General features: G+C 40.2%; 2 protein-coding genes across 2 annotated transcripts; both read right to left on the bottom strand.

Moving 5' to 3' along the window:
- Positions 1-12082: 12082 nt before the first annotated feature.
- Positions 12083-25365, bottom strand: LOC132830024 (mucin-2-like). Its single transcript, XM_060847852.1, has 8 exons — positions 25323-25365; positions 24093-24275; positions 20982-21164; positions 18777-18959; positions 17347-17529; positions 14945-15127; positions 13439-13612; positions 12083-12201 (listed from the first exon to the last, which is right to left on the bottom strand). The coding sequence occupies exons 1-8, from the start codon at positions 25363-25365 to the stop codon at positions 12083-12085; spliced, it is 1251 nt and encodes a 416-aa protein (XP_060703835.1).
- Positions 25366-36743: 11378 nt separating this feature from the next.
- On the bottom strand, positions 36744-59819 carry LOC132829149 (uncharacterized). Its single transcript, XM_060846733.1, has 11 exons — positions 59699-59819; positions 58710-58838; positions 57949-58020; positions 57729-57857; positions 56967-57020; positions 56747-56875; positions 55984-56055; positions 42987-43169; positions 40589-40771; positions 37873-38055; positions 36744-36871 (listed from the first exon to the last, which is right to left on the bottom strand). Exons 1-11 carry the CDS (start codon positions 59817-59819, stop codon positions 36744-36746), a joined length of 1383 nt encoding a protein of 460 aa, XP_060702716.1.
- Positions 59820-72089: the final 12270 nt, after the last annotated feature.

Raw genomic sequence — 72089 nt, 5'->3', positions numbered from 1 at the left:
AGGCACCTACCACCTTCTGTGTAAAGTACTTGTCGTGTGTATCCCCTTAAACCTTTTACCTCTCACCTTGAAAGCGTGACCTCTTGTTGTTGAATTCTTCACCCTAGGAAAAAGCTTATCTCTATCTACTCTGTCCATACCCTCAATCAGATACCCCTCAATCTCCTTTTCTCTAATGAAAACAATCCTAACCTACTAAGCCTCTCTTCATAGCTAGCACCTTCCATACCAGGCAACTTCCTCGTAAACCTTCCCTGCACCCTCTCAAATGCATCCACATCCTTTTGGTAATGTGGCGACCAGAACTGTACACAGTATTCTAAATGCAACTGAACCAATGTCTTGTACAATTTTAACATGACTGCCAGCTTGTATACTCAATACCCTGGCCAATGAAGGCAAGCATACCATATGCCTTCTTGACCACTCTATCCAGCAACCTTCAGGGTACAATGGGCCTGATCTCCCAGATCTCTTTGCTCATCAACTTTTCCCAAGGCTCTTCCATTTACTGTATAATTGCTCTGGAATTAGACTTCCCAAAATGCATCACCTCACATTTGCCTGGATTGAATTTCATCTGCCACTTCTCTGCCCAACTCTCCCGTCTATCTATATTCTCCTGTATTCTCTGACAGTCCCCTATGCTTTCTGCAACTCCACCAATCTTCATGTCATTTGCAAACTTGCTGATCATACCAGCAGTTCCCTCTTCCAGATCATTTATGTATATCACAAACAACAGTGGCCCCAGCACTGATCCCTCTGGGACACCACTGGTCACCTTAGTGTGTAAAAAAGATAAAATTGTAAAATTGGGTGATGCCCCTTTATGAGATAGTGTTCTTTTCAGTGCTTAGAGATTTTAAAATCGATGTCTCAACAGCAGTTAAAAGTGCAGGTGTTAGGGGATCCAAGATGGCTGTGATCTAGGAAGAGCTCCGCACTGCATCGCATGCGGGACAAAGTCCTAACACGCCTTACCCAGACCACCGCAATATTCCGGGACTCTGGAAAGGTCATGCAGTCCCAGGAAACTGTCAGAGAGCAACTTGCTTTGGTTTTTGCTGTCCAGGGATGCTGAAGAAGGGAGGACATATGTCAGAGGCTGGGTCTGCGGCCCAGCCTGCAGGACCCTTGGACTCGATTTCCGACTAGGTCCTGGTGACGGAGCTCACAAAACCTCGCAAGATGTTGAGCAAGCAGATAGAAGAGAAGCTGGCCTCGATCTCTATCATGCTGCAGAAGTATGACCAGCAGCTGGGAAACCTGGAGAAAAGGATGGATGAGGTAGAACAAAGAGTCACAGTGGTGAAAGCTGATACTGATTCTTCCAAGGATAGGATCCAGGCTTTGGAGATGCAGGTCCGTAATTTGCTTGACCAGGTTGATGACCTCAAGAACAGGGGCAGGAGAAAAAATAATCAGGTCATTGGTCTGCCAGAGGGTAAGTAAGGTGAGCGGCCGGTGGAATTTGTTGAGGACTAGTTGCTGAAATTCCTTAACTTGGAGGCTGGAATGAGAAGCTTGAAGATTGAGAGGGCTCACTGGGTCATGGCGCGGCGGTCAGGTCTGGACCAACGTCCTTGTCCTATCTTGGTGCAGTTTCATCACAATAGAGATACAGAGAGAATCGTGGAAGCTTTCAGAATGCAGGGGAAGGATCTGAAGGCCCATGTTTACGAGGGCTGTAAGATCATGTTCATCCAGGACTTCTCAGCGATGGTGATCCAAAAAAGAAAATCCTATAACGGCATCAAGAGAAGACTGAGGGAGCTTGGGACCCAGTACTCTCTGAGGTATCCCTCGGTGCTTTGGATCACCTTAGATGGATCTGTATATCTCTTTGACATGTAGGAGAAGGCAAGAGACTTTGTGGATAAATTAACTTAATCTGAACAATTTAGTATGTATAAATAGTAGTGTTGTTTGGGTATGTTCCTACTTTACTTTAAAAAAAGAGGAAGTGCGGTTGGGGCTTTCTTTTCCTTTGTTTTGTTGGTAACAATCTGGTCCAAATTATACTTGGGGGTGGTTGAGGTGTGTACTTTCAATTTCTAAGTTAAATTATACTAAAGAATGGGTGGGGTACTTACCTTTTTCAAAATTTCTTTGTTTACATTGTTATTTTGTCATGTATTTTCTTTCTTTTCTGCTTGTGTTTGCAGTGTGATTCTAGCTAGGAGGAGGGAAAACGGTTGGGATGGCTGGATGCCTACTTACAGGCAGTTTATGCCCACTTCAGGTATTTAAATGCCCTGGCTGCAGCATTGGCAGCAGGATGGGAAATTGGATTTTGGGATGTGTAGATGCCACCTTTGGGCAAGAGATGAGTTCCCCTATTCAGCGCCATTGGCGCTTTATATGTTGGTTTGATTTTTGATTTTTGTTGTATATAATCTTTGATAGCTTTGTAGGTTGGTTAACTGTAGTGGTTTTAGTTTATCGAGGAGAAAGTGAGGATTGCAGATGCTGGAGATCAGAGCTGAAAATGTGTTGCTGGAAAAGCACAGTAGGTCAGGCAGCATCCAAGGAACAGGAGATTCAACATTTCGGGCATAAGCCCTTTTTCCTGAAGAAGGACTTATGCCTGAAACGTTGAATCTCCTGTTCCTTGGATGCTGCCTGACCTGCTGTGCTTTTCCAGCAACACATTTTCAGCTCTGGTTTTAGTTTATGTATTTTTATGTCCGATGGATCTTGCAACACTAAGGCTTGGCATTTTGTAATTCGAGTTCCTCCTCTCTGGAATCGAAATGTTACTGCTGAAAGTTATGGCTAATGACTGGATTAAATGGTGTATCTGGAACATCAAGGGGAGTAACTCACCAATTAACAGGAAAAATGTACTCTGGAGTCTTGGAAAGGAAAAGGTGGATATTGCTTTATTACAGGAGTCACACTGGGATGGTAGGGAGCATTTGAATCTACAGCAGAATGGCTTTGATCGGGTTTACTTTTCATCTTTTAATACCAGAAGTAGGGAAGCAGCTATATTGGTTAGGACGAATCTCCCACTTAAGTTACTAAAATGTGTTAAAGACACACATAGGAGGTTTATAATCCTCAAAGCCCTGATAAACTTGGAAGAATATGGTGTTTTAAATGTTTTTTGCCCTCTGGCCCATCCCCTCAAATTTCTGGTAGATACGTCCTCTCAATCGATCAGTCTCGAGTCTCGGCATATCATTATTGGGGGAGACTTTAACTGTCTTATGGATCTCACGTAGACAGGTTGCCCAAAGGCCCCCTGACACCTTCAGTACAAACTCAACAATTAGTGGATCTGTGTGTGGAGTTAAGGTTGGTGGACATTTGAAGGTGTCTCCACCCTAGAGGCAGGGATTTTATGGTTTTTTTCCAATCCACACAGATGTCACACCAGAATTGATTTTTTTCTGACCCTTGTTGCAACCCTGGACTTGGTGGCATCTTGTATGATTGGTAGTATTACTATCTCCGATTACGCTCCAATGTACCTGTTGGTTAAGATTAAGGATGCTATAGTGGGCTTGAGGCACTGGTGAATGGATTCCTTTATCCTTATGGATATTAAGTTTGTGGAGTACTTTTGTAAGGAATTTAGGGAGCTCCTAGATATTAATTCAGGCTCAGTTAGTAGCCCGTCCATCCATTGGGAAACTGTCAAAGCCTATGCCAGGGGGTTAATTATTTCCTACTATGCCAAAGGAAGCTGCAGAAGGGTGAGCAGCAACGTCTCCTTGAAGCATGATTGAAGGCAGCTGAGAAGGCTTACTTTGATAGGCCCTCATTGGACAAGCTACAGAGGATTATGGTGCGCGGTCTGTATGGAATTCCGTGCTCAGGCAGACAGCAAAGACAGAGCTTGCTTTTGCAATACGCTGGGCAAGTACCTCGCCAGGAAAAGGAGTGCCCCTCAAGCCATTACGTGATTAGGGAAGGGTCTGGGAACCGAACATGTGATTTCAAAAAGATTAATGTAGCATTCTAGAGATTTTATTCTGAATTATACCAATCTGGGGGTTGTGAGGAGGGGTGGGCCAAGATGGAGTCCTTTTTCAAGGATCTGGAGCTCCCTGGTGTGACCCCCAAATAAGAGTCTTTTCTCAATGCCCCCTTACCAGAGCAGGAGGCTGTGAAGCAGCCTCAGAGTGCAAAGGCGCCTGGTCCTGATGGACTTTCCAGCTAATTCTATAAGGAATTTATAAACATATTGTCAGGCCTGATGCTCAACATGTTCAATGACTCGCACAGTCATGATTGTTTCCTGCCATTTCTAAGAGAGGCCATATTTTGCTTATTCTTACAAAAGGGAAGATCTCAGAGGGCTGTGCTTTTTACAGGCCCATTTCACACTTAAATGTTGACTTTAAAATCCTCTCTAAGACTTTTGCATTAAGGCTGGAGACTGTGTTATTTTCTATTGCTAAAGAGGACCAGACGGGCTTCATAAAGGGCTGCAGATCATCCAATAATGTTAGGAGGCTGCTTAATGTAATTCAAGCATGTCAACAACTGTCAATACAGGGATTGGTGATTTCCCTAGATGCAGAGAAGGCATTTGACTAAGTTGAATAGCCGTACCTCTTTTATACTTTAGAGCAGTTTGGCCTGGTCAAAACCTTTATAAAATGGGAAAGGTTCTCTACAGTGAACCTCTCATTGCGATCATCACCAATGGGGAACGATCAAGCAATGTTAGTATTTTTAGGGCAGCCAACAGGGCTGTCCCATTTTGCCATTGCTTTTTACATTGTGACTGAACCATTGGCGGAGGCCATTCATAGAGATCCTAATATATCGGCTCCAGAAGTGTGGTCAAAATTACTAAAGATTTTGTTGTACGAGGACAATGTCCTCGTTTTTTTGTCAAATCCAACAGTTTTGGTATCTTGCCTGATACAATACATCAGCTTGTTTGGCACCTTTTCGGGATACAGGATTAACTTTGCAAAATCATAGGCTATGCCTTTGGATGTTCTTATGAAGGTGCTCGGTCTTGAGGGCGAATCTTGATTCCCATTTAAGTGGTCACAGGGGGATTTTATGTATTTGGGCGTATTCATCACTCCAGTTATAGAGTCATAGAGTCATAGAGATGTACAGCATGGAATCAGACCCTTTGGTCCAATTCGTCTATGCCGACCAAATATCCCAACCCAATCAAGTCCCACCTGCCAGCATCCGGCCCATATCCCTCCAAACCCCTTCTATTCATATTCTGGATTAGAGTGGTGATGGAAAAGCACAGCAGTTCAGGCAACATCCAAGGAGCCGGAAAATTGACATTTCGGGCAAAAGCCCTTCATCAGGAATACAGAGATTTACCCTTCTATTCATATACCCATCGAAATGTCTTTTAAATATTGCAATTGTACCAGCCTTCACCACCTCCTCTGGCAACTCATTCCATAATGGAATGGGCAGCACGGTGGCACAGTGGTTAGCACTGCTGCCTCACAGCGCCAGGGACCTGGGTTCAATTCCCGCCTCAGGCGACTGACTGTGTGGAGTTTGCACATTCTCCCCGTGTCTGCGCGGGTTTCCTCCGGGTGCTCCGGTTTCCTCCCACAGTCCAAAGATGTGCGGGTCAGGTGAATTGGCCATGCTAAATTGCCTGTAATGTTAGGTAAGGGGTATATGTAGGGGTATGGGTGGGTTGCGCTTCGGCGGGTCGGTGTGGACTTGTTGGGCCGAAGGGCCTGTTTCCACACTGTAAGTCTAATCTAAATACACGTACCACCCTCTGCGTGAAAAAGTTGCTCCGTAGGTCTCTTTTATATCTTTCCCTCTAGTTCTGGACTCTCCGACCCTAGGGAATAGACTTTGTCTGTATATCCTATCCATGCCCATCATAATTTTGTAAACCTCTATAAGGTCACCCCTCAGCCTCTGACACTCCAGGGAAAACAGCCCCAGCCTGTTCAGCCTCTCCCTATAGCTCAAATCCTCCAACCCTGGCAACATCCTTGTAAATCTTTTCTGAACCCTTTCAAGTTTCACAACATCTTTCCAATAGGAAGGAGACCAGAGTTGCACACAATATTCCAACAGTGGCCTAACCAATGTCCTGTACAGCAGCAAAATGACCTCCCTATTCCTGTTTTCAATACTCTGACCAACAAAAGAAAGCATACCAAAGGCCTTCTTCACGATCCTATCTACATGTTACTCCACTTTTAAAGAGCTATGAATCTGCAGTCCAAGGTCTCAGGACGTTTTGGACGCAGGAAAATTGACGTTTCGGGCAAAAGCCCTTCATCAGAAATAGTTGTTGGTATTGAGTACTGAGGCTGTTGCAGTGATATTGTCATCATGGGGGACACTGGTGTAAAGTGCTGAAATGTTCATTGTGATGAGGAATGTTCCGGTTTGACTAATCTGTGGGTGCTGAGTTTCTGTAAGAAATCTGTAGTGTTGTGACAGAAGCTGGGGGTCTCATGTACAATAGGTTTCAAAATGCTCTCAACATAGCCAGAGAGGTTCTTACACAGAGTCCCATTGCCTGATGTGATGGACATCCAGGTGTTTTGGCTTTGTGTTTCTTCATAAGGCAGTAGAAATCCTCTACGCATGAGGTACATGGGATGAGTGTTTATAAAGAACTCTGAAGGACTAGATCAAAAGCCTTGATCAATCTGTTCAGTTCATGGGTGTGTTCTTTGGGCAGTTCAGACGATAGCTGCCTGTAGTTTTCCTGGTTGTTCACTTGTCGGTATACTCGCTTGCAGTAGACCGACAACTGAACAGCATTGACGTCTGAACAGATTGGTCAAGATCTTTGACTCTACGCACTCTCATCCCACATACCTCTTGCGTAGGGGACTTCTACTGCCTTCCGAAGATACACAGAGCCAACACATCTGGACATCCCATCATGTCAGGCAATGGGACCCTGTGTGAGAACCTCACTGGCTATGTCGAGGGCATTTTGAAGCCCATTGTACAGGGGACCTCCAGCTTCTGTCATGGCATTATAGGTTTCTTACAGAAACTCAACACCCATGGACTGGTTGAACCAGAAACATTCCTCGTCAGAATGCAGGTTTTGGCACTCTACACCTGCATCCTCCATAATGACGGCATCGCTGCAACAGTCTCGGTACTCAATACCAACAACTGCGAATCTCTGAGTACCATCCTACAACTCATCCACTTCATCCTCGACAAAAACATTTTCATCTTTGACAACCAGTCCTTCATCCAGACACACGGAACAACCATGGGGACCAAATTTGCACCAATATATTCAAACACAAGTTTGAACAAGACTTTGCTTCTTCAAGGATCTCCAACCAGCACTATACACCAGATGCATTGATGACATTTCTTTCTCTGGACCCATGGTGAGGAGTCACTGAAACAACTGCACAGTGATATCAATAAGTTTCATCCCAGAATCAGACTTACCATGGACTACACTTTAGTATCTATCTCATTCTTGGACACACATATCTCTATCAAGGATGGGCATCTCAGTACCTCACTCTACCACAAACCCACGGATACCCGCATGATGCTATACTTCTCTAGCTTCCACCCTAAACAAATTAAAACAACCATCCCCTATGGACAAACCCTACACATACACAGGATCTGTTCAGAAAATAGACACCTGAAGGTGCTCAAGGATGCTCTCATAAGATCATCAATTGCCAGTTCTGATGTGCCATGGTAAGAAACCATGATGACCTCCTCAGGAGACAGACACGGGCTGCAACCGATAGGATACCCTTCATTGTCCAGTACTTCCTGGGAGTGGAGAAACTATGCCATATTCTTCACAGCCTACAACACATTATCGATGAGGATGAGCATCTTACCAAGACCTTCCCTATGCCTCCAATGCTTGCCTTTGAACAACCACCAAAACTTCGTTATGACGCAGGGTAAACTCTCCTGCTTAATTTAAAACCAGCAACACAGAAAACATTTATCCCATGCAGTAATGTGTAAAAATTGGAGCTGCTAAGAACTATGTAAGGTAAAAATCAACAATTTTAATACTTAAAGTATAACAGAGAATAATTATACTATTTACAATTTCTATCTCAGACGTATCTTTTATCTTCCCTTCTATAATACTAGTCTGATAAAACTCCCAATTAAGATTTACGAAACAAAACTTCTTATCTCAAAACCAGGCAATTTTAAATCTCGTAATCGGATCTTCCTGTGTCGTCTTTTCTTTTTCTTAGGAATTTCTACATCACAGGTTACTGATCAAAAAGGTACTTTTAAGAGAGACATTTTTTCAAGCAGTCTGGTACATGCTAAGATTGGCAGTTCTCCTCTCAATTGTTCAATTCCCTATCCTCCCCCCCCATCCCCGCTCTTATACCCCAGAGCATCAGATTGTGTCATCGGCTTTTAAGATTGTCAATACACTCAATTCAAACTTGATTGGAAACTGGTATTATTTTGGAGTATAATTTAAACTGATTGGCTGAATTCAAATTTGTTTTTGTTTCCAGGTCACTCAGTGAGTGCTGTTTGTTCTTAATCAAAATGTTACTTTGTAAATTCTCCAGCACCTGGTGTACTTGCCAAGTCCTTCACTCTCTTAAAGGTGCACTCACACCCCACCTTAAACAGACCATTGTTCGCTGCAAACTGCCCAGCCTTCAGGACAACATCTATCACAATACCATACAACTCTGTCATGGCAAACACAGCAAGATGTGTCAAAGTGTCGACACGGATACTATCATTACATGTGGGGACAACTACTCACCATGTATGAAGCAGGTACTTGTGACTCGGCCTACGTTGTCTATCCCTTACACTGCAGGCAAGTCTGCCCTGAAACGTGGTACATTGACCAAGCAGAGGCTACGACAACGGATGAATGGACACCATGCAACAATTGCCAGAAAGGGGTGTTCCCTCCCAATCGGGGAACATTTCAGCAGTCAGGGACATTCGGCCTCGGATCTTCAGGTGACCATCCTCCAAGGTGGATTTCGGGATATGCAACAAAGCAGAGTGACTGACCAGAAGCTCATGGCCAAGTTCGTCCCACGAGGATTGTCTCAACCAGGACCTTAGGTTCATGTCACACAACAGATGACCCCACCACACTCTATACTCTCTCATATATACACACTCTTGCATACTCACACCTCACACAGATTCTTTCTCATACACACACACACACACACCACACACTCACACCCACGCACACAACTTCTCACAGGATTATACTCTATCTCATTTACACGCACACTTTACCAAGCACGCACACATATAAACACACACTCTCTCACGTGTACTCACACTCACACACATGCACACACTCACACTCTCTCTCTCTCTCTCTCTCTCTCTCTCTCTCCAGCATGCATACACACACACACACACACACACATAAGTCTATGGGATGAATTTGCATTTGCAGAATTATATTTGCAGATACATTCTATTTTGCTCGAAAAGTGCTCAACCTGCAGGTAGTCAATGCAGGCAGTCAATCCATGGTAAGATTTTTTAAACTCCAATTTTGGAAATACTACTAGTCTGACTCAAGATTGGGATACAGACAGACTGTAACCTCAAACCTTTAATGCATTGTCTGAGCTAAAATATCACCTTTTTTGAAAAACCTTAAGTTATCTTGAGAATGTGACTTAAAAGAATTTCTGTGATTTACATATTAATGAACCAAAACCTGCAACACATTCTAAAAGATGAAAGACTTAATAGCAATGTTGGTTTGTTCAATTGTATCACACTGTAATCTTTTGCTATAAATTGTGTGTCTTATGATCCTGTTCCACAGCTATCTGATAAAGGAGCAGTGCTCCGAAAGCTAGTGGTTCCAAATAAACCTTTTGGACTATAACCTAGTGTTGTATGATTTTTGACTTTGTCCACCCCAGTCCAACACTGGCTCCTCTACATCATGAAGTAGAAATTAGCCAAAACACAGCTTGCAGCGTGGGGCTGTTAAGAATTGAAGGTGTGAAGAAGCTGTCATGGATTGAAAGGGGTATTTTAATTTAGTCTACCGAGAGTAATGTTTACTACAAAACCGCGGTGTATTCTGTCAATAATCAAGCAAAGAAGATAACTGTAGAGCGAACTGGTAAGCTACTGATAATGAGGAACTCGTGTTAATACTGATTTAATATCAGCATTGATTAGTGCTTAGCTGCAGTCACAACTGTACTTTTCATTAAGGATGGTGTGGATCATGATGCAGTGTGCCTTGACTGTAGGATCTTTGATTCTGACACTATAGTTAGAGTCATAGAGTCACAGAGATGTACAGCACGGAAACCTGAGTCCAACTTGTCCAAGCCAACCATATGTCCTAATCTAATCTAGTCTCATATTTCAGCACCTGTCCCATATCCCTCTAAATCCTTCATATTCATATACCTATCCAGATGCATTTTAAATGCTGTAGCTGAAAATGTGTTGCTGGAAAAGCGCAGCGGGTCAGGCAGCATCCAAGGAGCAGGAGAATCGACGTTTCGGGTATGAGCCCTTCTTCAGGGGTGAGTAAAGTGTGTCCAGCAGGCTAAGATAAAAGGTAGGGAGGAAAGACTTGGGGGAGGGGCATTGGAAATGCAATAGGTGGAAGGAGGTTAAGGTGAGGGTGACAGGCCGGAGTGGGGTTTGGGGCGGAGAGGTCAGGAAGAAGATTGCAGGTTAGGAAGGTGGTGCTGAGTTTGAGGGTTGGAACTGAGACAAGGTGGGGGGAGGGGAAATGAGGAAACTGGAGAAATCTGAGTTCATCCCTTCTGGTTGGAGGGTTCCTAGGTGGAAGATGAGGCACTCTTCTTCCAGCCATCGTGTTGCTATGGTCTGATGATGGAGGAGTCCAAGGACCTGCATGTCCTTAGTGGAGTGGGAGGGGGAGTTAAGTGTTGAGCCATGGGGTGGTTAGGTTGGTTGGTCTGGGTGTCCCAGAGGTGTTCTCTGAAACATTCTGTAAGTAGGCGACGCTCCAGGGAAAACAGCCCCAGCCTATTCAACCTGTCCCTACAGCTCAAACCCTCCAACCCTGGCAACACCTTTGTAAACTTTTTCGGAACCCTTTAAAGTTTAACAACGTCTTTCCAATAGGAAGGAGACCAGAATTGCATGCAATATTCCAAAAGTGGCCTAACTAATGTCATGTACAGCGCAACATGACCTCCCGACTCTTAGGCTCGATGTTATGACCAATGAAGGCAAGTGAACCAAATGCTGCCCTCACAAACCTGTCTGAATGCGACTCTACCTCCAAGAAAGTATGTAACTGCATCCTAAGGTTTCTTTGGTCTGCGACTCTCCCCAGGATCATACCATTAACCATATAGGTCCTGCCCAGGTTTGCCTTATCAAAATGCAAACCTCATATTTATCTCAATTAAACACCATCTGCCACTCTTTGACCCATTGGAAAGATTCACTTGGCTTGCTCCCCTGAATCCCATATGATCTAACATTACTAACCAGTCTATCAATGCAGGACCTGTTTAAACGTCTTGCTGAAATCCATACGGAGATGTCCATTGCCAGTTCAGTATCCAAATGGCTAGTTCTCCTTGTATTCCATGAAATCTAATCTGGCTAACCAGTTTCCCATGAAGAACCTTGTCAAATGCCACACTGAAGTCCATATAGAGCATGTCCACTGCTCTGCCCTCATCAATCCTCTTCATTACTTCTTCAAAAAGTTCAATCAAGTTCTTGAAGAAGTTAAAAACATTGTAGTTCCAATTGGACCTGCTGCAGATATGTGAAACACAGATAAATACTGAAGAATGTATGTGTAATTTACCAAATATTAATGGCATTCGTCTTTGAAAGACCATCTCACCATCTTGCTGGCTTGGAACATAAAAGATCCCTTTCACCTCTGTTATAATCTCTTCCAAACTCTTTCATCAGGCAGAAGATATAAAAACTTAAACACTCACAGCATTACTTTCAAGAGCAGCTTCTTCCCCATTGTTATTAGACTACTGAATGGACCATTCAAATTTCAATCCAAAGTTGATCTTGCTTTTTTTTTAGGTACATGTGACAATAATCAATCAAATGAAATCAAAAATAACCTGAAGCATGAGTCAGTGTAGAAAGTGATGAATACGTTGAAACCACTGAATTCTCAGTGGATCCATTGGAGGATTGTATTTGTGGAAAGAATTTTAAGTGTTGGAGATTCTGGTGATTCTGAAGTTGCAGTTGGTGTTTGTGATGAAACATCTGGAGATATTGTGAAGCCACCTGTATGAATGATGAGACAGACACACTTGCTTGATTATCTTATTTTGACAGTTATTATAGTCATGGTATTGAAAGGAATTCAGCGATATTAATCTTTAAAGTGAATAGATGGTTGTTTTGCTTTTATCAAATGGCCTGAATGTCCCATTCAGACAGAAGGAGTTGAGGTAACATTGTGTTGTACCAGCATGTCCAGATATAAAGACAGTTCTGCTATTTTTTAAAATAAGTGAATGACGCTCAGTTACACCTTGGTATTAAATATAAGGAAGCCCTGTGTTTAGAGAAAGCAATGTGGAGAAACAGCAGACAAGTCGTCAGTATTGTTTACCATGTTGAATAATGGGAATAAAAATGTTGTGATTGTTGGTGAGTGTGCTAACAATTTACCAAGAGAATCGGAACTAGAAGGAGATACGAACAATAGCTTGTTCTAATCATTGATGGAAGATGACAAATTTGTCTCAACCTGCAATTTGTGATATTTTACAGGAATTTGCTCATGTCTATCATGTGGAAAAAAAGAGTTATATTTTAAGCTGACAATGATGTACCCCATTCAGATGCTGAAATAGTAGCAGGCCCTTCTGACAATGAAATCGTGTGTGTGCCAATTAAACATGGGATGTAAAGTAGAACAGAATCAATTGAATGGCAGAATGGAGATTCATGAATTCCTTGGTGATGAATGTTTGGAGTATGAGCATGATGATTCCATACCTGACTCAGTTGTCAGGGACATTTATTGCTGCTATTAGGTTTGTTGTCATTATGTGTGAAGCTTCTGGAAAGTGAAGAATGCTTTAAATTCACAATCAAATTGTTTGATGTGATTTCAGAGCAAAATGAAAGTTGAATTAAAATCTGATGTGAACGTTAAAGATGCATAAAATGTTATGTAATAATATATCCTGACAAACCTAAAGCCAAGGAGACATTTGCAGGAAGATCTAATGTCAGCTATAAATAAAGAAATCATGTTACTATTGTCAGCACTGATTTGTGCTTGTCTGTTGTTACTGCTGTTCTTTCTTTTTGAAATTGTAAAAATGGTGCTGCAGTGTTCCCTGACTGTGGGATCTTTGAGTCAAATCCTATAGGTGTTGAAGAAGTTGAAACATTGCACTTTCCTTTCAACCAGCTGCTGATATATCAAATGCAGATAAATATTGAAGAATGAATTGTGTAATGTACCAAATATTTATAATGGCAATTGTCGAGAAAATGTATAGATTACCTGCAGCATGAGTTGGCGTCTGGATTGTTGAATAGGGTGAAACAGCTGTTGATCGATTGGAGGGTGTGGTGGGTATAGTATTTGTAGAAATAAGTTTAAGTGTTGAAGATTCTGCTGATTTGGATCCTGCAGTTGGGGTGTGTGATGAAACTTCTCGAGTTGTTGTGAAGCCAGCTGTATGAATGAAGAGGAAGAATTATTTGCTCGACGCATTAATTCGGCAGTCATCAACCATGTCTTTCAAAGTCCTCAGTTATAGTGATGATATAAAGTAAACCTGTGGTAGTGCCATTTTGATGAAATAATTGTGGATCCCATTCAGACTGAAGGGGTTATTGTAGCATACTGTTGTAACAACTCATTGAGATGTGATGGTGCTCTGTTTTACACATTAAAATACATGAATTGTTTTCAGTGACATTTTGGTATGAAAATGGAAGGAAAACATGTTTTCAGAGAAAGCAATTCCTATCAGAGAGACAGGAGACAAGACGTCGGGTGGTGTTTACTGTATGGACTATCAGGATTAAAAATGCTGTCATCATTGGTGAGTGTGTTATCAGTGTACAAAGCAGAAGAACATTGGAAGGTGATGTGCAAAAGAGTGTTTTCCAATACATAATGGAAGATATGTCTGAATGTGTAATTTGTAATTGAGTACAGATGATAGTGGATGAGAACCACAGGGCAAAAGGACTCAAATCTTCATATGATTTTGTCATAGTTCAAAATCACACAACACCAGGTTATAGTCCAACAGGTTTATTTGAACGTTCTGGCTTTCGGAGTGCTGTTCCTTCGTCAGGTAGCTAGTGAGGCAGTATCATAAGACACAGAATTTATAGCACAGGATCATAGTATCATGCAACTGATATGATATATTACCTTTGTTAAAATCTCTTCCTATCTCTTCTGTCAGGCAGAAGATACCAAAACTGAAACACACGTAGCAATAGCTTGAAGAATGGCTTTTCCTCACTGTTATTAGATTTCTGAATGGACATCAAATTTCAACCCAAGGTTGATCTTGCTTTTTATTGGCGAAAGTGAGGACTGCAGATGCTGGAGATCAGAGTCTAGATTAGAGTGGTGCTGGAAAAGCAAAGCAGGCCAGGCAGCATCTGAGGAGCAGGAAAATCGACGTTTTGGGCAAAAGCCCTTCATCAGGAATGAAGCAGGGAGTCTCTGATGTGGAGAGATAAAAATACTTTCTTTGCAGCCAAAACTTTGGTATTCCTCACTCTGTTCCATTACTGTATGATCTTTGTATGGTATGTTATAGTGCAACAGGTTTCTTTGGAAGTAGAAGCTTTGAAAGTACTTCCACAGAAACCTATTGGACTACAAACTGGTGTTGTAGGATTTTGAACTTTGTCCACCCCAGTCCAACCCTGGCATGTCCACACCTTTGTATGGTATGATCTGCGTGTACTGCACACAAAACAAAACCTTTCACTGGACCAAAGTACATGTGACAATAATCAATCAAATGAAATCAAAAATTACCTGAAGCATGGTTCAATGTCGGAATTGATGAATAGTTTGAAATGGCTTGAATCTCAGTCGATCCATTGGAGGATGTGTCGGGTACAGTATTTATGGAAATGGTTTTTAGTGTTGGAGTTTCTGGAGATTCTGATGTTGCAGTTGGTGTTTGTGATGAAACATCTGGAGATGTTGTGAAGCTACCTGTACAAATGAAGAGACAAAAACATTTGCTGGACTGATTTATTTTAACATTTATTATAGCCATGGTATTTAAATGAACTTGGCGATACTAATGCTTAAAGTGAATGTATGGTTGTATTGTTTTTGTCAAATGACTGTGTATTGCATTCAGACAAAAGGAGTCTAGGTCGCATTCTGTTGAATCAGTGTGTCGAGATATATGGACAGTTCTGCCTTTTTTAGACCTTAAAATAAATGAATGACTTTCAGTTACACATTGAAATTAAATATAAGGAAGGCATGTGTTTAGAGAGACCAATGCATGTCAATGAGAGAAACAGCATACAAGATGTCAGTGTTGTCAGTGTCGAATAACGGGAATAAAAATGTTGTGAACGTTAGTGAGTGTGCTAACAATTTACCAAGAGGATTGGAATTAGAAGGAGATATGAAAAATAGCTTGTCCTAATCAATGACGGAAGATGAAAGATTCGTCTCAACCTGTATTTTGTGGTACTTTAAGGAATATGCTTATGTTTATCACATGGAAAAAAAGAGTTATATTTTAAGCTGACAATGATGTACCCCCTTCAGAGGCTGAAATGGTAATACGCTGTTCTGACAACGAAATAATGCTTGTGCCAATTAAACTTGGGGTGAAAAGTATAATAGAATCAATAGAATGTCAGAATGGAGATTCATGAATTCCTTGGTGATGAATGATTGGAGTCTGAGCATGAGGATTCCGTACCTGACTGAGTTGTTGCAGGGACATGTGTTGCCGCTGTCAGTTTTGATGTCACTATATGTGAAGCTTCTGGAAAGTGAAGAATGCTTTCCATTCAAAATCAAATTGTGTGATGTGATATCAGGCCAAAATGAAATGAGATACAATGTAATATGTGTTTCGAAAATTCTGTAAGTGTTTATGTTGTATTTACATATTCTGTCAATCCTCAAGCAAAGAAGATAACTGCAGAGAGAACTGAGAAAATAGTATAAAGACGAATTCATGTTCATACTAGGTTAATATTATCAGCATTGATTGGTGCTTAGCTGCAGGGACTACTGTAGTTTTCATTAAGGTGTGGATCATGATGCCATGTGCCCTGACTGTAAGATCTTTGATTCTGATAGGATAGTTCTTGAAGAGGTTGAAAACATTGTGGTTCCAATTGGACCAGCTGCAAATGTGTGAAATATAGATCCATACTGACGAACGTATGTGTAATTTACCGTGTATTAACAACAACATTCATCTTTCAAAGACCATCTACCCTTTTTGCTGCCTTGGATCATAAAAGACCCATCTCACCTCGTTAAATTCCCTTCCAAGTTCTTTCCCTCCCCCCACCTTACCTCAGTTCCAACCTTCCAGCTCAGCACTGTCCCCATGACCTGTCCTACCTGCCAATCTCCCTTCCCACCTATCCACTCCACACTCTCCTCTGTTCTATCACCTCCATCCCCACCCCCATTCACCAATTGTACTCTTTGCTATCTAACCCCACCCTCCTCTCTGACCTATCACCTCCATCCTCACCCCCATTCACCTATTGTACTCTTTGCAATATACCCCCACCCTCCTCTCTGACCTATCACATCCATCCACACCCCCATTCACCTATTGTAATCTTTGCTAACTTTTCCCCAGCCCCATACCCCCTATTTATCTCTCCACCCTGGAGGCTTCCTGCCTCTATTCCTGATGAAGGGCTTTTGCCCGAAACTTCGATTTTCCTGCTCCACGGATGCTGCCTGACCTGCTGTGCTTTTCCAGCACCACTCTGATCTAAACTCCAATTTCTTCTGTCAGGCAGAACATCCCAAAACGTAAACACACATAGCAATATCTTCAGGAACAACTTTGCCCCACTGTTACTAAATTTCCGAATGGACCTATCAGATTTCAACTCAAGGTTGATCTTGTTTTTTTCTATTCTTTCTTTGCAGCCAAAACAGTGCATTTCTCACTCTGTTCCATTGCTCTATGATCTCTGTATGGTATATTATCGTCCAACAGGTTTCTTTGGTAGTAGAAGCTTTGGAAGTACTTCCAAAGAGGCTTATTGGACTATAACTCGGTGTTGTATGATTTTTAACGTTGTCCACTCCAGTCTAACACCGGCACATCCACATCTTTGTATGGTATGATACGCGTGTACTGCACACAAAACAAAACGTTTCAGTGTACCTAAGTACATGTGACAATAATCAATCAAATAAAATTAAAAAATTACCTGAAGCACGAGACCATGTTGGAATTGATGAATAGGTTGAATTGGCTGGAATCTCCGTTGATCCATTGGAAGATGTGCTGTGTGTTGTATTTGTGGAAGGAGTTTTAAGTGTTGAAAATTTTGGTGACTCTGACGATGCTGTTGGTATTTGTGATGTAACATGTGGAGATGTTGTAAAGCCACCTGTATGAATGAAGAGACAGAACTATTTGCAGGATTGTCTTATTTCAACATTTAATAAACCCATGGTATTGAAAAGAATTTGATGATGTTAATGTTTAAAGTAAATGTATGGTTGTGTTGCTTTTATCAAATGGCTGAATGTCCCATTCAGACAGAAGGAGTTGAGGTAGCATTCTGTTGTAGGAACGTGTTGAGATATAAAGTCATTTTCCCCTATTTCAGACATTAAAATAAGTGAATGACTTTCAGTTACACGTTGGTACTAAAGTTCCGGAAGCCCTGTTTTTAGAGAAAGCAATGCACGCCAGTGGGAGAAACAGCATACAAGACGTCAGTGTTGTTTACCATATCGAATAATGGGAATAAACATGTTGTGATCATTAGTGAGTGTGCTAACAATTTACCAAGAGGATCAGAATTAGAAGGAGGTATGAAAAATAGCTTGTCCTAATCAATGATGGAAGATGACAGATTCATCCCAACCTGTAATTGTGGCATTTTACGGGAATTCGCTCGTGGTTATCATGTGGAAAAAAGAGTTATATTTTAAGCTAACATTGATGTACCCCATTCAGATGCTGAAATGCTAGCAGGCTGTTCTGACAATGAAATCGCGTGTGTGCTAATTAACATGGGATGTAAAGTATAACAGAATCAATAGAATGGCAGAATGGAGATTCATGAATTCCTTGGTTATGAATGATTGGAGTCTGAGCATGAGGATTCTGTACCCGACTCAGTTGTCAGGGACATTTGTTGCTGCTATTAGGTTTGTTGTCATTATGTGTGAAGCTTCTGGAAAGTGAAGAATGCTTTAAATTCACAATCAAATTGTTTGATGTGATTTCAGAGCAAAATGAAAGTGCAACTAAAATCTGATGTGAATGTTAAAGATGCATAAAATGTATGTAATAATATATCCTGACAAACCTAAAGCCAAGGAGACATTTACAGGAAGATCTAATGTCAGATATAAATAAAGAAATCATGTTACTATTGTCAGCACTGATTTGTGCTTGTCTATTGTTACTGCTGTTCTTTCTTTTTGAAATTGTAAAAATGGTGCTGCAGTGTTCCCTGACTGTGGGATCTTTGAGTCAGATCCTATCGGTGTTGAAGAAGTTGAAACATTGCACTTTCCTTTCAACCAGCTGCTGATATATCAAATGCAGATAAGTATTGAAGAATGAATTGTGTAATGTACCAAATATTTATAATGGCAATTGTCGAGAAAAGGTATAGATTACCTGCAGCATGAGTCGGCGTCTGGATTGTTGAATAGGGTGAAACAGTTGGAATCGCTGTTGATCGATTGGAGGGTGTGGTGGGTATAGTATTTGTAGAAATAAGTTTAAGTGTTGAAGATTCAGCTGATTTGGATCCTGCAGTTGGGGTGTGTGATGAAACTTCTTGATTTGTTGTGAAGCCAGCTGTATGAATGAAGAGGAAGAATCATTTGCTCAACGCATTAATTTGACAGTCATTAACCATGCCATTTAAAATGCTTCAGTAATAGTAATGCTTTAATATGAACCTATGATAGTGTTATTTTGATGAAATAATTGTGGATTCCATTCAGACTGAAGGAATTGTTTTGGCACTTTGTTGTAACAGTTCATTGAGATATGATAGTGCTCTGTTTTACACATTAAAATACATGAATTGTTTTCAGTGACATTTGGTATGAAAATGGAAGGAAGAGATAATTTCAGAGAAAGCAATTCCTGTCAGAGAGACAGGAGACAAGACGTCGGGTGGTGTTTACTGTACGGACTATCAGGATTAAAAATGCTGTCATCATTGGTGAGTGTGTTATCAGTGTACAAAGCAGAAGAACATTGGAAGGTGATGTGCAAAATAGAGTTTTCTAATACATAGTGGAAGATATGTCTGATTGTGTAATTTGTAATTGAGTATAGGTGATCGTGGATGAGAACCACTAGGCAAATCTTTATATGAATTTGTCATAGTTCAAAATCACACAACGCTAGTCTATAATCCAACAGGTTTATTTGGATGTACTGGTGTTTGGAGTGCTCTGCCTCCGTCAGGTAGCTAGAGGGGCAGTATCAAAAAACACAGAATTTATAGCACAATATCATAGTGTCATGCAACTCATATATATTGAACAACCTAGATTGCTTTGAAGTATTTCATCTTTTACAATAAGTTGCAGGTTTAGATGCATTAATATGTAAATCCCAGAACTTCTTTGAAGTCACATTCTCAAGATAACTTCAGGTGTTCTGAAAAAAGGTGACATTTCAGCTCGGACAATGCATCTTTCCGAAAGCTAGTACTTCCAAATAAACCTGTTCGACTATAACCTGGTGTTGTGTGATTTTTAACTGTGTACACCCCAGTCCAAAACAGGCACCTCCTCATCATGATTTTGACATTGGCAGGTCAGGTGCTGATATGGTGGAAGGGTCTCTGATTGGAGTCTGAGCTTGATGATTCCATACCAGACTCAGTTGTTGCTGGGACATTTGTTGCTGCAGTCAGTTTTGATGTCATTACAGCTGAAGCTTCTGTAAAATGAAGAATGCTTGACATTCACAATTAAATTATGTGATGTGATATTAAACCAAAATGAAATGAGCAACAATTTGGTATGAGTTTAGAAAATGCTTTAGAAAATGTTTGTGTTGTATTTATACATTCTGTCAATGATCAAGCAAAGAAGATAACTGCAGAGAACTGAGAAAATAGTATAATGAAGAAATCATGTCAATATTAGGTTAATATTATCAGCATTGATTGGTGCTTGGCTGCAGGGACAACTGTACTTTTCATTAAGGTGTGGATCATGATGCTGTGTGCCCTGACTGTAGGATCTTTGATTCTGACAGGATAGTTCTTGAAGAGGTTGAAAACATTGTGGTTCCAATTGGACCAGCTGCAAAAATGTGAAATGTAGATACACAGAAGAATGTATGTGTAATTTACCGAGTATTAACAACAACATTCGTCTTTGAAAGACCATCTACCCTTCTCACTGTCTTGGATCATAAAAGATCCATCTCACCTCTGTTAAAATCTCTTCCTACCTCTTCCGTCAGGCAGAAGATACCAAAACTGAAACACACATTGCAATAACTTCAGGAACACCTTTTCCTCACTGTTATTAAATTTCAGAATGGACCTATCAGATTTCAACCCGAGGTTGATCTTGCTTTTTCTATACTTTCTTTGCAGCCAAAACTGTGCATTGCTCCATGATCTTTGTATGGTATTCTATAGTCCAACAGGATTCTTTGGAAGTACTTCCAAAGAAGCCTGTTGGACTACAACCTGGTGTTGTGTGATTTTTAACTTTGTTCACCCCAGTCCAACACCGGCACATCCACATCTTTACATGGTCTGATCTGCGTGTACTGCACACAAAACAGAATGTTTCACTGGACCGAAGTATGTGTAACAATAACCAATCAAATGAAATCAAAAATTACCTGAAGCATGAGTCAATGTCGGAATTGATGAATAGTTTGAAATGGCTGGAATCTCAGTTGATCCATTGGAGGATGTGTTGGGTACAGTATTTATGGAAAGGGTTTTTAGTGTTGGAGCTTCTGGTGATTCTGATGTTGCAGTTGGTGTTTGTGATGAAACATCTGGAGATGTTGTGAAGCCACCTGTACAAATGAAGAGACAAAAACATTTGCTGGATTGTCTTATTTCAACATTTATTATAGCTATGGCATTGAGAAGAATTCAGTGATATAAATGTTTAAAGTGAATGTATGTTTGTATTCTATTTTTATGAAATGACTGTATATTGCATTCAGACAGAAAGAGTTAATGTCGCATTCTGTTGTAGCAGCGTGTCGAGATATATGCGCAGTTCTGCCTTTTTTAGACTTTAAAATAAAGGAATGAATTTAAGTTACACCTTGGTATTAAGTATAAGGAAGCCATGTGTTTAGAGAAAGCAATGCACATAAGTGGGAGGAACAGCACACAAGATGTCAGTGTTCTTTACCATATCAAATGATGGGAATAAAAATGTTCTGAATGTTAGTGAATGTGCTAACAATTTACCAATTGGAACAGAATTAGAAGATATGTGAAAAGTAGCTTGTCCTAATCAATGATGGAAGATGGCAAATTCGTCTCAACCTGTAATTTGTGATATTTTATGGAAATTCGCTCATGCTTATCATGTTGAAAAATGAGTTATATTTTAAGCTGACAATGATGTAACCCGTTCAGATGTTGAAATGATAACAGGCCCTTCTGATAATGAAATAGTGCGTGTGCCAATTGAAGTTGAGATGAAGAGTAGAACAGAATCAATAGAATGTCAGAATGGAGATTCATGAATTCCTTGGTGATGAATGATTGGAGTCTGAGCACGAGGATTCCATACCACACCAGGTTATAGTCCAACAGGTTTATTTGGAAGCACTAGCTTTTGGAGAGCTGCTTTGTTATCAGGTGGTTGTGGAGAATAAGATTGTAAGACACAGAATTTATAGCAAAAGTTTGCAGCGTGATGTAACTGAAATTATATGTTGAAAAAGGCCTGAATTGTTTGATAAGTCTCTCACCTTTTAGAGTGACCATGTTGGTTTAAGTTCTTTCATATGGAAATCACAAAACATTTTTAAAAGCTATATTCTCAAGTGACTTTAACAATTGGTGTCATGTCGGCCCAGATAATGTATTGAAAGTGTGAGTTTCCCTGTGTGAGGCTGTCTGTGCCACAATGGTCAGACTGATTCTAATCTAAAAAACGGATTTACTGTATCTTATGGATTCATGCAGTTTTTGAGCAAAGTAAAATGTAATTCTGCAAGTCCAAATTCACCCCACAAACTTATATGTGTATGTGTGCATGTGGGTGGATATATGTGGGGTTGTTATGAGTGTCTGTAACAGAGTGTGTTTATGTGTGTGAGTGTAAGTGTAAAGGGGTATAAGAATATCGATACAGATACCACCATACACGTGGGCACACCTCCCACCATGTACGTGGCAAGTACTCATGCAACTCAGCCAATGTTGTCTATCTCATAGGCTGCAGGTAAGGATGCCCTGAGGCATGGTACATTTGCGACACCAAGCAGAATACAGCCATGGATGAATGCATACCACACAACAATCGACTGACAGGGGTTTTCCTTCCCAGTCGGAGAACACTTCAGCGGTCCGGGATATTCGACCTCGGACCTTTGGGACAGGCAACAGCAAAAGGTGGCCATGCAGAGGCTGATGGCCAAGTTCGGTACCCATGAGGATGGCGTCAACCGGGAACTTGGATTCATGTCACACTACAGGTGTATAATACACACACACAGATGGATGGACACACACACACACACACACATACACACACACAATCCTACACGCACTCTCCTACAGACACACACATTACGCAGACCCTCTCTCATACGCTCACACAAACACTCCCACAAACACCCTCTCACAGACTTAAACCCCTTTACACTCACACTCACATGTATACACACCCTCTGTCACAGACACTCAAAAGCAACCTCCCTGACCCTCCACCATATTCACACACACGCATCCACATAAAAGTTTGTGGGGTGAATTTGTACTTGCAGAATTACATTTTATTTTGCTCAAACACTGCATGAATCGATGTAAGATTCAATAAATCTGTTTTTTAGATTAGAATCAGTGTGACCATTGTGGCACAGACATTCTCACACAGGGAAACTCACATTTTCAATACATTATGTGGGCCGATGTGACACCAATTGTTAAAGTTCACTTGAGAATGTAACTTTTAAAAAAGTTTTGTGATTTAGATATGAAACTAACATGGTCATTCTAAATGTTGAGAGACTTATCAAACAATCCAGGTCTTTTTCAATTTATAATGTCATGCTGTAAACATTTGCTATCAATCCTGTGTCTTACAATCTTATTCTCCACAACCACCTGATGAAGGCGCAGCGCTCCGAATGCTAGTGCTTCCAAATAAACTTGTTAGACTACAACCTGCCGCTGTGTGATTTTTAACTTTGTACACCCCAGTCTAATTACTGAGTCTCCAAATCATGGATACCACCTGACTGAGTTGTTACCAGGACATTTGTTGCTGCTATCAGTTTTGATGTCATTATATGCGACTCTTCTGGAAAGTGAAGAATGCTTTAAATTCATAATCAAGTTGTTTGATGTGATTTCAGAGCAAAATGAAAGTGGAACTAAAATCTGATGTGAATGTTGAAGCTGCATAAAATGTTAGTTATGTAACTGTGTATCCTGACAAACCTAAAGCAAGGGAGATATTTGCAGAAAGATCTGATGCCAGGTTTTAATAAAGAAAGCATGTTAATATTGTCAACACTGATTTGTTGTTTGTCTGTTGTTACTGCTCGTCATTCTTTTTGTGATCATAAAAATGCCGCTGCAGTGTGCCCTGACCGTGGGATCTTTGATTAGGATCCTATAGTTGTTGAAGAAGTTGAAACCATTGTGTTTTCCATTGAACCAGCTGCAGATGTCAAATGTAGATAAATATTGAAGAATAAATTGTGTAATGTATCAAATATTTACAATGACAATCATCTAGAAAATGTATAGGTTACCTGAGGCATGAGTGGGTGTCTGAATTGATGCTTGGGGTGAGATCGTTGGTATCTGTGTTGATCGATTGGAGGACGTGGTGGGTATAGTATTTGTAGAAATAAGTTTAAGTGTTGAAGATTCTGCTGATTTGGATCCTGCAGTTGGGGTATGTGATGAAACATCTCGATTTGTTGTGAAGCCAGCTGTATGAATGAAGAGTAAGAATTATTTGCTCGGCCCATTAATTCGGCAGTCATTAACCATGTCATTTCAAAGTCCTCAGTTATAGTGATGATATAAAGTAAATCCGTGGTAGTGACATTTTGGTGAAATAATTGTGGATCCCATTCAGACTGAAGGAGTTATTGCAGCATACTGTTGTAACAGCTCATTGAGATATGATGGTGCTCGATTTTACAATACAGCTTTTAAAATATGAGAATTGTTTTCAGTGACATTTTGGTATGAAAAAGGAAGGAAAACATGTTTTCAGAGAAAGCAATTCCTGTCAGAGAGACAGGAGACAAGACGTCGGGTGGTGTTTACTATCGGGTACGGACTATCAGGATTAAAAATGCTGTCATCATTGGTGAGTGTGTTATCAGTGTACAAAGCAGAAGAACATTGGAAGGCGATGTTCAAAAGAGAGTTTTCTAATACATAATGGAAGATATGTCTGAATGTGTAATTTGTAATTGAGTACAGATGATAGTGGATGAGAACCACAGGACAAAAGGACTCAAATCTTTATATGATTTTGTCATAGTTCAAAATCACACAACATCAGGTTATAGTCCAACAGGTTTATTTTAACGTACTGGCCTTCAGAGTGCTGCTCCTTCGTCAGGTAGCTAGAGGGGCAGTATCATAAGACACAGAATTTATAGCACAGGATCATAGTATCATGCAACTGATATGATCTATTACCTTTGTTAAAATCTCTTCCTATCTCTTCTGTCAGGCAGAAGATACCAAAACTGAAACACACGTAGCAATAGCTTGAAGAATGGCTTTTCCTCACTGTTATTAGATTTCTGAATGGACATCAAATTTCAACCCAAGGTTGATCTTGCTTTTTATTGGCGAAAGTGAGGACTGCAGATGCTGGAGATCAGTGTCTAGATTAGAGTGGTGCTGGAAAAGCACAGCAGGCCAGGCAGCATCTGAGGAGCAGGAAAATCGACGTTTTGGGCAAAAGCCCTTCATCAGGAATGAAGCAGGGAGTCTCTGATGTGGAGAGATAAAAATACTTTCTTTGCAGCCAAAACTTTGGTATTCCTCACTCTGTTCCATTACTGTATGATCCCTGTATGGTATGTTATAGTGCAAAGGTTTCTTTGGAAGTAGAATCTTTGAAAGTACTTCCACAGAAACCTACTGGACTACAAACTGGTGTTGTAGGATTTTTAACTTTGTCCACCCCAGTCCAATCCTGGCATGTCCACATCTTTGTATGGTATAACCTGCGTGTACTGCACACAAACAAAACCTTTCACTGAACCAAAGTACATGTGACAATAATCAATCAAATGAAATCAAAAATTACCTGAAGCATGATTCAATGTCGGAATTGATGAATAGTTTGAAATGGCTTGAATCTCAGTCGATCCATTGGAGGATGTGTCGGGTACAGTATTTATGGAAATGGTTTTTAGTGTTGGAGTTTCTGGAGATTCTGATGTTGCAGTTGGTGTTTGTGATGAAACATCTGGAGATGTTGTGAAGCTACCTGTACAAATGAAGAGACAAAAACATTTGCTGGACTGATTTATTTTAACATTTATTATAGCCATGGTATTTAAATGAACTTGGCGTTACTAATGCTTAAAGTGAATGTATGGTTGTATTGTTTTTGTCAAATGACTGTGTATTGCATTCAGACAGAAGGAGTCTAGGTCGCATTCTGTTGAAACAGTGTGTCGAGATATATGGACAGTTCTGCCTTTTTTAGACCTTAAAATAAATGAATGACTTTCAGTTACGCATTGAAATTAAATATAAGGAAGGCATGTGTTTAGAGAGACCAATGCATGTCAATGAGAGAAACAGCATACAAGATGTCAGTGTTGTCAGTGTCGAATAACGGGAATAAAAATGTTGTGAACGTTAGTGAGTGTGCTAACAATTTACCAAGAGGATTGGAATTAGAAGGAGATATGAAAAATAGCTTGTCCTAATCAATGACGGAAGATGAAAGATTCGTCTCAACCTGTATTTTGTGGTACTTTAAGGAATATGCTTATGTTTATCACGTGGAAAAAAAGAGTTATATTTTAAGCTGACAATGATGTACCCCCTTCAGATGATGAAATGGGAATATGCTGTTCTGACAACGAAATAATGCTTGTGCCAATTAAACTTGGGGTGAAAAGTATAATAGAATCAATAGAATGTCAGAATGGAGATTCATGAATTCCTTGGTGATGAATGATTGGAGTCTGAGCATGAGGATTCCATACCTGACTGAGTTGTTGCAGGGACATGTGTTGCCGCTGTCAGTTTTGATGTCACTATATGTGAAGCTTCTGGAAAGTGAAGAATGCTTTCCATTCATAATCAAATTGTGTGATGTGATATCAGACCAAAATGAAATGAGATACAATGTAATATGAGTTTCGAAAATTCTGTAAGTGTTTATGTTGTATTTACACATTCTGTCAATCCTCAAGCAAAGAAGATAACTGAGAAGAACTGAGAAAATAGTATAAAGACGAATTCATGTTCATACTAGGTTAATATTATCAGCATTGATTGGTGCTTGGCTGCAGGGACAACTGTACTTTTCATTAAGGTGTGGATCATGATGCTGTGTGCCCTGACTGTAGGATCTTTGATTCTGATAGGATAGTTCTGGAAGAGGTAGAAAACGTTGTGGTTCCAATTGGACCAGCTGCAAAAATGTGAAATATAGATCCATACTGAAGAATGTATGTGTAATTTACCGAGTATTAACAACAACATTCATCTTTCAAAGACCATCTACCCTTTTTGCTGCCTTGGATCATATAAGACCCATCTCACCTCGTTAAATTCCCTTCCAAGTTCTTTCCCTCCCCCAACCTTACCACAGTTCCAACCTTCCAGCTCAGCACTGTCCCCATGACCTGTCCTACCTGCCAATCTCCCTTCCCACCTATCCGCTCCACCCTCTCCTCTGTTCTTTCACCTCCATTCGCCACTCCCATTCACCTATTGTACTCTTTGCTATCTACCCCCACCCTCCTCTCTGACCTATCACATCCATCCACACCCCCATTCACCTATTGTAATCTTTGCTAACTTCTCCCCAGCCCCATCCCCCGTATTTATCTCACCACCCTGGAGGCTTCCTGCCTCTACCTCTGATGAAGGGCTTTTGCCAAAAACTTTGATTTTCCTGGTACTCGGATGCTGCCTTTTCCAGCGCCAATCTGATCTAAACTCCAATTTCTTCTGTCAGGCAGAAGATACCAAAACTTAAACACACATAGCAATCACTTCAGGAACAGCTTTGCCCCACTGTTATTAGTGTTCCGAATGGACCTATCAGATTTCAACTCAAGGTTGATCTTGTTTTGTCTATACTTTCTTTGCAGCCAAAACTGTGCATTTCTCACTCTGTTCCGTTGCTCTATGATCTCTGTATGGTATATTATCGTCCAACAGGTTTCTTTGGAAGTAGAGGCTTTGGAAGTACTTCCAAAGAGGCCTGTTGGACTATAGCCCGGTGTGGTATGATTTTTAACGTTGTCCACTCCAGTCTAACACTGGCACATCCACATCTTTGTATGCTATGATCTGCGTGTACTGCACACAAAACAAAATGTTTCAGTGTACCTAATTACATGTGACAATAATCAATCAACTGAAATCAAAAATTACCTGACGCATGAAACAGTGTTGGAATTGATGAATAGTTTGAATTGGCCAGAATCTCAGTTGATCCATTGGAAAATGTGCTGTGTGTTGTATTTGTGGAAGGAGTTTTAAGTGTTGGAAATTCTGGTGACTCTGATGATGCCGTTGGTGTTTGTGATGTAACATGTGGAGAGGTTGTAAAGCCACCTGCATGAACGATGAGACAGAACTATTTGCAGGATTGACTTATTTCAACAGTTAATAAAGCCATACTATTGAAAAGAATTTGGCGATGTTGATATTTAAAGTAAATATATGGTTGTGTTGCTTTTATCAAATGGCTGAATGTCCCATTCAGACAGAAGGAGATGAGGTAGCGTTCTGTTGTGGCAGCATGTTGAGATATAATGACATTTTCCCGTTTTTCAGACATTAAAATAAGTGAATGACTTTCAGTTACACGTTGGTGCTAAATATAAGGAAGCCCTGTGTTTAGAGAAAGCAATGCACGCCAGTGGGAGAAACAGCATACAAGACGTCAGTGTTGGTTACCATATCGAATAACGGGAATAAACATGTTGTGATCGTTAGTGAGTGTGCTAACAATTTACCAAGAGGATCAGAATTAGAAGGAGGTATGAAAAATAGCTTGTCCTAATCAATGATGGAAGATGACAGATTCATCCCAACCTGTAATTGTGGCATTTTACGGGAATTCGCTCATGTTTATCATGTGGAAAAAAAGAGTTATATTTTAAGCTGACAATGATGTACCCCATTCAGATGCTGAAATGCTAGCAGGCTGTTCTGACAATGAAATCGCGTGTGTGCTAATTAAACATGGGATGTAAAGTATAACAGAATCAATAGAATGGCAGAATGGAGATTCATGAATTCCTTGGTTATGAATGATTGGAGTCTGAGCATGAGGATTCTGTACCCGACTCAGTTGTCAGGGACATTTGTTGCTGCTATTAGGTTTGTTGTCATTATGTGTGAAGCTTCTGGAAAGTGAAGAATGCTTTAAATTCACAATCAAATTGTTTGATGTGATTTCAGAGCAAAATGAAAGTGCAACTAAAATCTGATGTGAATGTTAAAGATGCATAAAATGTATGTAATAATATATCCTGACAAACCTAAAGCCAAGGAGACATTTACAGGAAGATCTAATGTCAGATATAAATAAAGAAATCATGTTACTATTGTCAGCACTGATTTGTGCTTGTCTATTGTTACTGCTGTTCTTTCTTTTTGAAATTGTAAAAATGGTGCTGCAGTGTTCCCTGACTGTGGGATCTTTGAGTCAGATCCTATCGGTGTTGAAGAAGTTGAAACATTGCACTTTCCTTTCAACCAGCTGCTGATATATCAAATGCAGATAAGTATTGAAGAATGAATTGTGTAATGTACCAAATATTTATAATGGCAATTGTCGAGAAAAGGTATAGATTACCTGCAGCATGAGTCGGCGTCTGGATTGTTGAATAGGGTGAAACAGTTGGAATCGCTGTTGATCGATTGGAGGGTGTGGTGGGTATAGTATTTGTAGAAATAAGTTTAAGTGTTGAAGATTCAGCTGATTTGGATCCTGCAGTTGGGGTGTGTGATGAAACTTCTCGATTTGTTGTGAAGCCAGCTGTATGAATGAAGAGGAAGAATCATTTGCTCGACGCATTAATTTGACAGTCATTAACCATGCCATTTAAAATGCTTCAGTTATAGTAATGCTTTAATATGAACCTATGATAGTGTTATTTTGATGAAATAATTATGGATTCCATTCAGACTGAAGGAATTGTTTTGGCACTTTGTTGTAACAGCTCATTGAGATATGATAGTGCTCTGTTTTACACATTAAAATACATGAATTGTTTTCAGTGACATTTGGTATGAAAATGGAAGGAAGAGATAATTTCAGAGAAAGCAATTCCTGTCAGAGAGACAGGAGACAAGATGTCGGGTGGTGTTTACTGTACGGACTATCAGGATTAAAAATGCTGTCATCATTGGTGAGTGTGTTATCAGTGTACAAAGCAGAAGAAGGCGATGTGCAAAATAGAGTTTTCTAATACATAGCGGAAGATCTGTCTGATTGTGTAATTTGTAATTGAGTATAGGTGATCGTGGATGAGAACCACAAGGCAAATCTTTATATGAATTTGTCATAGTTCAAAATCACACAACGCTAGTCTATAATCCAACAGGTTTATTTGGATGTACTGGTGTTTGGAGTGCTCTGCCTCCGTCAGGTAGCTAGAGGGGCAGTATCATAAAACACAGAATTTATAGCACAATATCATAGTGTCATGCAACTCATATATATTGAACAACCTAGATTGCTTTGAAGTATTTCATCTTTTACAATAAGTTGCAGGTTTCGATGCATTAATATGTAAATCCCAGAACTTCTTTGAAGTCACATTCTCAAGATAACTTCAGGTGTTATGAAAAAAGGTGACATTTCAGCTCAGACAATGCATCTTTCCGAAAGCTAGTACTTCCAAATAAACCTGTTCAACTATAACCTGGTGTTGTGTGATTTTTAACTGTGTACACCCCAGTCCAAAACAGGCACCTCCTCATCATGATTTTGACATTGGCAGGTCAGGTGCTGATATGGTGGAAGGGTCTCTGATTGGAGTCTGAGCTTGATGATTCCATACCAGACTCAGTTGTTGCTGGGACATTTGTTGCTGCAGTCAGTTTTGATGTCATTACAGCTGAAGCTTCTGTAAAATGAAGAATGCTTGACATTCACAATTAAATTATGTGATGTGATATTAAACCAAAATGAAATGAGCAACAATTTGGTATGAGTTTAGAAAATGCTTTAGAAAATGTTTGTGTTGTATTTATACATTCTGTCAATTCTCAAGCAAAGGAGATAACTGCGGAGAACTGAGAAAATAGTATAATGAAGAAATCATGTCAATATTAGGTTAATATTATCAGCATTGATAGGTGCTTGGCTGCAGGGACAACTGTACTTTTCATTAAGGTGTGGATCATGATGCTGTGTGCCCTGACTGTAGGATCTTTGATTCTGATAGGATAGTTCTTGAAGAGGTTGAAAACATTGTGGTTCAAAATGGACCAGCTGCAAATATGTGAAATGTAGATACAGAGAAGAATGTATGTGTAATTTACCGAGTATTAAGAACAACTTTGGTCTTTGAAAGACCATCTACCCTTCTCACTGTCTTGGATCATAAAAGATCCATCTCACCTCTGTTAAACTCTCTTCCGTCAGGCAGAAGACACCAAAACTGAAACACACATTGCGATGACTTCAGGAACAGCTTTTCCTCACTGTTACTAAATTTCAGAATGGAACTATCAGATTTCAACCCAAGATCGATCTTGCTTTTTCTATACTTTCTTTGCAGCCAAAACTGTGCATTGCTCCATGATCTTTGTATGGTATTCTATAGTCCAACAGGATTCTTTGGAAGTACTTCCAAAGAAGCTTGTTGGACTACAACCTGGTGTTGTGTGATTTTTAACTTTGTCCACCCCAGTCCAACACCGGCACATCCACATCTTTACATGGTCTGATCTGCGTGTACTGCACACAAAACAGAATGTTTCACTGGACCGAAGTACGTGTGACAGTAACCAATCAAATGAAATCAAAAATTACCTGAAGCACGAGTCAATGTCGGAATTGATGAATAGTTTGAAATGGCTGGAATCTCAGTTGATCCATTGGAGGATGTGTTGGGTACAGTATTTATGGAAAGGGTTTTTAGTGTTGGAGCTTCTGGTGATTCTGATGTTGCAGTTGGTGTTTGTGATGAAACATCTGGAGATGTTGTGAAGCCACCTGTACAAATGAAGAGACAAAAACATTTGCTGGATTGTCTTATTTCAACATTTATTATTGCTATGGCATTGAAAAGAATTCAGTGATACAAATGCTTAAAGTGAATGTATGTTTGTATTCTATTTTTATGAAATAACTGTATATTGCATTTTGACAGAAGGAGTTGAGGTCGCATTCTGTTGTAGCAGCGTGTCGAGATATATGGGCAGTTCTGCCTTTTTTAGACTTTAAAATAAATGAATGAATTTAAGTTACACCTTGGTATTAAATATAAGGAAGCCATGTGTTTAGAGAAAGCAATGCACATAAGTGGGAGGAACAGCACACAAGATGTCAGTGTTCTTTACCATATCAAATGATGGGAATAAAAATGTTCTGAATGTTAGTGAATGTGCTAACAATTTACCAATTGGAACAGAATTAGAAGATATGTGAAAAGTAGCTTGTCCTAATCAATGATGGAAGATGGCAAATTCGTCTCAACCTGTAATTTCTGATATTTTATGGAAATTCACTCATGCTTATCATGTGGAAAAATGAGTTATATTTTAACCTGACAATGATGTAACCCGTTCAGATGTTGAAATGATAACAGGCCCTTCTGACAATGAAATAGCGCGTGTGCCAATTAAAGTTGGGATGAAGAGTAGAACAGAATCAATAGAATGTCAGAATGGAGATTCATGAATTCCTTGGTGATGAATGATTGGAGTCTGAGCACGAGGATTCCATACCACACCAGGTTAAAGTCCAACAGGTTTATTTGGAAGCACTAGCTTTTGGAGAGCTGCTCTGTTATCAGGTGGTTGTTGTGAATAAGATTGTAAGACACAGAATTTATAGCAAAAGTTTGCAGCGTGATGTAACTGAAATTATATATTGAAAAAGGCCTGAATTGTTTGTTAAGTCTCTCACCTTTTAGAGTGACCATGTTGGTTTAAGTTCTTTCATATGGAAATCACAAAACATTTTTAAAAGCTATATTCTCAAGTGAACTTTAACAATTGGTGTCATGTATGCCCAGATAATGTATTGACAGTGTGAGTTTCCCTGTGTGAGGCTGTCTGTGCCACAATGGTCAGACTGATTCTAATCTAAAAATCAGATTTACTGTATCTTATGGATTCATGCAGTTTTTGAGCAAAGTAAAATGTAATTCTGCAAGTCCAAATTCACCCCACAAACTTATATGTGTATGTGTGCATGTGGGTGTATATATGTGGGGTTGTTATGAGTGTCTGTGACAGAGTGTGTGTATGTGTGTGAGTGTAAGTGTAAAGGGGTATAAGAATATCGATACAGATACCACCATACACGTGGGCACACCTCCCACCATGTACGTGGCAAGTACTCATGCGACTCAGCCAATGTTGTCTATCTCATAGGCTGCAGGCAAGGATGCCCTGAGGCATGGTACATTGGCGAGACCAATCAGAATACAGCAATGGATGAATGCACACCACACAACAATCGACTGACAGGGGTTTTCCCTCCCAGTCGGAGAACACTTCATAAGATACAGTAAATCCAATTTTTAGATTAGAATCAGTCTGACCATTGTAGCACAGACAGCTTCACACAGGGAAGCTTCACACAGACATTCGACCTCGGACCTTTGGGACAAGCAACAGCAAAAAGTGGCCATGCAGAGGCTGATGGCCAAGTTGGGTACCCATGAGGATGGCCTCAACCGGGACCTTGGATTCATGTCACACTACAGGTGACCCCATTGCATAATACATACACACAGATGGATGGACACAGACAGACAGACACACACACACACAATCCTACACACACTTTCCTACAGACACACACACTCATGCAGACCGTCTCTCATACGCTCACACAAACACTCCCACAAACACCCTCTCACAGACTTAAACCCCTTTACACTCATACTCACATGTATACACACCCTCTGTCACAGACACTCAAAAGCAACCTCCCTGACCCTCCACCATATTCACACACACACACATCCACATAAAAGTTTGTGGGGTGAATTTATACTTGCAGAATTACATTTTATTTTGCTCAAAAACTGCATGAATCGATGTAAGATTCAATAAATCTGTTTTTTAGATTAGAATCAGTGTGACCATTGTGCCACAGACATCCTCACACAGGGAAACTCACATTTTCAATACATTATGTGGGCCGATGTGACACGAATTGTTAAAGTTCACTTGAGAATGTAACTTTTAAAAAAGTTTTGCGATTTAGATATGAAAGAACTGAAACCAACATGGTCATTCTAAATGTTGAGAGACTTATCAAACAATCCAGGTCTTTTTCAATTTATAATGTCAGTTACATCACGCTGTAAACATTTGCTATAAATCCTGTGTCTTACAATCTTATTCTCCACAACCACCTGATGAAGGCGCAGCGCTCCGAATGCTAGTGCTTCCAAATAAACTTGTTAGACTACAACCTGCTGCTGTGTGATTTTTAACTTTGTACACCCCAGTCTAAATACTGGGTCTCCAAATCATGGATACCACCTGACTGAGTTGTTACCAGGACATTTGTTGCTGCTGTCAGTTTTGATGTCATTATATGCGACACTTCTGGAAAGTGAAGAATGCTTTAAATTCACAATCAAGTTGTTTGATGTGATTTCAGAGCAAAATGAAAGTGGAACTAAAATCTGATGTGAATGTTGAAGCTGCATAAAATGTTAGTTATGTAACTGTGTATCCTGACAAACCTAAAGCAAGGGAGATATTTGCAGAAAGATCTGATGCCAGGTTTTAATAAAGAAAGCATGTTAATATTGTCAACACTGATTTGTTGTTTGTCTGTTGTTACTGCTCGTCATTCTTTTTGTGATCATAAAAATGCAGCTATAGTGTGGCCTGACTGTGGGATCTTTGATTAGGATCCTATAGTTGTTGAAGAAGCTGAAACCATTGTGTTTTCCATTGAACCAGCTGCAGATATCAAATGTAGATAAATATTGAAGAATAAATTGTGTAATGTATCAAATATTTACAATGACAATCATCTAGAAAATGTATAGGTTACCTGAGGCATGAGTGGGTGTCTGAATTGATGCTTGGGGTGAGATCGTTGGTATCTGTGTTGATCGATTGGAGGACGTGGTGGGTATAGTATTTGTAGAAAGAAGTTTAAGTGTTGAAGATTCAGCTGATTTGGATCCTGCAGTTGGGGTGTGTGATGAAATTTCTCGATTTGTTGTGAAGCCAGCTGTATGAATGAAGAGGAAAAATCATTTGCTTGACGCATTAATTTGACAGTCATTAACCATGCCATTTAAAATGCTTCAGTTATAGTAATGCTATAATATGAACCTATGATAGTGTTATTTTGATGAAATAGTTGTGGATTCCATTCAGACTGAAGGAGTTGTTTTGGCATTCTGTTGTAACAGCTCATTGAGATATGATAGTGCTCTGTTTTACACATGAAAATACATGAATTGTTGTGCTACTGAGACTTTATAAAGCTCTGGTTAGGCCCCATTTGGAGTACTGTGTCCAGTTTTGGTCCCCACACCTCAGGAAGGACATACTGGCACTGGAACGTGTCCAGCGGAGATTCATACGGATGATCCCTGGAACGGTTGGTCTAACATACAAGGAACGGCTGAGGATCCTGGGATTGTATTCATTGGAGTTTAGAAGATAAAGGGGAGAATTAATAGAAACTTACAAGAAAATACATGGCTTGAAAAGTGTGGATGCTAGGAAATTTTTTCCGTTAGGTGAGGAGGCTAGGACCTGTGGACACAGCCTTAAAATTGGAGGGGGTCAATTCGGAGACATTTCTTCAGCCAGCGAGTGGTGGGCCTGTGGCATTCATTGCCGCAGAGTGCAGTGGAGGCCGGGACGCTAAATGTCTTCAAGGCAGAGATTGATAGATTCTTGATGTCACGAGGAATTAAGGGCTACGGGGAGAATGCGGGTAAGTGGAGTTGAAATGCCCATCAGCCATGATTGAAAGGCGGAGTGGACTTGATGGGCCGAATGGCCTTACTTCCATTTCTATGTCTTATGGTCTTATGGTCTTATTTGCAGGATTGTCTTATTTCAGCACATAATAAAGCCATTGTATTGAAAAGAATTTGATGATGTTAATGTTTAAAGTAAATATATGGTTGTGTTGCTTTTATCAAATGGCTGAATGTCCCATTCAGACAGAAGGAGTTGAGGTAGCGTTCTGTTGTAGCAACGTGTTGAGATATAAAGTCATTTTCCCCTATTTCAGACATTAAAATAAGTGAATGACTTTCAGTTACACATTGGTACTAAAGTTCAGGAAGCCCTGTTTTTAGAGAAAGCAATACACGCCAGTGGGAGAAACAGCATACAAGACGTCAGTGTTGTTTACCATATCGAATAATGAGAATAAACATGTTGTGATCGTTAGTGAATGTGCTAACAATTTACCAAGAGGATCAGAATTCGAAGGAGCTATGAAAAATAGCTTGTCCTAATCAATGATGGAAGATGACGGATTCATCCCAACCTGTAATTGTGGCATTTTACGGGAATTTGCTCATGTTTATCATGTGGAAAAAAGACTTATATTTTAAGCTGACAATGATATACCCCATTCAGATGCTGAAATGGTAGCAGACTGTTCTGACAACGAAATAATGCTTGTGCCAATTAAACTTGGGATGAAAAGTATATCAGAATCAATAGAATGGCAGAATGGAGATTCATGAACTGCTTGGTGATGAATGATTGGAGTCTGAGCATGAGGATTCCGTACCTGACTGAGATGTTGCAGGGACATGTGTTGCCGCTGTCAGTTTTGACGTCACTATATGTGAAGCTTCTGGAAAGTGAAGAATGCTTTCCATCCAAAATCAAATTGTGTGATGTGATATCAGACCAAAATGAAATGAGATACAATGTAATATGAGTTTCGAAAATTCTGTAAGTGTTTATGTTGTATTTACACATTATGTCAATCCTCAAGCAAAGAAGATAACTGCAGAGAAAACTGAGAAAATAGTATAAGGACGAATTCATGTTCATACTAGGTTAATAATATCAGCATTGATTGGTGCTTGGCTGCAGGGACAACTGTACTTTTCATTAAGGTGTGGATCATGATGCTGTGTGCCCTGACTGTAGGATCTTTGATTCTGACAGGATAGTTCTGGAAGAGGTAGAAAACATTGTGGTTCCAATTGGACCAGCTGCAAATACATGAAATATAGATCCATACTGAAAAATGTATGTCTAATTTACTGAGTAATAGCAAGAACATTCATCTTTGCTGCCTTGGGTCCTAAAAGACCCATCTCACCTCTGTTAAAATCCCTTCCAAGTTCTTTCCCTCCCCCCACCTTACCTCAGTTCCAACCTTCCAGCTCAGCACTGTCCCTATGACCTGTCCTACCTGCCAATCTCCCTTCCCACCTATCCGCTCCACCCTCTCCTCTGTTCTATCACCTCCATCCCCACCCCCATTCACCAATTACACTCTCTGCTATCTACCCCCACTCTCTTCGCTGACCTATCACATCCATCCAACACCCCCATTTACCTATTGTAATCTTTGCTAACTTCTTCCCAGCCCCATACCCCCTATTTATCTCTCCACCCTGGAGGCGTCCTGCCTCTATTCCGGATCAAGGGCTTTTGCCTGAAACTTCGATTTTCTGTTCCATGGATGCTGCCTGACCTGCTGTGCTTTTCCATCACCACTCTGATCTAAACTCCAATTTCTTCTGTCAGGCAAAACGTACCAAAACGTAAACACACATAGCAATCACTTCAAGAACAGCTTTACCCCACTGTTATTAGATTTCCGAATGGACCTGTCAGATTTCAACTCAAGGTTGATCGTTCTTTTTCTATTCTTTCTTTGCAGCCAAAACAGTGCATTTCTCACTCTGTTCCATTGCTCTATGATCTTTGTTTGGTATATTATCGTCCAACAGGTTTCTTTGGAAGTAGAGGCTTTGGAAGTACTTCCGAGACGCCTGTTGGACTACAACCCGGTGTGGTATGATTTTAACGTTGCCCACTCCAGTCTAACACCGGCACATCCACATCTTTGTATGCTATGATACGCGTGTACTGCACACAAAACAAAACGTTTCAGTGTACCTAAGTACATGTGACAATAATCAATCAAATGAAATCAAAAATTACCTGAAGCACGAGACCATGTTGGAATTGATGAATAGTTTGAATTGGCCGGAATCTTCGTTGATCCATTGGAAGATGTGCTGTGTGTTGGATTTGTGGAAAGAGTTTTAAGTGTTGAAAATTCTGGTGACTCTGATGATGCCGTTGGTGTTTGTGATGTAACATGTGGAGATGTTGTAAAGCCACCTGTATGAATGAAGAGACAGAACTATTTGCAGGATTGACTTATTTCAACAGTTAATAAAGCCATGGTATTGAAATGAATTTGATGATGTTAATGTTTAAAGTAAATGTATGGTTGTGTTGCTTTTATCAAATGGCTGAATGTCCCATTCAGACAGAAGGAGTTGAGGTAGCATTCTGTTGTAGGAACGTGTTGAGATATAAAGTCATTTTCCCCTATTTCAGACATTAAAATAAGTGAATGACTTTCAGTTACAGTTTGGTACGAAAGTTCAGGAAGCCCTGTTTTTTGAGAAAGCAATGCACGCCAGTGGGAGAAACAGCATACAAGATGTCAGTGTTGTTTACCATATCGAATAATGGGAATAAACATGTTGTGATCTTTAGTGAATGTGCTAACAATTTACCAAGAGGATCAGAATTAGAAGGAGTAATGAAAAATAGCTTGTCCTAATCAATGATGGAAGATGACAGATTCATCCCAACCTATAATTGTGGCATTTTACGGGAATTCGCTCATGTTTATCATGTGGAAAAAAGAGTTATATGATAAGCTGACAATGATGTACCCCATTCAGATGCTGAAATGGTAGCAGGCTGTTCTGACAACGAAATAATGCTTGTGCCAATTAAACTTGGAGTGAAAAGTATAACAGAATCAATAGAATGGCAGAATGGAGATTCATGAATTCCTTGGTGATGAATGATTGGAGTCTGAACATGAGGATTCCGTACCTGACTCAGTTGTTGCAGGGACATGTGTTGCCGCTGTCAGTTTTGATGTCACTATATGTGAAGCTCCTGGAAAGTGAAGAATGCTTTCCATTCAAAATCAAATTGTGTGATGTGATATCAGACCAAAATGAAATGAGATACAATGTAATATGAGTTTCGAAAATTCTGTAAGTGTTTATGTTGTATTTACACATTCTGTCAATCCTCAAGCAAAGAAGATAACTGCAGAGAGAACTGATAAAACAGTACAAAGATGAACTCATGTTCATACTAGGTTAATATTATCAGCATTGATTGTTGCCTGGCTGCAGGGACAACTGTACTTTTCATTAAGGTGTGGATCATGATGCTGTGTGCCCTGACTGTAGGATCTTTGATTCTGACAGGATAGTTCTGGAAGAGGTAGAAAACGTTGTGGTTCCAATTGGAGCAGCTGCAAATGTGTGAAATATAGATCCATACTGACGAACGTATGTGTAATTTACCGAGTATTAACAACAACATTCATCTTTCAAAGACCATCTACCCTTTTTGCTGCCTTGGATCATAAAAGACCCATCTCACCTCGTTAAATTCCCTTCCAAGTTCTTTCCCTCCCCCCAGCTTACCTCAGTTCCAACCTTCCAGCTCAGCACTGTCCCCATGACCTGTCCTACCTGCCAATCTCCCTTCCCACCTATCCGCTCCACACTCTCCTCTGTTCTATCACCTCCATCCCCACACCCATTCACCGATTGTACACTTTGCTATCTACCCCCACCCTCCTCTCTGATCTATCATCTCCATCCTCACCCCCATTCACCTATTGTACACTTTGCTATCTACCCCCACCCTCCTCTCTGACCTATCACATCCATCCACATCCCCATTCACCTATTGTAATCTTTGCTAACTTCTCCCCAGCCCCTTACCCCCTGTTTATCTCACCACCCTGGAGGCTTCCTGCCCTTATTCCTGACGAAGGGCTTTTGCCCGAAACTTTGATTTTCCTGCTCCACGGTTGCTGCCTGACCTGCTGTGCTTTTCCAGCACCACTCTGATCTAAACTCCAATTTCTTCTGTCAGGCAGAACATCCCAAAACGTAAACACACATAGCAATCACTTTAGGAACAACTTTGCCCTACTGTTATTAGATTTCCGAATGGAGCTGTCAGATTTCAACTCAAGGTTGATCGTTCTTTTTCTATATTTTCTTTGCAGCCAAAACAGTGCATTTCTCACTCTGTTCCATTGCTCCATGATCTTTGTTTGGTATATTATCGTCCAACAGGTTTCTTTGGAAGGAGAAGCTTTGGAAGTACTTCCAAAGAGGCCTGTTGGACTATAATTAGATTAGATTAGACTTACAGTGTGGAAACAGGCCCTTCGGCCCAACAATCCACACCGACCTGCCAAAGCGCAACCCACCCATTCCCCTACATTTTTACCCCTTACCTAACACTACAGGCAATTTAGCATGGCCAATTCACCTGACCCGCACATCTTTGGACTGTGGGAGGAAACCGGAGCACCCGGAGGAAACCCACGCAGACACGGGGAGAATGTGCAAACTCCACACAGTCAGTCGCCTGAGTCAGGAATTAAACCCGGGTCTCAGGCGCTGTGAGGCAGCAGTGCTAACCACTGTGCCACCGTGCCGCCCACGGTGTGGTATGATTTTTATCGTTGTCCACTCCAGTCTAACAGCGGCACATCCACATCTTTGGATGCTATGATACGCGTGTACTGCACACAAAACAAAACGTTTCAGTGTACCTAAGTACATGTGACAATAATCAATCAAATGAATTCAAAAATTACCTGAAGCACGAGACCATGTTGGAATTGATGAATAAGTTGAATTGGCCGGAATCTCAGTTGATCTCTTGGAAGATGTGCTGTGTGTTGGATTTGTGGAAGGAGTTTTAAGTGTTGAAAATTCTGGTGACTCTGATGATGCCGTTGGTGTTTGTGATGTAACATGTGGAGATGTTGTAAAGCCACCTGTACGAATGAAGAGACAGAACTATTTGCAAGATTGATTTATTTCAACAGTTAATAAAGACATGGTATTGAAATGAATTTGATGATGTTAATGTTTAAAGTAAATGTATGGTTGTGTTGTTTTTATCAAATGGCTGACTGTCCCATTCAGACAGAAGGAGTTGAGGTAGCGTTCTGTTGTAGGAACGTGTTGAGATATAAAGTCATTTTCCCCTATTTCAGGCATTAAAATAAGTGAATGACTTTCAGTTACACTTTGGTACGAAAGTTCAGGAAGCCCTGTTTTTAGAGAAAGCAATGCATGCCAATGGGAGAAACAGCATACAAGACGTCAGTGTTGTTTACCATATCGAATAATGGGAATAAACATGTTGTGATCTTTAGTGAATGTGCTAACAATTTACCAAGAGGATCAGAATTAGAAGGAGGTATGAAAAATAGCTTGTCCTAATCAATGATGGAAGATGACAGATTCATCCCAACCTATAATTGTGGCATTTTACGGGAATTCGCTCATGTTTATCATGTGGAAAAAAGAGTTATATGTTAAGCTGACAATGATGTACCCCATTCAGATGCTGAAATGGTAGCAGGCTGTTCTGACAATGAAATAATGCTTGTGCCAATTAAACTTGGGGTGAAAAGTATAACAGAATCAATAGAATGGCAGAATGGAGATTCATGAATTCCTTGGTGATGAATGATTGGAGTCTGAGCATGAGGATTCCGTACCTGACTCAGTTGTTGCAGGGACATGTGTTGCCACTGTGAGTTTTGATGTCACTATATGTGAAGCTTCTGGAAAGTGAAGAATGCTTTCCATTCATAATCAAATTGTGTGATGTGATATCAGGCCAAAATGAAATGAGATACAATGTAATATGAGTTTCAAAAATCTGTAAGTGTTGATGTTGTATTTACACATTCTGTCAATCCTCAAGCAAAGAAGATAACTGCAGAGAGAACTGATAAAACAGTATAAAGACGAATTCATGTTCATACTAGGTTAATATTATCAGCATTGATTGGTGCATGGCTGCAGGGACAACTGTACTTTTCATTAAGGTGTGGATCATGACGCCGTGTGCCCTGACTGTAGGATCTTTGATTCTGACAGGATAGTTCTGGAAGAGGTAGAAAACGTTGTGGTTCCAATTGGACCAGCTGCAAAAATGTGAAATATAGATCCATACTGAAGAATGTATGTGTAATTTACCGAGTATTAACAAGAACATTCATCTTTCAAAGACCATCTACCCTTTTTGCTGCCTTGAATCATAAAAGACCCATCTCACCTCTGTTAAAATCCCTTCCAAGTTCTTTCCCTGCCCCCACCTTACCTCAGTCCCAACCTTCCAGCTCAGCACTGTCCCCATGACCTGTCCTACCTGCCAATCTCCCTTCCCACCTATCCGCTCCACACTCTCCTCTGTTCTATCACCTCCATCCACACACCCATTCACCGATTGTTCTCTTTGCTATCTATCCACACCCTCCTCTCTGATCTATCACCTCCATCTTCACCCCCATTCACCTATTGTACACTTTGCTATCTACCCCCACCCTCCTCTCTGACCTATCACATCCATCCACGTCCCCATTCACCTATTGTAATCTTTGCTAACTTCTCCCCAGCCCCTTACCCCCTGTTTATCTCACCACCCTGGAGGCTTCCTGCCCTTATTCCTGACGGCTTTTGCCCGAAACTTTGATTTTCCTGCTCCACGGATGCTGCCTGACCTGCTGTGCTTTTCCAGCACCACTCTGATCTAAACTCCAATTTCTTCTGTCAGGCAGAAGATACCAAAACGTAAACACACATAGCAATCACTTCAGGAACAACTTTGCCCCACTGTTATTAGATTTCCGAATGGAGCTGTCAGATTTCAACTCAAGGTTGATCGTGCTTTTTCTATATTTTCTTTGCAGCCAAAACAGTGCATTTCTCACTCTGTTCCATTGCTCTATGATCTCTGTATGGTATATTATCGTCCAACAGGTTTCTTTGGAAGGAGAAGCTTTGGAAGTACTTCCAAAGAGGCTTGTTGGACTATAACCCGGTGTGGTATGATTTTTAACGTTGTCCACTCCAGTCTAACAGCGGCACATCCACATCTTTGTATGGTATGATACGCGTGTACTGCACACAAAACAAAACGTTTCAGTGTACCTAAGTACATGTGACAATAAACAATCAAATGAATTCAAAAATTACCTGAAGCACGAGACCATGTTGGAATTGATGAATAGGTTGAATTGGCCGGAATCTCCGTTGATCCATTGGAAGATGTGCTGTGTGTTGGATTTCTGGAAGGAGTTTTAAGTGTTGGAAATTCTGGTGACTCTGACGATGCCGTTGGTATTTGTGATGTAACATGTGGAGAGGTTGTAAAGCCACCTGTATGAATGAAGAGACAGAACTATTTGCAGGATTGATTTATTTCAACAGTTAATAAAGCCATGGTATTGAAATGAATTTGATGATGTTAATGTTTAAAGTAAATGTATGGTTGTGTTGCTTTTATCAAATGGCTGAATGTCCCATTCAGACAGAAGGAGTTGAGGTAGCATTCTGTTGTAGCAACGTGTTGAGATATAAAGTCGTTTTCCCCTATTTCAGACATTAAATTAGCGAATGACTTTCAGTTACACTTTGGTACTAAAGTTCCGGAAGCCCTGTTTTTAGAGAAAGCAATGCACGCCAGTGGGAGAAACAGCATACAAGACGTCAGTGTTGTTTACCATATCGAATAATGGGAATAAACATGTTGTGATCGTTAGTGAGTGTGCTAACAATTTACCAAGAGGATCAGAATTCGAAGGAGCTATGAAAAATAGCTTGTCCTAATCAATGATGGAAGATGACAGATTCATCCCAACCTGTAATTGTGGCATTTTACGGGAATTCGCTCGTGGTTATCATGTGGAAAAAAGAGTTATATTTTAAGCTGACAATGATGTACCCCATTCAGATGCTGAAGTGGTAGCAGGCTGTTCTGACAATGAAATAATGCTTGTGCCAATTAAACTTGGGGTGAAAAGTATAACAGAATCAATAGAATGGCAGAATGGAGATTCATGAATTCCTTGATGATGAATGATTGGAGTCTGAGCATGAGGATTCCTAACCTGACTGAGTTGTTGCAGGCACATGTGTTGCTGCAGTCAGTTTGTATGTCACTGCCTGTCAGGCTTCTGGAAAGTGAAGAATGCTTTCCATTCATAATCAAATTGTGTGATGTGATTTGAAAGCAAATTGAAATTGGAGGTAAAATCTGATGTGAGTTTTGAAGATGCATAGAATGTTAGTCACGTAATTATGCATCCTGACAAACTTAAATTAAAAGAAATATTTGCAGAAAGATCTGATTCCTAATAAAGAAATCATATTAATATTGTCAGCACTGATTTGTGCTTGCCTGATGTTACTGCTCTTCTATCTTTTTGAGATCGTAAAAATGCTGCTGAATGTCTGCGCTGACTGTAGGATCTTCGATCCTGATCTGAAAATTGTTGAACAAGTTGAAAGCATTGCGTTTTCCTTTCAACCAGCTGCAGATATATCAAATGTAGATAAATATTGTAGTATGAATTGTGTAATGTACCAAATATTTACAATGGCAATCATCTAGAGAAGGTAAAAATGACACCACATGAGTGGGTGTCTGAATTGATGAATATGGTGAAACAGTTGTAATCACCGTTGATTGAATGGAGGATGTAGTGGGTATAGTATTTGTAGAAATTTGTTGAAGATTCTGCTGATTCGGATCCTGCAGTTGGGGTGTGTGATGAAATTTCTGGATTTGTTGTGAAGCCAGCTGTATGAATGAAGAGGAAGAATCATTTGCTCAACACATTAATTCAACAGTCATTAACTATGCCATTTAAAAGACTTCAATTATAGTGATGATATGATGTGAATCTATGATAGAGTTACTTTGGTGATTAGATTACTTACAGTGTGGAAACAGGCCCTTCGGCCCAACAAGTCCACACCGACCCGCCGAAGCGCAACCCACCCATGCCCCTACCCCTACCCCTAACACTATGGGCAATTTAGCATGGCCAATTCACCTGACCCGCACATCTTTGGACTGTGGGAGGAAACCGGAGCACCCGGAGGAAACCCACGCAGACACGGGGAGAATGTGCAAACTCCACACAGTCAGTTGCCTGAGGTGGGAATTGAACCCAGGTCTCTGGCGCTGTGAGGCAGCAGTGCTAACCACTGTGCCACCATGCCGCCCATAACTGTGAAATAACTGTGAAATCCATTCAACGAATTGAACAAAATTGAACTGAATTTATTGTCACGTGTACTGAGGCACAGTGAAAAGCTTTGTCTTGCGAGCAGTACAGACAGATCACAAAGTAGCATAGGTAAGTAAATAATAGGTAAACACTGGCAAAAACAAAAACACAGTTACAGGCAAATGTTCAGTGTTTGTGAATCCATTCAGTATTCTAACAACAGTTGGGTAGAAACTGTTTCAAAACCGGCTGGTGCGTGTGTTCAGGCTTCAATGGTAGAGGTTGTAGAAAAACGTTGCTGGGGTGGGATGGATCTTTGAGATACAGCCAGACAGAATGGTCTCGATGGCGCACCTATAAAAGTTGGCAAGGGTATTTGCCTTCATGCCAAATTTCCTCAGCTGCCTGAGGAAGGAAAGACATTGTTGGGCTTTTGTAACCAGTGTATCCACATGAGTAGTCCAAGCAAGTTTGTTGTGGATGACCACTCCCAGGAGCTTGACACTCTCCACTCGTTCCACCTCTGTGCTGTTAATGTGTAGGGGGGCATGAGTAACATCCTGCTGAAAGTCAGTAATGAGTTCCTTGGTTTTTCTGGCATTGAGAGCCAGGTTGTTCTCAGTGCACAATTTTTTCAGGTCTTCCCCTCCTGCCTGTAATCTGTTTTGTCACTATCTGAGACTTGCCTGACTATGATGGTGTCATCAGTATACTTGTATATGACATTAGTCTGGTATTTGGTGACACAGTCATGGGTATACAGTGAGTAAAGTAGGAGGCCGAGTATGCACCCCTGGCTAGCTCCAGTGTTGAGTGTTTGTGAGGATGAAATATTGTCCCCAATCTTCACTGATTGTGGCCTGTGGGTCAGGAAACTGAGAATCCAGTTTCAGAGAGTGGGGCTTCAGATTGAAAAAGTTGTAGTATTCTGTTGTAACAGCTTGTTGAGATGTGATGGCACTCTGGCTTATACATTAAAATATGTTCTTTGTTTTCAGTGACATTTTCGTATTAAAAGGAAGGAAGACATTTTGAGAGAAAGTAATTCCTGTTGGAGAGACCGTAGAGATTGGAGACAAAATGTCGGGTGGTGTTTACTGTATGGATTGTAAGGATTAAAAATGTTGTCATTGCTGGGGAGTGTGTTTTCAGTTTACAAAGTAGAAGAGCATTGGAAGGAGACGTGCAAAATGCAGTTTTATAATACATAATGGAAGATAATACCTGAATGTGTAATTTGTAATTTAGTGCAGGAGATAGCTGATAACAACCACGTGGCAAAGGACTCAAATCTTTATATAATTCTGACAAAGGCAATTGAAGTGCTTACATGGTGGAATAGTCCATGATTGAAGTTTGAGCATAAGGATTCCATACCTGTCTCAGTTATTGCAGGGAAATTTGTTGCTGCAGTCAGTTTTAATGTCATTACAGTTGACACTTATGTGAAGTGAAGAATGCTTTGATGTGAAATAAGAGCAAACTGAAACTCACTCTGAAAACTAATGTGAATGTGGAGAATGCTGCTAGTGTTGTAGTTATGCATACTGTCTATTCTGAAGTAAGAAAATTAATGCAGCAAGAACTGATAAAATACTACAGTCAAGAAATTTTGTTAATATTGGGTTCATATTTATCAGCTGTAATTATAACCTGGGGTACTTTCCTTTTTGAGATTGTTATGGATCAGAGTGCCCTGACTGTGTGATCATTGTATCTGACACTATCATTGTTTTTGAAGTTAAAAATAGTTTAGTTGCCATTGAACCAACAAAAAGTTTTTTACCCAATATTTATATTTATCTTTGAAAGATTGTGGATTATCTGAAGCATGAGTCTATGTATGATTTGAGGAAAAGTTTGAACCCATTGGAATCTCCGTTGATCCAGTGGAGGATGTGTTGGGCAGAGTATTTGTGGAAAGAGTTGTCAGTGTTGGAGTGTCTCCTGATTCTGATACTGCTGTTAGGTTTTATGATGAAACTTTAGTATTTGTCAGGCCAGCTGTATGATTGAAGAGAAGAATCATTTGCTGCATCGTCTTGTTTGAACAGTAATTACAACCAGGAGAAAATGAGGACTGCAGATGCTGGAGATCAGAGTCGAAAACTGTGGTGCTGGAAATGCACAGCTGGTCAGGCAGCTTCCGAGGAGCAGTAGAATGGACATTTTGGGCAAAAGCCCTTCATCAGGAAAGGGAGTGGGGGAAAGGGACTGAATGATAAATAGAGGGGGGGGGGGGGGGGGGAGTTGGGGCTGGTGGGAAGGTAGCAGGGAAGGCAGTACGTAGATGCAGGGGTGTGGTGATGGTGATAGGTCAAAGTGGAGGGTGGATCAGATAGGCGGGAAGGAAGCTGGACAAGTTGGTCAGTTCAAGATGGTGGTATTGAGTTGGAGGGTTGGATCTGGGGTAAGTTGGGACGAGGGGAGATGAGGAAACTGATGAAATCGATGTTGATGCCATGTGGTTGAAGGGTTCCAAAGTGGAAGATGAGACGTTCTTCCTCCATGCATTGGGTGACTAGGATTTGGCAGTGAAAGAGGCCCAGGACTTGCATGTCCTTGTCGGAGTGGGAGGGGGAATTGAAGTTGTTGGCTACAGGGCGGTGGGGTTGTTTAGTGCGTATGGCCAGTTAAGAATTCAGAGATATTAATGTTTAATGGGAATGTTTGGTTGTATTATTTTGATCAAATGACTGTATATCCCATTCACATGAACGAAGTCGAGGTAGCATACTTTTGGAACAGCGTGTTGACAGGTAACGATAGTTCTGCCTTATTTAGATATTAATACCTCGGTTGGAAGCTTAGTGCTAGAACAAACAAAGTTGTTATCACTAGCTTGTTGCCTGTGCCACATGCTAGTGAGGTGAGGAATAGGAACAGAGAGGAGTTGAACACGCGGCTACAGGGATGATGCAGGAGGGAGGGTCTGGATACCTGGATAATTGGGCTCATACTCGGGTAAGTAGGATCTCAGCAAACAGGATGGTCTACACCTGAACCAATATTCTGGGGGGCAAATTTGCTAATGCTGGTTGGGAGGGTTTGAACTAATTCAGTAGGGAGGGTGGGAACCTAAATTGTAGTTCCAGTGACCAGAAGGTTGAGAATAGTGAGGTCAGAAATGAGGTTTCAAGGTTGCAAGAGTTCACCGGCAAGCAGGAAGGTGGTTTGAAGTGTGTCTACTTCAACACCAGGAGCATCCAGAATAAGTTGGGTGAACTTGCAGCATGGACTGGTATCTGGGACTTCGATGTTGTGGCCATTTCAGAGAAATGGATAGAGCAGGGACAGGAATGCTTGTTGCAGGTTCCAGGATCGAGATGTTTCAGTAAGAATAGAGTAGATGGTAAAAGAAGAGGAGGTGTAGCATTGTTCATCAAGGACAGTATTACGGTGGCAGAAAGGATGTTTGAAGACTCGTCTACTGAGGTAGCATGGGCTGAGGCTAGAAACAAGAAAGGAGAGGTCACATTGTTGGGAGTTTTCTGTAGGCTTCCGAATAGTTTGAGCAAAGATAATTCTGGACAGAAGTGAGAGTAACAGTGTAGTTCTTACGGGGACTTTAACTTTCCAAATATTTCCAAATTTCCTGCCATTTATTTGTTGTTAATTATGGAGAAGAATGATGTTGAGAGAAAGCAGGGCCTGTCATATGGAGGATGTTGAATGCAATGTTGAAAACTTATTTTCCATTTCGAAGAACAGAATGAAAGATTTAGCTTGTTGGAGAGTGAACTCCATATTTATGAAGGAAGGAAGAATTTGGAGGAAGGTATTTGAATGAGTATTTAATCAGTGACGCTAGTTGACAGGAATTTGTCCAAGTGTGTACGTTGTGAGCTTTTTGGGAAAAAGATCTTGGTGAATTGTTGAAGGAAAGAGGAAAGTCCCCATGCTTGTTCATTAGAAGGAGTACTGAAAAGAGTGATGAATACTGACCTGTATGTTCTGGAGTTGTAGTTATGTGGGATGATATTGAGTCTGTTGTTTGCTCTGCTGCTGTAGTTGCTGATTCAGATGGTGTACTTTGTGATGTAGATGAAATTGATCTGATTTTTGTTGATCCACCTGTTGACATGGAAGATAGCGGAACTGGATGAATGTTTGTGAAAGTGATCAGTGGATCTCAGTGATGTACAGGATGAAGAGAAAAGACGAACCTGGCAGGCGTGATTTTGTCTGACTTGAAACCTGGGAGGAAATGGTTTGGATCTGTGTTGTCCCATTGGATGCTGGTGGAGAAACAGATTTAAATTTTAGAGATACAGCTGATTCTGTTTCTGGAGAAATAGGGAAATAAGAAATTTCTGCACTTGTGTTTAAGTTAGTTGTATGAATGATGGAGAATCATCATTTGCTTTAGTGACTTTATAGAGTAGTATTAAAAAGCATCTCTCTGAGATCTGCAAATCAGAGATTGAATGACAAATCAATGTTTGCAATGTTTGCTATTGTTCAGATGAAAAGTGTCAAGTGAAATTAGTGTCCATGGATTCTGCGGAATTTGCACTTGCATGAGACAATGTTATGGCAGTTTTGATTGATCTGAAATGTAACATCAATGAATAATTTCTTACTATTTCTTTGTTATCAATTATGGAGAGGAATGATGGTGAGAGAAAGCAGGGCCTGTTGTCTGGACGAGGTTGAATGCAATGTTGAAACATATTTTGACACTTCAAAGAAAGGAATGCAAGATTTGGTTTATTCGAGAGTGAGCTCCATATTGATGAGGAAAGAAAAATTTGGAGGAAGGTACTTGAATGAGTAAATAATAGGAGATGCTGGTTGATGGAAATTTGTCTAAGTGTGTACTTTGGGAGTGTTTAAAAAAAGAAAAGATGTTGGTGAATTGTTGAATTCTGGAGTTGTAGTTACGTGGGATGATATTGAGTCTGTTGGTTGCTCTGATGTTATGGTTGCTGATTTGGATGTTGTACTTTGCGATGTAGATGAAATTGTTGTTATTTCTGTTGACCTACCGGTAGACGTGGAAGATAACATAATTAGAAGAATGTGTGTGAATGCGGTCAGGTAATTATAGTGATGTTTAGGATGAAGGTGATGTATTTACCTGCCAAAGGTGATGGTGTCTGACTTGATGACTGGGAAGAAATGGAGTGAAACTCTGTTGTCCCATTGGAGGCTGATGAAGAAACAGATTTAAAGTTTAGAAATGTATCTGATTCCATTCCTTTAGAAATAGAGATGAAATACCTACACTTGTGGTTAATTTAGTTGTATGAATTATGTAGAATCATCCTTTGCTTGAGGGTGTTAATAGAAAAGCCTGTCCCTGAAAGCAACAAATCTGTGGTTGAATGATAAATCAGTGATTGCAACATTTGTGATTGTTAAGGTGAAGAGCATCAAATGACTGTAGATCCCTTAAACTTGTCTGAAATTGTGTTAAAGTTGGAGTTGAATTTGACAATGTGATGGCAGTTCTGAATGATATGAAATGTAAAATTGAAGAATATTTTGCTGCCATTTTTTTGTTGTCAATTATGGAGAAGAATGATGTTGAAAGAAAACAGTGCCTGTTTTATGGACGATGTCGAACGCAATGTTGAAAAATTATATCTCATTTCAAAGAATGTAATGAAAGATTTAGCTTGTTGGAGAGTGAGCTCCATAGTGTTGAAGGAAGGATGAACTTGGAGGAAGGTACTTGAATGAGTATTTAATCAGAGATAAAAAATGAGGTCTGCAGATGCTGGAGATCACAGCTGCAAATGTGTTGCTGGTCAAAGCACAGCAGGCCAGGCAGCATCTCAGGAATAGAGAATTCAACGTTTCGAGCATAAGCCCTTCATCAGGAATAAGAGAGAGAGCCAAGCAGGCTAAGATAAAAGGTAGGGAGGAGGGACTAGGGGGAGGGGCGATGGAGGTGGGATAGGTGGAAGGAGGTCAAGGTGAGGGTGATAGGCCGGAGTGGGGTGGGGGCGGAGAGGTCAGGAAGAGGATTGCAGGTTAGGAGGGCGGTGCTGAGTTGAGGGAACCGACTGAGACAAGGTGGGGGAGGGGAAATGAGGAAACTGGAGAAATCTGAATTCATACCTTGTGGTTGGAGGGTTCCCAGGTGGAAGATGAGGCGCTCCTCCTCCAGCCGTCGTGTTGTTGTGTTCTGCCGGTGGAGGAGTCCAAGGACATGCATGTCCTCGGTGGAGTGGGAGGGAGAGTTAAAGTGTTGAACTTTAAATGTTAAATGTAAAACTTGCGCCCACACCTCCACACTCACTTCCCTCCAAGGCCACATGGGATCCTTCCATATCCGCCACAAGTTCACCTGTACCTCCACACACATCATCTATTGCATCCGCTGCACCCGATGTGGCCTCCTCTATATTGGTGAGACAGGCCGCTTACTTGCGGAACGCTTCAGAGAACACCTCCGGGCCGCCTGAACTTCAACACAGACATCTATTATAAACCGACTGACTCCCACAGCTACCTGGACTACACCTCCTCCCACCCTGCCCCCTGTAAAAACGCCATCCCATATTCCCAATTCCTTCGTCTCCGCCGCATCTGCTCCCAGGAGGACCAATTCCAACACCGCATAGCCCAGATGGCCTCCTTCTTCAAGGACCGCAGATTCCCCCCAGACGTGATCGACGATGCCCTCTACCGCATCTCCTCCACTTCCCGCTCCTCCGCCCTTGAGCCCCGCTCCTCCAACCGCCACCAAGACAGAATCCCACTGGTTCTCACCTACCACCCCACCAACCTCCGCATACAACGTATCATCCGCCGCCATTTCCGCCACCTCCAAACGGACCCCACCACCAAGGATATATTTCCCTCCCCTCCCCTATCAGCGTTCCGCAAGGACCACTCCCTTCGTGACTCCCTCGTCAGATCCACACCCCCCACCAACCCAACTTCCACCCCCGGCACCTTCCCCTGCAACGGCAGGAAATGTAAAACTTGCGCCCACACCTCCACACTCACTTCCCTCCAAGGCCCCAAGGGATCCTTCCATATCCGCCACAAGTTCACCTGTACCTCCACACACATCATCTATTGCATCCGCTGCACCCGATGTGGCCTCCTCTATATTGGTGAGACAGGCCGCTTACTTGCGGAACGCTTCAGAGAACACCTCCGGGCCGCCCGAACCAACCAACCCAATCACCCCGTGGCTCAACACTTTAACCCTCCCTCCCACTCCACCGAGGACATGCAGGTCCTTGGACTCCTCCACCGGCAGAACACAACAACACGACGGCTGGAGGAGGAGCGCCTCATCTTCCGCCTGGGAACCCTCCAACCACAAGGTATGAATTCAGATTTCTCCAGTTTCCTCATTTCCCCTCCCCCCACCTTGTCTCAGTCGGTTCCCTCAACTCAGCACCGCCCTCCTAACCTGCAATCCTCTTCCTGACCTCTCCGCCCCCACCCCACTCCTGCCTATCACCCTCACCTTGACCTCCTTCCACCTATCCCACCTCCATCGCCCCTCCCCCTAGTCCCTCCTCCCTACCTTTTATCTTAGCCTGCTTGGCTCTCTCTCTTATTCCTGATGAAGGGCTTATGCTCGAAATGTCGAATTCTCTATTCCTGAGATGCTGCCTGGCCTGCTGTGCTTTGACCAGCAACACATTTGCAGATTTAATCAGAGATGTTGATTGACAGGAGTTTGTCCAAATATGTACTTTGGGAGTCATAGAGTCATAGAGATGCACAGCATGGAAAGAGACCCGTCTGTCCAACCCTTCCATGTCAACCAGATATCCCAACCCAATCTATTCCCACCTGCCAGCACCTGGCCTATATTCCTCCAAACCCATCCTATTCTTATACCCATCCAAATGCCTCTTAAATGTTGCAATTGTACCAGCCTCCACCACTTCCTCTGCCAGCTCATTCCATACATGCACCATCCTCTGCATGAAAAGGTTACCCCTTAGGTCTCTTTTATATCTTTCACATCTCACCCTAAACCTATGCCCTCTAGTTCTGGACTCCCTGACCTCAGGGAAAAGACTTTGCATATTTACCCTATCCATGTCCCTCATAATTTTGTATACCTTCATAAGGTCACCCCTCAGCCTCCGACGCTGCAGGGAAAACAGCCACAGTCTGTTCAGCCTCTCTCTATAGGTCAAATCCTCCAACCCTGGCAACATCCTTGTCAATCTTTTCTGAACCCTTTCAAGTTTCACAATAAGTTTCCAATAGAAAGGAGACCAGAATTGCATGCAATATTCCAACAGTGGCCTAACCAATGTCCTGTACAGCTGCAGCATTACCTCCCAATACCTGTAATCAATACTCTGACCAATAAAGGAAAGCATACCAAATGCCTTCTTCACTATCCTATATACCTGCAATTCCACTTTCAAGGAGCTATGAACCTGCACTCCAAGGTCTCTTTGTTCAGCAACACTCCCTAGGACCTTACCATTAAATGTATAAGTCCTACTAAGATTTGCTTTCCCAAAATGTAGCACCTCGCATTTATCTGAATTAAACTCCATCTGCCACTTCTCAACCCATTGGCCCATCTGGTCAAGATCCTGTTGTAATCTGAGGTAACCCTCTTCACTGTCCACTACACCTCCAATTTTGGTGTCATCTGCAAACTTACTAACTGTACCTCTTATGCTCGCATCCAAATCATTTATGTAAATGACAAAAAATAGAGGGCCCAGCGCAGATCCTTTTGGCACTCTATTGGTCACAGGCCTCCAGTCTGAAAAAAAAAACCCTCCACCACCTCCGTCTTCTACCTTTGAGCCAGTTCTGTATCCAAATGGCTAGTTCTCCCTGTATTCCATGAGATCTAACCTTGCTAATCAGCATCCATGGGGAACATTGTCAAAAGCTTTACTGAACTCCATATAGATCACATCTACTACTCTGCCCTCATCAATCCTCTTTATTACTTCTTCAAAAAAGTCAATCAAGTTTGTGAGACATGATTTCCCACGCACAAAGTCATGTTGACTATCCCGAATCAGTCCTTGCCTTTCCAAATACATGTACATCCTGTCCCTCAGGATTCCCCTCAACAACTTGCCCACCACCGAGGTCAGGCTCACTAGTCAATATTCCCTGGCTTGTCCTTACCACCCTTCTTAAACAGTGGCAGCACGTTTGCCAACCTCCAGTCTTCTGGCACCTCACCTGTGACTATCAATGATACAAGTATCTCAGCAAGAGGCCCAGCAATCACTTCTCTAGCTTCCCGCAGAGTTATCAGGTACACCTGATCAGGTCCTGGGGATTTATCCACGTTTATGCATTTCAAGACATCCAGCACTTCCTCCTTTGTAATCCAGACATTTTGCAAGATGTCGTCATCTATTTCCCGACAGTCTATATCTTCCACATCCTTTTCCACAGTAAATACTGATGCAAAATACTCATTTAGTATCTCCCCCATTTTCTGCGGCTTCACCCAGAGGCCGCCTTGCTGATCTTTGAGGGATCCTATTCTCTCCCGAGTTTCCCTTTTGTCCTTAATGTATTTGTAAAAACCCTTTGGATTCTCCTTAATTCTATTTGCCAAAGCTCTCTCATGTCCCCTTTTTGCCCTCCTGATTTCCCTCTGAAGTATATTCCTATTTCCTTTATATTCTTCTAAAGATTCACCCGATCTATCCTGTCTATACCTGACATATACTTCCTTCTTTTTCTGAACCAAACCCTCAATTTCTTCAGTCATCCAGCATTCCCTACACCTACCAGCCTTCCCTTTCACCCTGACAGGAATATACTTTTTCTGGATTCTCGTTATCTCATTTCTGAAGGCTTCCCATTTTCCAGCCGTCCCTTTACCCGCAAACACCTGCCTCCAATCAGCTTTCGAAAGTTATTGCCAAATACCATCAAAATTGGCCTTTCTCAAATTTAGAACTTCAACTTTTAGATCTGGTCTATCCTTTTACTGCGCTACTTTAAAACTAATAGATTTATGGTCGCTGGCCCCAAAGTGCTCCCCGACTGACATCTCAGTCATTTGCCATGCCTTATTTCCCAAGAGTAGGTCAAGTTTTGCATCTTCTCTTGTAGGTACATCCACATAATGAATCAAAAAAATTATCTTGTACGTACTTAACAAATTCCTCTCCATCAAACCCTTCAACACTGGTCGTCCCAGTCTAAGTTTGGAAAGTTAAAATCCCTGAAAATAACCACCCTATTATTCTTACAGATAGCTGAGATCTCCTTATAAGTTTGTCTATCAATTTCCCTCTGACGACTGGGCGGTCTTTAATACAATCCCAATAAGGTGATCATCCCTTTCTTATTTCTCAGTTCCACCCAAACAACTTCCTTGGATATATTTCAGGGAATATCTTTCCTCAGCACAGCTGTGATGCTATCTCTTATCAAAAATGCCACTCCACCTCCTCTCTTTCCTCAGGTTCAATTCTTCCAGTAGCATTTGTATCCTGGAACATTAAGCTGACAGTCACGCCCATCCCTGAGCCATGTTTCTGTAATTGCTATGATATCATAATCCCATGTTCCTAACCATGCCCTGAGTTCATCTGCCTTCCCTGCTAGGCCCCTTGCGTTGAAATAAATGCAGGTTAATTTATCAGTTCTACCTTGTCCCTGCCTGCACTGACTGTTTGACTTGCTCCTGTTCTCAACTGTACCAGTCTCAGATTGATCACTTTCCTCTCTATCAAGATGTTGGTGAATTGTTGAAGGAAAGAGGAAAACTCTCTACGCTTGTTCGTTAGAAGGAGTATTGTAAAGGTCGATGAATACCGATTTGTATGTTCTGGAGTTGTAGTTATGTGAGATGATATTGAGTCTGTTGTTTGCTCTGATGTTATGGTTGCTGATTCGGATGTTGTACTTTGCGATGCAGATGAAATTGTTGTGATTTCCGTTGACCCACCTGTAGTCGTGGAAGATAATGTAATTTGAGGAATGTGTGTGAATGCGGTCAGTAGATTACAGTGATGTTCAGATGAATGTGATGTACTTACCTGCCAAAGGTGATGGTGTCTGACTTGACGACTGGGAGGAAATGGAGGAAAACTCTGTTGTCCCATTGGAGGCTGATGAAGAAACAGATATAAAGTTTAGAGATGTATCTGATTCCATTCCTATAGAAATAGAGATGAAATATCTACACTTGTGGTTAAGTTAGTTGCATAAATTATGCAGAATCATCCTTCCCTTGAGTGTGCGAATGGAAACTTCTCTCTGTGAAAGCAGAAAATCTGAAGTTGAATGGTAATTCAGTGACTGCAACGTCTATGTTTGTTAAAATGAAGGGCATCAAATGACTGTAGATCCCTTAAACTCGTCTGAAATTGTGTTAAAGTTGGAGTTCAATTTGACAATGTGATGGCTGTTCTGAATGATATGCAATGTAAAATTGAAGAATATTTTGCTGCCATTTCTTTGTTGTGAATCATGGAGAAGAATGATGTTGAGAGAAAGGAGGGCCGATTTTATGGACGATGTCGAACGTAATGTTGAAAAAATGTATCCCATTTCGAAAAACAGAATGAAAGATTCAGCTTGTTAGAAAGTGATCTCCACAATTATGAAGGAAGGAAGGATTGGGAGGAAGGTACTTGAATGAGTATTTAATCAGAGATGGTGGTTGACAGGAATTTGTTCAAGTATGTACTTTGGGAGTGTTTTGAAAAAAAAAGATGTTAGTGATTTGTTGAATGAAAGAGGAAAGCTTCTTCCGCTTGTTCATTAGAAGGAGTACTGTAAAGATTGATGAATACCAACCTGTATATTCTGGAGTTGTAGTTATGTGAGATGATACTGAGTCTGTTGTTTGCTCTGATGTTATGGTTGCTGATTCGGATGTTGTACTTTGCGATGTCGATGAAATTGTTGTGATTTCCGTTGACCCACCTGTAGTCGTGGAAGATAACGTAATTTGAGGAATTTGTGTGAATGCGGTCAATTGATTACAGTGATGTTCTGATGAATGTGATTTACTTACCTGCCAAAGGTGAGGGTGTCTGACTTGATGATTGGAAGGAAATGGAGGAAAACTCTGTTGTCCCATTGGAAGATAATGAAAAAACAGATTTAAAGTTAAGAGATATATCTGTTTCCATTCCAATAGAAATAGAGATGAAATATCTACATTTGTGGTTAAGTTAGTTGCATAAATTAAGTAGAATCATCCTTTGTTTGAGTGTATTAATGGAAAAGCCTCTCACTGAAAGCAGAAAATCAGAGGTTGAATGATAAATCAGCGACTGCAACATTTATGATTGTTGAGATGGAAAGAATCAAATGACTGTAGATCCCTTAAACTCAGCTGAAATTGTGTTAAATTTGGAGTTGAATTTGACAATGTGACAGCAGTTCTGATTGATATGAAATGTAAAATTGAAGAATATTTTGCTGCCATTTCCTTGTTGTGAATCATGTAGAGGAACATTGTTGTGAGAAGGGAGGGTCTGTCTTATGGACGATGTCGAATGCGATGTTGTAAAATTAAAGCTCATTTCAAAGAACAGAATCAATGATTTCGCTTGTTGGTGAGTGAGCTCCATATTTATAAAGAAAGGAAACACTGGGAGGAAGGTACTTGAATGAGTATTTAATCAGAGATGCTGGTTGACAGGAATTTGTACAGGTATGTACTTTGGCAGAGTTTTGAAAAAAAAGATGTTGGTGAATTGTGGAAGGAAAGAGGAAAGCTTCTTCCGCTTGTTCATTAGAAGGAGTACTGTAAAGATTGACGAATACCAACCTGTATATTCGGGAGTTGTAGTTATGTGAGATGATACTGAGTCTGTTGTTTGCTCTGATGTTATGGTTGCTGATTCGGATGTTGTACTTTGCGATGTCGATGAAATTGTTGTGATTTCCGTTGACCCACCTGTAGTCGTGGAAGATAACGTAATTTGAGGAATGTGTGTGAATGCGGTCAGTAGATTACAGTGATATTCAAATGAATGTGACGTACTTACCTGCCAAAGGTGATGGTGTCTGACTTGACGACTGGGAGGAAATGGAGGAAGTCTCTGTTGTCCCATTGGAGGCTGATGAAGAAACAGATTTAAAGTTTAGAGATGTATCTGTTTCCATTCCTATAGAAATTGAGATGAAATATCTACACTTGTGCTGAAATTAGTTGGATGAATTATGTAGAATCATCCTTTGGCGAGTGTGTTAATGGAAATACCTCACCCTGAAAGCTGAAAATCAGAGGTTGAATGATAAATCAGCGACTGCAACATTTATGATTGTTGAGATGGGAAGAATCAAATTACTGTAGAACCCTTAAACTCAGCTGAAATTGTGTTAAATTTGGAGTTGAATTTGACAATGTGACAGCAGTTCTGAATGATTTGAAATGTAAAATTGAAGAATATTTTGCTGCCATTTCCTTGTTGTGAATCATGGAGAGGAACATTGTTGAGAGAAGGGAGGGTCTGTCTTATGGACGATGTCGAATGCGATGTTGTAAAATTAAAGCTCATTTCGAAGAACAGAATCAATGATTTCGCTTGTTGGTGAGTGAGCTCCATATTTATAAAGGAAGGAAGCACTGGGAGGAAGGTACTTGAATGAGTATTTAATCAGAGATGCTGGTTGACAGGAATTTGTCCAGGTATGTACTTTGGCAGAGTTTTGAAAAAAAAGATGTTGGTGAATTGTGGAAGGAAAGAGGAAAGCTTCTTCCGCTTGTTCATTATAAAGAGTACTGTAAAGATTGATCAATATTTACCTGTATATTCTGGAGTTTCAGTTATGTAGGATGATATTGAGTCTGTTGTTTGTTCTGCTGCTGTAGTTGCTGATTCGAATGGTGTACTTTGTGATGTCGATGAAATTGTTGTAATTTCCGTTGACCCACCTGTAGATGTGGAAGATAACGTAACCAGAAGAATGTGTATGAATGTTATCAGCGGATTGCAGTGATGTACAGGATGAACGTAATACGACTAAACTGGCAGGCACGATTGTCTGACTTGCAAACTGGGAGGAATCAGATTGGATCTGTGTTGTCCCATTGGATGTTTATAGAGAAACAGAGTTAAATTTTAGAGATACAGATGAGTCAGTTTCTGTAGGAAAGGAGAGAGATGAAATTTCTGCACTTGTGTTTAAGGTAGCTGTACGAATGTAAATTAGTAACTAGGGCTGTCGAGACCCAGGCCAATAGTGAGGAAAGAGAAGATCTTAATATCCCAGGATTAAGAAGCCTCTCTCAGAATGCAAAGTTTCAGAGATTGGAAGAAAAATCAATGATTATAATTATTCCAATTATTAGGATGAAAAACATCAAATGAGAGCAGATCTCATGATTTCTGCTGAATTTGACAAAGGTTTGGCATTTCTGACTGATGTGAAATGTAAAATTGGTGAACAATTTCCTGGCAAGTCTTGGTTGTTAATTATAGAGAAGAAATATGTTGAGAGAATACAATGCTTGTCACATGGACAATGTGGAAAAATAGCAACCTACATGGATGACAGTAATGAAAGATTTGGCTTTGTTGGAGAGTGAGGTGAAAACATATGGAGAGAGAAAGAATTTGGAACAAAGTATGTTAATGAATCTTTAGTTAGAGATGATGGTTGACAGAAATTTGACCGAATGTGCACATAGTAAGCGTTTTGGAAAATAGATGTTGGTGAGTTGTTGAAGGAAAGAGGAACGCTTCCAATGGTCAGTTGTTCGGTGGAGTCATGTAAAGATTGAGAAATACGTACCTGTATATTTTGGAGATGTAGTCTTGTTGGATGATATTGATGGCGTAGTTGCTGATTCGAATAGTGTACTAGATAATGTAGATGAAATTGTTGTTATTTCCGTTGACCTGCCTGTAGACATGGAAGATAACGTAATTTGAAGAATGTGTATGAATGCGGTCAGCTCAGTATAATGATGTTTCGGATGAATGTGATGTACTTACCTGCCAAAGGTGATGGTGTCTGACTTGACGACCGGGAAGAAAAGGAGTGAAACTCTGTCGTCCCATCGGAGGCTGATGAAGAAACAGATTTAAATTTTAGAGATGCGTATGATTCAGTTCCTGTCGATATAGAGTTGAAATATCTACACTTGTGCTTAAGTTAGTTGTATAAATTATGTAGAATCATCCTTTGGCAAGTGTGTTAATGGAAAATCCTCTCTCTGAATAAGAAAATCAGAGGTTGAATGATAAATCAGTGACTGCAACGTGTATGATTGTTAAAATGAAGGTCATCAAATGACTGTAGATCCCTTCAACTCGTCTGAAATTGTGTTAAAATTGCAGCTGAATTTGACAATGTCACAGCAGTTCTGAATGATATGAAAAGTAATGATATGAATATTTTGCTGAAGTTTCTTTGTTGTCAATTATGGAGAAGAATGATCTTGAGGGAAAGGAGGGCCCCTCTTCTAGACGATGTTGAATGCAGTGTTGAAAAATTATACCCCATGTCGAAGAACAGAATGAAAGATTTAGCTTGTTGGAAAGTGATCTCCATATCTATGAAGGAAGGAAGGATTGGGAGAAAGGTACTTGAATGAGTATTTAATCAGAGTTGCTGGTTGACAGGAATCTGTTCAAGTATGTACTTTGGGAGTGTTTTGAAAAAAAACAGATGTTAGTGATTTTTTGAAGGAAAGAGGGAAGCTTCTTCCGCTTGTTCATTAGAAAGATTGATGAATACCAACCTGTATATTCTGGAGTTGTAGTTATGTGAGATGATACTGAGTCTGTTGTTTGCTCTGATGTTATGGTTGCTGATTCGGATGTTGTACTTTGCGATGTAGATGAAATTGTTGTGATTTCCGTTGACCCACCTGTAGTCGTGGAAGATAACGTAATTTGAGGAATGTGTGTGAATGCGGTCAGTTGATTACAGTGATATTCAGATGAATGTGACGTACTTACCTGCCAAAGGTGATGGTGTCTGACTTGACGACTGGGAAGAAATGGAGGAAGTCTCTGTTGTCCCATTGGAGGCTGATGAAGAAACAGATTTAAAGTTTAGAGATGTATCTGTTTCCATTCCTATAGAAATTGAGATGAAATATCTACACTTGTGCTGAAATTAGTTGGATGAATTATGTAGAATCCTCCTTTGGCGAGTGTGTTAATGGAAATACCTCACCCTGAAAGCAGAAAATCAGAAGTTGAATGATAAATCAGCGACTGCAACATTTATGATTGTTGAGATGGGAAGAATCAACTTACTGTAGAACCCTTAAACTCAGCTGAAATTGTGTTAAATTTGGAGTTGAATTTGACAATGTGACAGCAGTTCTGAATGATATGAAATGTAAAATTGAAGAATATTTTGCTGCCATTTCCTTGTTGTGAATCATGGAGAGGAACATTGTTGAGAGAAGGGAGGGTCTGTCTTATGGACGATGTCGAATGCGTTGTTGTAAAATTAAAGCTCATTTCGAAGAACAGAATCAATGATTTCGCTTGTTGGTGAGTGAGCTCCATATTTATAAAGGAAGGAAGCACTGGGAGGAAGGTACTTGATCAGAGATGCTGGTTGACAGGAATTTGTACAAGTATGTACTTTGGCAGAGTTTTGAAAAAAAAGATGTTGGTGAATTGTGGAAGGAAAGAGGAAAGCTTCTTCCGCTTGTTCATTATAAAGAGTACTGTAAAGATTGATCAATATTTACCTGTATATTCTGGAGTTTCAGTTATGTAGGATGATATTGAGTCTGTTGTTTGTTCTGCTGCTGTAGTTGCTGATTCGAATGGTGTACTTTGTGATGTCGATGAAATTGTTGTAATTTCCGTTGACCCACCTGTAGATGTGGAAGATAACGTAACCAGAAGAATGTGTATGAATGTTATCAGCGGATTGCAGTGATGTACAGGATGAACGTAATACGACTAAACTGGCAGGCACGATTGTCTGACTTGCAAACTGGGAGGAATCAGATTGGATCTGTGTTGTCCCATTGGATGTTTATAGAGAAACAGAGTTAAATTTTAGAGATACAGATGAGTCTGTTTCTGTAGGAAAGGAGAGAGATGAAATTTCTGCACTTGTGTTTAAGGTAGCTGTACGAATGTAAATTAGTAACTAGGGCTGTCGAGACCCAGGCCAATAGTGAGGAAAGAGGAGATCTTAATATCCCAGGATTAAGATGCCTCTCTCAGAATGCAAAGTTTCAGAGATTGGAAGAAAAATCAATGATTATAATTATTCCAATGATTAGGATGAAAAACATCAAATGACAGCAGATTTCATGATTTCTGCTGAATTTGACAAAGGTTTGGCATTTCTGACTGATGTGAAATGTAAAATTGGTGAACAATTTCCTGGCAAGTCTTGGTTGTTATTTATAGAGAAGAAATATGTTGAGAGAATACAATGCTTGTCACATGGACAATGTGGAAAAATAGCAACCTACATGGATGACAGTAATGAAAGATTTGGCTTTGCTGGAGAGTGAGGTGAAAACATATGGAGAGAGAAAGAATTTGGAACAAAGTATGTTAATGAATCTTTAGTTAGAGATGATGGTTGACAGAAATTTGACCGAATGTGCACATAGTAAGCGTTTTGGAAAATAGATGTTGGTGAGTTGTTGAAGGAAAGAGGAACGCTTCCAATGGTCAGTTGTTCGGTGGAGTCATGTAAAGATTGAGAAATACGTACCTGTATATTTTGGAGATGTAGTCTTGTTGGATGATATTGATGGCGTAGTTGCTGATTCGAATGGTGTACTAGATAATGTAGATGAAATTGTTGTTATTTCCGTTGACCTGCCTGTAGACATGGAAGATAACGTAATTTGAAGAATGTGTATGAATGCGGTCAGCTCAGTATAATGATGTTTCGGATGAATGTGATGTACTTACCTGCCAAAGGTGATGGTGTCTGACTTGACGACCGGGAAGAAAAGGAGTGAAACTCTGTCGTCCCATCGGAGGCTGATGAAGAAACAGATTTAAATTTTAGAGATGCGTATGATTCAGTTCCTGTCGATATAGAGTTGAAATATCTACACTTGTGCTTAAGTTAGTTGTATAAATTATGTAGAATCATCCTTTGGCAAGTGTGTTAATGGAAAATCCTCTCTCTGAATCAGAAAATCAGAGGTTGAATGATAAATCAGTGACTGCAACATGTATGATTGTTAAAATGAAGGTCATCAAATGACTGTAGATCCCTTCAACTCGTCTGAAATTGTGTTAAAATTGCAGCTGAATTTGACAATGTCACAGCAGTTCTGAATGATATGAAAAGTAATGATATGAATATTTTGCTGAAATTTCTTTGTTGTCAATTATGGAGAAGAATGATCTTGAGGGAAAGGAGGGCCCCTCTTCTAGACGATGTTGAATGCAGTGTTGAAAAATTATACCCCATGTCGAAGAACAGAATGAAAGATTTAGCTTGTTGGAAAGTGATCTCCGTATCTATGAAGGAAGGAAGGATTGGGAGGAAGGTACTTGAATGAGTATTTAATCAGAGATGCTGGTTGACAGGAATTTGTTCAAGTACGTACTTTGGGAGTGTTTTGAAAAAACAGATGTTAGTGATTTGTTGAAGAAAAGAGGAAAGCTTCTTCCGCTTGTTCATTAGAAGGAGTACTGTAAAAATTGATGAATACCAACCTGTATATTCTGGAGTTGTAGTTATGTGAGATGATACTGAGTCTGTTGTTTGCTCTGATGTTATGGTTGCTGATTCGGATGTTGTACTTTGCGATGTAGATGAAATTGTTGTGATTTCCGTTGACCCACCTGTAGTCGTGGAAGATAACGTAATTTGAGGAATGTGTGTGAATGCGGTCAGTAGATTACAGTGATGTTCAGATGAATATGATGTACTTACCTGCCAAAGGTGATGGTGTCTGACTTGACGACTGGGAGGAAATGGAGGAAGTCTCTGTTGTCCCATTGGAGGCTGATGAAGAAACAGATTTAAAGTTTAGAGATGTATCTGTTTCCATTCCTATAGAAATTGAGATGAAATATCTACACTTGTGCTGAAATTAGTTGGATGAATTATGTAGAATCATCCTTTGGCGAGTGTGTTAATGGAAATACCTCACCCTGAAAGCAGAAAATCAGAGGTTGAATGATAAATCAGCGACTGCAACATTTATGATTGTTGAGATGGAAAGAATCAAATTACCGTAGAACCCTTAAACTCAGCTGAAATTGTGTTAAATTTGGAGTTGAATTTGACAATGTGACAGCAGTTCTGAATGATATGAAATGTAAAATTGAAGAATATTTTGCTGCCATTTCCTTGTTGTGAATCATGGAGAGGAACATTGTTGAGAGAAGGGAGGGTCTGTCTTATGGACGATGTCGAATGCGATGTTGTAAAATTAAAGCTCATTTCGAAGAACAGAATCAATGATTTCGCTTGTTGGTGAGTGAGCTCCATATTTATAAAGGAAGGAAGCACTGGGAGGAAGGTACTTGATCAGAGATGCTGGTTGACGGGAATTTGTACAAGTATGTACTTTGGCAGAGTTTTGAAAAAAAAGATGTTGGTGAATTGTGGAAGGAAAGAGGAAAGCTTCTTCCGCTTGTTCATTATAAAGAGTACTGTAAAGATTGATCAATATTTACCTGTATATTCTGGAGTTTCAGTTATGTAGGATGATATTGAGTCTGTTGTTTGTTCTGCTGCTGTAGTTGCTGATTCGAATGGTGTACTTTGTGATGTCGATGAAATTGTTGTAATTTCCGTTGACCCACCTGTAGATGTGGAAGATAACGTAACCAGAAGAATGTGTATGAATGTTATCAGCGGATTACAGTGATGTACAGGATGAACGTAATATGACTAAACTGGCAGGCACGATTGTCTGACTTGCAAACTGGGAGGAATCAGATTGGATCTGTGTTGTCCCATTGGATGTTTATAGAGAAACAGAGTTAAATTTTAGAGATACAGATGAGTCTGTTTCTGTAGGAAAGGAGAGAGATGAAATTTCTGCACTTGTGTTTAAGGTAGCTGTACGAATGTAAATTAGTAACTAGGGCTGTCGAGACCCAGGCCAATAGTGAGGAAAGAGAAGATCTTAATATCCCAGGATTAAGAAGCCTCTCTCAGAATGCAAAGTTTCAGAGATTGGAAGAAAAATCAATGATTATAATTATTCCAATGATTAGGATGAAAAACATCAAATGAGAGCAGATCTCATGATTTCTGCTGAATTTGACAAAGGTTTGGCATTTCTGACTGATGTGAAATGTAAAATTGGTGAACAATTTCCTGGCAAGCCTTGGTAGTTAATTATAGAGAAGAAATATGTTGAGAGAATACAATGCTTGTCACATGGACAATGTGGAAAAATAGCAACCTACATGGATGACAGTAATGAAAGATTTGGCTTTGTTGGAGAGTGAGGTGAAAACATATGGAGAGAGAAAGAATTTGGAACAAAGTATGTTAATGAATCTTTAGTTAGAGATGATGGTTGACAGAAATTTGACCGAATGTGCACATAGTAAGCGTTTTGGAAAATAGATGTTGGTGAGTTGTTGAAGGAAAGAGGAACGCTTCCAATGGTCAGTTGTTCGGTGGAGTCATGTAAAGATTGAGAAATACGTACCTGTATATTTTGGAGATGTAGTCTTGTTGGATGATATTGATGGCGTAGTTGCTGATTCGAATGGTGTACTAGATAATGTAGATGAAATTGTTGTTATTTCCGTTGACCTGCCTGTAGACATGGAAGATAACGTAATTTGAAGAATGTGTATGAATGCGGTCAGCTCAGTATAATGATGTTTCGGATGAATGTGATGTACTTACCTGCCAAAGGTGATGGTGTCTGACTTGACGACCGGGAAGAAAAGGAGTGAAACTCTGTCGTCCCATCGGAGGCTGATGAAGAAACAGATTTAAATTTTAGAGATGCGTATAATTCAGTTCCTGTCGATATAGAGTTGAAATATCTACACTTGTGCTTAAGTTAGTTGTATAAATTATGTAGAATCATCCTTTGGCAAGTGTGTTAATGGAAAATCCTCTCTCTGAATCAGAAAATCAGAGGTTGAATGATAAATCAGTGACTGCAACATGTATGATTGTTAAAATGAAGGTCATCAAATGACTGTAGATCCCTTCAACTCGTCTGAAATTGTGTTAAAATTGCAGCTGAATTTGACAATGTCACAGCAGTTCTGAATGATATGAAAAGTAATGATATGAATATTTTGCTGAAATTTCTTTGTTGTCAATTATGGAGAAGAATGATCTTGAGGGAAAGGAGGGCCCCTCTTCTAGACGATGTTGAATGCAGTGTTGAAAAATTATACCCCATGTCGAAGAACAGAATGAAAGATTTAGCTTGTTGGAAAGTGATCTCCATATCTATGAAGGAAGGAAGGATTGGGAGGAAGGTACTTGAATGAGTATTTAATCAGAGATGCTGGTTGACAGGAATTTGTTCAAGTACGTACTTTGGGAGTGTTTTGAAAAAACAGATGTTAGTGATTTGTTGAAGGAAAGAGGAAAGCTTCTTCCGCTTGTTCATTAGAAGGAGTACTGTAAAGATTGATGAATACCAACCTGTATATTCTGGAGTTGTAGTTATGTGAGATGATACTGAGTCTGTTGTTTGCTCTGATGTTATGGTTGCTGATTCGGATGTTGTACTTTGCGATGTCGATGAAATTGTTGTGATTTCCGTTGACCCACCTGTAGTCGTGGAAGATAACGTAATTTGAGGAATGTGTGTGAATGCGGTCAGTAGATTACAGTGATGTTCAGATGAATGTGATGTACTTACCTGCCAAAGGCGATGGTGTCTGACTTGACGACTGGGAGGAAATGGAGGAAGTCTCTGTTGTCCCATTGGAGGCTGATGAAGAAACAGATTTAAAGTTTAGAGATATATCTGTTTCCATTCCTATAGAAATTGAGATGAAATATCTACACTTGTGCTGAAATTAGTTGGATGAAATATGTAGAATCATCCTTTGGCGAGTGTGTTAATGGAAATACCTCACCCTGAAAGCAGAAAATCAGAGGTTGAATGATAAATCAGCGACTGCAACATTTATGATTGTTGAGATGGAAAGAATCAAATTACCGTAGAACCCTTAAACTCAGCTGAAATTGTGTTAAATTTGGAGTTGTATTTGACAATGTGACAGCAGTTCTGAATGATATGAAATGTAAAATTGAAGAATATTTTGCTGCCATTTCCTTGTTGTGAATCATGGAGAGGAACATTGTTGAGAGAAGGGAGGGTCTGTCTTATGGACGATGTCGAATGCGATGTTGTAAAATTAAAGCTCATTTTGAAGAACAGAATCAATGATTTCACTTGTTGGTTGAGTGAGCTCCATATTTATAAAGGAAGGAAGCACTGGGAGGAAGGTACTTGATCAGAGATGCTGGTTGACAGGAATTTGTACAAGTATGTACTTTGGCAGAGTTTTGAAAAAAAAGATGTTGGTGAATTGTGGAAGGAAAGAGGAAAGCTTCTTCCGCTTGTTCATTATAAAGAGTACTGTAAAGATTGATCAATATTTACCTGTATATTCTGGAGTTTCAGTTATGTAGGATGATATTGAGTCTGTTGTTTGTTCTGCTGCTGTAGTTGCTGATTGGAATGGTGTACTTTGTGATGTCGATGAAATTGTTGTAATTTCCGTTGACCCACCTGTAGATGTGGAAGATAACGTAACCAGAAGAATGTGTATGAATGTTATCAGCGGATTACAGTGATGTACAGGATGAATGTAATACGACTAAACTGGCAGGCACGATTGTCTGACTTGCAAACTGGGAGGAATCAGATTGGATCTGTGTTGTCCCATTGGATGTTTATAGAGAAACAGAGTTAAATTTTAGAGATACAGATGAGTCAGTTTCTGTAGGAAAGGAGAGAGATGAAATTTCTGCACTTGTGTTTAAGGTAGCTGTACGAATGTAAATTAGTAACTAGGGCTGTCGAGACCCAGGCCAATAGTGAGGAAAGAGAAGATCTTAATATCCCAGGATTAAGAAGCCTCTCTCAGAATGCAAAGTTTCAGAGATTGGAAGAAAAATCAATGATTATAATTATTCCAATGATTAGGATGAAAAACATCAAATGACAGCAGATTTCATGATTTCTGCTGAATTTGACAAAGGTTTGGCATTTCTGACTGATGTGAAATGTAAAATTGGTGAACAATTTCCTGGCAAGCCTTGGTAGTTAATTATAGAGAAGAAATATGTTGAGAGAATACAATGCTTGTCACATGGACAATGTGGAAAAATAGCAACCTACATGGATGACAGTAATGAAAGATTTGGCTTTGTTGGAGAGTGAGGTGAAAACATATGGAGAGAGAAAGAATTTGGAACAAAGTATGTTAATGAATCTTTAGTTAGAGATGATGGTTGACAGAAATTTGACCGAATGTGCACATAGTAAGCGTTTTGGAAAATAGATGTTGGTGAGTTGTTGAAGGAAAGAGGAACGCTTCCAATGGTCAGTTGTTCGGTGGAGTCATGTAAAGATTGAGAAATACGTACCTGTATATTTTGGAGATGTAGTCTTGTTGGATGATATTGATGGCGTAGTTGCTGATTCGAATGGTGTACTAGATAATGTAGATGAAATTGTTGTTATTTCCGTTGACCTGCCTGTAGACATGGAAGATAACGTAATTTGAAGAATGTGTATGAATGCGGTCAGCTCAGTATAATGATGTTTCGGATGAATGTGATGTACTTACCTGCCAAAGGTGATGGTGTCTGACTTGACGACCGGGAAGAAAAGGAGTGAAACTCTGTCGTCCCATCGGAGGCTGATGAAGAAACAGATTTAAATTTTAGAGATGAGTATGATTCAGTTCCTGTCGATATAGAGTTGAAATATCTACACTTGTGCTTAAGTTAGTTGTATAAATTATGTAGAATCATCCTTTGGCAAGTGTGTTAATGGAAAATCCTCTCTTTGAATCAGAAAATCAGTGGTTGAATGATTAATCAATGACTGCAACATGTATGATTGTTAAAATGAAGGTCATCAAATGACTGTAGATCCCTTCAACTCGTCTGAAATTGTGTTAAAGTTGCAGCTGAATTTGACAATGTGACAGCAGTTCTGAATGATATGTAATGTAAAATTGAAGAATATTTTGCTGCCATTTCTTTGTTGTGAATCATGGAGAAGAATGATGTTGAGAGAAAGGAGGGCTTAGCTTATGGACGATGTCGAACGTATTGTTGAAAAACTATATCCCATTTTGAAGAACAGAATGAAAGATTTAGCTTGTTGGAAAGTGATCTCCCCATTTTTGAAGAAAGGAAGGATTGGGAGGAAGGTACTTGAATGAGTATTTAATCAGAGATGCTGGTTGACAGGAATTTGTTCAAGTATGTACTTTGGGAGTGTTTTGAAAAAACAGATGTTGGTGATTTGTTGAAGGAACGAGGAAAGCTTCTTCCGCTTGTTCATTATAAAGAGTACTGTAAAGACTGACGAATACCAACCTGTATATTCTGGAGTTGTAGTTATGTGAGATGATACTGAGTCTGTTGTTTGCTCTGATGTTATGGTTGCTGATTCGGATGTTGTACTTTGCGATGTCGATGAAATTGTTGTGATTTCCGTTGACTGACCTGTAGTAGTGGAAGATAATGTAACTAAAATGTTTTATGTGAAGGTCGTCAGTTAATTACAGTGATGTACAGATTGAAGATCATAGAGTAACCTAGCAAATGTCCTAGTGTCTGAATTGCAGGCTGTGAGGAACCGAATTGGATCTGTGTTGTCCCATTGGACACTGGTGAAGAATCATATTTACCATTTAGAGATACGGATGATTGTGGTTCTGTGGAAGTAGAGAGAGTTGAAATTTCTCACTTATCTTTAAGTTCATTGTGTGAATGTGTTGAATGTTTCTTTGCATGCGTATCCTAATAGAATAGTGTTTAAAAGCATGTCTCTGAGTGCAGCGATTGCAATTTCTTGCATTGTTTAGATAACAAGTTTCAAATGAGTCTAGTGTCGATAGATTCTGCTGCATTTGCATTAGTGTTTTTGGTGCAGCTGAATTGTACAATGTGGTAATCTTACTGATGTGAAATGTAAAATTGGTGAACAATTTCTTGCCATTCTTGGTTGCCATTATGTTGTGAGAGAGCAACGGCTGTCATGTGGACAATGTAGAATGCAATGTTGAAAAATTGTTTCCCACTTCCAGCACAGTACTGAATGATTTGGCTTTGTCACAGCATGTACTGAAAATGTATGAAGAAAGAAAGGATTTGGAGGCAATTATGTTAATGAGTATTTAATGAGAGACGAAAGTTTACAGAAATTTGTCCAAGTGTGCACATTGTGAACGTTTTGGAAAATGGATTTTGGTGAGTTGTTGAAGAGGAAGGCTTCCTATGCTCAGATGGGTACTGCCAATTTTGATGAATATCTACCTGTTTTTTCTGGATTTGCAGTTTTGTTGGATGATATTGAATCTGCTGTTTGCTCTGATGGTGTGGTTGCTGATTTGAATGGTGTACTTTGTGATGTCGATGAAATTGTTATGATTTCTGTTGACCCATCTGTAGACATGGAAGATATGTAATTTGAAGAGTGTGTATGATTTTGGTCAGTTAATACATTGACATGACAATTATAGAGAATCTCACCTTGAGTCATAATCTATTAAATATCAAGAGGCAAAGAACTATCCCCGAGGTCACTATTTAAAGTAAAAATTAACAATTTTATTATTTAAGTCTGAAAGAGAACATTAGACAAGAATTTCAAACCCTTTCTCTTAAACCTATCTTTTACCTCCCACTCTACAATACTGGTCTGATAAAATACTCAGATTAAGATTTACAAAAAAAAATTACTTTTCTGAAGCAGTCAACTTGGTCGATTGTCCTTTTTATAATTTCCTGTGGAAGTTGTTCTCTAGCTTGGCTTCACTGTTCTGCTGCACAAATCTCTTCTGGACAGATACCTTTCAGAGAGCAATTCAGCTTGCAATCTATACTTGTTGGTGTTCTTGGCAGTTCTCCCCCTAACTGTTCAAAACATCCAGTTTTATATCCCCAAATATCAGATCATTTCATTAGTTTGATATTATCAAAACACTATATTCAAATTTGATTGAATTTTCATATTTGGGGCATAATTTAAACTGATTACTTGAATTTGGATTTGTTTTTGTTCCATGGCAACACAACTCTAGCTCTTTGTTTCAACCAAGAGTTACGTTTTTACGTTGTTTAGGACATTTTGTGCTTTCAGTCAGTGCTTGCGAGCTTCTTCTCTCTCTTAAAGGTACAGTACACCTCTACACCTTCATAACATCTCCCTCCTTAAGCAAAAATGAACGATCATAATGGAAAGATTGCTTCATTTCTTTTTTCTCTATTCCTTAACCACATTATCGTGACATACATATGAAACTAATCAAAGTTAATTTTAACGTTTTTCCACTACATATATATAGCATTGAATAGACACCAATCTCATTGACACTTTATCAGGGTTCACATGATATATCCTTTATAGTTTTCTTCTCCTTGGCATCTTTACTGGATTGTTCACCTGACTCAACATTTTCTCAATCTGATAGAGATCACTAAACCTGGCTTTGAAGTGATCTCCTGTCACTGATAACAGTATTAACACATCATCCCCTCAGGAAAACATCCAAATCTCAGAGCTTTTATCTGCCACCTGCTTCGTTCTATGTTGTTCCCTCTTTAAGTGCTGTTTAGCTAACTCACCTACTAGATTTAATCTCTCCCTCACCTCTGATACATAATCTAAATGTGAGATCTCCGACTTTGGTCCTGTCAATTTCTCTTTAATTAATTTCAAAGGGCCTCTCACTTCATGTCTTGGAGGGAGTAAACTGAGTGGATTCATTTGGGGCATCTCTAATGGCAAACAATATGAATATCATTTGGGTAATTCCGGCAGTATGCTCTCAATATGGTCATCAAGGTCTGATGCCAGCTTTCTAAAGCTCCCTAGGATTCAGGATGATATGCACTTGACTTAAAGTGCTGTATATCCATGATCTCCTTAGGCCTACAAAATTACAACGTTGTTCTGACTGAATAGCTCTGGGTAGCCCATACCGTGTGAAGAAAGCTATTAACTCTTCTGCCACACTTTTTGCCTTGATACTCCGTAATGAAATTGTCT

This window comes from Hemiscyllium ocellatum, chromosome 1, assembly GCF_020745735.1.
Source record: "Hemiscyllium ocellatum isolate sHemOce1 chromosome 1, sHemOce1.pat.X.cur, whole genome shotgun sequence".
Taxonomy (NCBI): Eukaryota; Metazoa; Chordata; class Chondrichthyes; order Orectolobiformes; family Hemiscylliidae; genus Hemiscyllium; species Hemiscyllium ocellatum.
Note: the sequence above shows the minus strand (reverse complement) of the source record. Positions and strands in the feature narration are given on the sequence as shown.

Bases quoted from the DNA above. Each gene is read 5' to 3' on its own strand.
- LOC132829149 (XM_060846733.1), bottom strand. From the start codon at position 59,819: ATGTCTACAGGCAGGTCAACGGAAATAACAACAATTTCATCTACATTA. The intron at 58,839-59,698 runs GTACGTATTTCT...CCACATCTACAG, and splicing joins TACATCTCCAAAATATACAG to GTGGGTCAACGGAAATTACA. The intron at 43,170-55,983 runs GTAAGTACATCA...TCATTCATACAG, and splicing joins GACACCATCACCTTTGGCAG to GTGGCTTTACAACCTCTCCA.
- LOC132830024 (XM_060847852.1), bottom strand. From the start codon at position 25,365: ATGGAACAGAGTGAGGAATACCAAAGTTTTGGCTGCAAAGAAA. The intron at 24,276-25,322 runs GTATTTTTATCT...TCATTCATACAG, and splicing joins AAGTTTTGGCTGCAAAGAAA to CTGGCTTCACAACAAATCGA. The intron at 21,165-24,092 runs GTAACCTATACA...TCATTTGTACAG, and splicing joins GACACCCACTCATGCCTCAG to GTGGCTTCACAACATCTCCA.